Source organism: Rana temporaria, chromosome 2, assembly GCF_905171775.1.
Source record: "Rana temporaria chromosome 2, aRanTem1.1, whole genome shotgun sequence".
Lineage (NCBI taxonomy): Eukaryota > Metazoa > Chordata > Amphibia > Anura > Ranidae > Rana > Rana temporaria.
In genome coordinates this window covers 63,114,719-63,186,807 of record NC_053490.1, presented here as the reverse complement: position 1 = coordinate 63,186,807, position 72,089 = coordinate 63,114,719, and the positions used below count along the sequence as shown (strand labels likewise).

Below are 72,089 nucleotides of genomic sequence, written 5' to 3'. Positions count from 1 at the left end.
GATGGATCTAGCAGAAAACAGATGGTTGTCTTTTTATATAATTCTAGGATAAGTGGCTGTCATTTTATGTCAGGCGCTATTCGGTAAAAGAGAAGGGTTGGGAAACAGAAACGATCCCTTTTCAGTTATAAAGGTTTTAGATCATTTTGGATGTTGAATGACAACCCAGCATTTGGGGCTAAAATTGGCGATAAACTGTAAATGCTGCATGACAATATAACTGCTTGAATTTGATACAGCAAGATTATCCACATCTACTGTACTGTGAAAAACTGTGAAAAATGATCTGGATATTTTTCTATTTTCAGCACTTGCAGACAGTGGACCAAATGCTTTTCTGTATACAGAGATCATAAAGACAGAACAAAGGAAGATATTTACCTAAACGAAAGTTGTAAAGCAAATGTCTGTAAATGAAAGTATCTGGCAGAGTGCCTTCTATTGAATGTATCCTCAGAATCCCCAGAGTTCATTAGGATACCTACTTTTATCCACAGAGCGGCTATAAAACAAAGCAAACACAAGATTATGTAAGACTAATAAATATGCATCCATTTGCAAAGAATGTGTTGTTCTCCATAAAATTCTTAAAGCAGAACTCCAGTGAAAAAATACCAATATAAAAATTAAGAAATAACATCAAAAACAACAATAACAACAAAAAATCAGCCTTTGTTTAACCACTTGCTTACTGGGCACGTATACCCCCCTTCCTGCCCAGCCGAAATTTCAGCTTCTGGCACTGCGTCGCTTTAACTAACAATTGCGCGATCGTGCGACGTGGCTCCCAAACAAAATTGAAGTCCTTTTTTCCCCCCATAAATAGAGCTTTCTTTTGGTGGTATTTGATGACCTCTGCGTTTTTTATTTTTTGCGCTATAAACAAAAAAGAGCAACAATTTAAAAAAAAAAAACAATATTTTTTACTTTTTGCTATAATAAATATCCCAATTTGTTTTAAAAAAAACTCTTTTTTTTCTCAGTTTAGGCCGATACGTATTCGTCTACATATTTTTGGGGAAAGAAAAGCGCAATAAGCTACTGGTTTGCGCAAAAGTTATAGCACCTACAAAATAGGGGACAGAATTATGATTTTTTTATTATTATTATAATTTTTTTATTAGTAATGGCGGCGATCTGCGATTTTTACTGGGACTGTGACATTATGGCGGACACATCGGGCACTTTTGACATATTTTTGGGACCATTCACATTTATACAGCGATCAGTGCTATAAATATGCACTGTTACTGTATAAATGTGACTGGCAGGATAGGGGTTAACACTAGGGGGTGAGGAAGGGGTTAAATGTGCGCCCTGCATAGTGTTTCTAACTGTGGGGGGAGGGGACTGACTGGGGGAGGTGACCGATCTGTGTCCCTATGTACAAGGGACACAGCATCGGTCTCCTCTCCCTGACAGGACGTGGATCTGTGTGTTTACACACACAGATCCACATCCTTGTCTGTGTAACCACCGATCGCGGGCAGCTGGAGGACATCGCGGCCGCCAGGCACGTGCATCGGCACTGCAGTGATGCGGCGGGCGGCGTGCGCGCCGCCGATGGCGCGCACCGCAGAGGCCGGAGGAGGCGAGGACATCTATAGATGTCCTTCCGGCAATTGAGAGCCAGCTTGCAGCCGTCTTTTAACTATAGCTGGGATACCAAGTGGTTAAAAAAAATATATATATATATAGATACATATAGCTTCCTTTACATAGCCACTGAGATACATCTACCAGATTCCAACAACAAGAAACAGCGGATTCATGCAGCTGGAATGACCAAGGCATGACAATGGCGGCAGCCACTATTGACAGACTAAAGCAGGGATCTTCAAACTATGGCCCTCCAGCTGTTGCGGAACTACAAGTCCCATGAGGCATTTCAAAATTCACAGACATGACTAGGCATGATGGGAATTGTAGTTCCTGAACAACTGGAGGGCCATAGTTTGAGGACCCCTGGACTAGAGCCTCGTGCACACGATCGGATTTTCCGACGGGAATTGTGTGATGGCAGGATGTTGACGGGTAATCCGACCGTTTGTATGCTCCATCGGACAATTGTTGTCGGAATTTCCAACAACAAATGTGGTATAGCATACTTTGTACCATTAGATCCCTTTGATAGGGAACACCCTGAAACAATGCTCACATGCTATTATACATGTGGAGCAAACGACCAAGACATCTCCTCTGACTCCGATTATTGGAAACCCTAAATTCCTCCCAGGCCTCCCAATTACACAATTTTTGACTTCATGTGAGGCTGAGCGAATTACTGCATCACAGTTTGTAATAGGAGATAGATGGCCTACTATAGAGGAGTCGATGAACCCCGGAGGCCCCTATCGGCTCACAATTGACCATATTTGAGGAGTATTGTTCTGGAATTGAACCATTATCCCACGTCCTCTCTAGGATGTATACGCTACTTAACTCCCCACGGGAACAGCCAGAGCTTACTTGTATATTGAAATGGGATATAGATCTACATCGTACGTTTACTGCAGCACAATAACAGTCCATGATTAGTCTCTATTTTAAATCCTCAAATTGCACCAAGATACAGGAGACTAACTATAAGATATTGATGAGGTGGTATATGACACCTAGTCGACTTCATACCATGTTTCCTGATCAGGGCTTTTTTTCTCAGAGAAGAGGTGCAGGAACTCCCTACTTCCGGGACACCTGTTGTATCCACCCCCTACCCACCTCTGAGAACCATTCCTTTGTTCCACCCTCTACCCGCCTCCGAGAACCATTCCTTGGTTCCACCCCCTACCCACCTCCGAGCACCATTGTTTGGTTCCACTACCTACCCACCTCCGAGCACCATTCCTTGGTTCCACCCCCTACCCACCTCAGAGCACCATTCTTTGGTTCCACTCCCTACCCACCTCTGAGCACCATTCCTTGGTACCACCCCCTACCCACCTCTGAGCACCATTCCTTGGTTTCACTCATTACCAGTGGCGGCTGGTGCTCAAAATTTTTGGGGGGGCGCAAACGGAAAAAAAAAAATTGCAGCCTCACTGTGCCCATCACATGCAGCCACTGTGCCATCAAACGCAGCCACTGTGCCATGCCACCAAATGCAGCCACTGTGCCATCAATTGTCACCACTGTGCCATGCCATCAAACAGCAACTGTGCCATCAATTGTCACCACTGTGCCATGCCATCAAACGCAGCCACTGTGCCATCAATTGTCACCACTGTGCCATGCCATCAAACGCAGCCACTGTGCCATCAATTGTCACCACTGTGCCATGCAACACAGCAACTGTGCCATCAATTGTCACCACTGTGCCATGCCATCAAACGCAGCCACTGTGCCATCAATTGTCACCACTGTGCCATACCATCAAACGCAGTCACTGTGCCATCAATTGTCACCACTGTGCCATGCCATCAAACGCAGCCACTGTGCCCCCTCAACTGTTGCCACTGTGCCAATTGTCACCACTGTGCCCTTTAATTGTCACCACTGTGCCCCATGATGCCACTGTGCCCATTGTCACCACTGTGCCCCATGATGCCACTGTGCCCATTGTCACCACTGTGCCCCATGATGCCACTGTGCCCATTGTCACCTCTGTGCCCTTTGTCACCACTGTGCCCCATGATGCCACTGTGCCAATTGTCACCTCTGTGCCCTTTGTCACCACTGTGCCCCATGATGTCACTGTGCCCCTTTCCCTGTAAAAAGCACTTACCTGAGGATTCCATGTGCTCCCTCGATGTCTTCTGCCGCTGTGGTGAAGCTTCAGCCAATCAGGTTCCTGATAACCAGAATCCGGGAACCTGATTGGCTGAAACGGCCGTTTGTCTTATACAATGAGCGCAGATTGCCTGCGCTCAGAGTATAGACAGCTGAGAGCCGGAGAAAAGCCTATCAGAGCCGCTGGCTTTGATAGGCAGTTCCCCTCAGCCAACCAGCTGCCGCTATTCGGGTAACCGGCGTCCCGCATCCGGTTATCTGAATAGACCAGGCAGTGCTGGCAACCAACAATAACATACATTTGTGCATTTATGCACGAATGTGTGTTATTTGTTTGCGAGAGGGGGTGGCGCTGCAGCGCCCTCTATAGACGGCCGCCAGAACTACGGCTAAAATGTCAAAATGATATTTTAGCCGAATAAAAGTTCTTAAAGGGCCCGTTTTTTTTTTTGTTTTTTTTTTTGTGACTGTGGGAGGGGGGGGGGGGGGCGGCGCCCGTGCGTCCCTATGGACGGGCCGCCACTGCTCATTACCTACCTCCGAGAACCCTTCCTTGGTTCCACCCCCTACCCACCTCCGAGCACCATTCCTTGGTTCCACTCCCTACCCACCTCCGAGCACCATTCCTTGGTTCCACCCCCTATCTACCTCTTAGTAATGGATACAGAACCAAGTATCAATTTGTGGTGCTAAGTAATTTGTATATGATAGGAAGTAAAATAGATCCCCTGTAGCCAGCAAAAATGGAGCTCCCCCAGCAACAATAGACCCCTCCCTCAACAGTTGATGTCTCCCAGTAGCAAAAGAGCCCCCCAGCAACAATAGATCCCCTACCAGCAACAACTGACCTCCCTATAGACCCTCCTACTGTAATAATAGATTCCCTCCAGCAACAATAGATCCCCCAGCAAGCATTAATAGACCCTCCAGTACACCCCAGCACCCCTTTGCCGTTACATACATTCAGAGCTGGAGGTGCCGGAACTGTGTTCCCCCGCGTTCCCGCTGAAAAAAAGCCCTGTTCCTGATACACCAGAACATTGCTGGCGATGTGGTGCAAATAGAGGGACGAGTCTACATATATTCTGGACATGCCCTAAATTGACTGTCTTCTGGAAAACGGTACGGAATATTTCTCAGAAATGTACTAACTTTCAAATTCTGAATGTTCCCGCGCTTTTTTTATTGCATGTCTCTACTATGTTAATCAAAAATTATAGAAAGTCCATCCTATGCCATCTGCTGAATGCAGCTAAATCCTACATCCCTCTGCTGTGGAAACAACAGACCTCACCAACCACAACAATATAGCTGAGGAAGGTGGAAGATTATAGAAGGATGGAGGATTTGATTTTGACATCAACTGATAGACAGGAGGTATATAAAAAGACATGGGGCCGGATTCTGATTTACGATCCGCCGGCGGAAGTTTTTGAGGCAAGTGCATAATTCAGAAAGCACTTACCTCAAAACTTGCGGCGGCGTATCGTAAATCCCCCGGCGGAATTAAAATTCCGCGGCTAGGGGGCGTCTACAATTTAAATCAGGCGCGTCCCCGTGCCGATCGAACAGCACATGCGCCGTCCGCAAATTTTCCCAGCGTGCATTGCTCCAAATGACGTCACTAGGACGTCATTGGTTTCGGCGTGAGCGTAACTTGCGTCCAGCTCTTTTCTGAATCGGCTTACGCAAACGACGTAAAAATTCAAAACTCGGCGCGGGAACGACGGCCATACTTAACATAGGATACCCCTCACATAGCAGGGGTAACTATACACCGGAAAAAGCTGAATGCAAGCGTCGTAAAAAAAAAGCAAGGGCGGGCGGGCGTTCGTTTCTGAATCGGCGGAAATCCTCATTTGCATATTCGTCGCGTGTAGAAAAAAACGAAACGCCACCTAGCGGCCGGCCTGGAATTGCAGCCTAAGATCCGACGGTGTAAGTCACTTACACCTGTCGGATCTTAGGGAGATCTATGCGGAACCTGATGAATCAGCCGCATAGATCCGACCGACAGAACTCAGAGATACGACGGCGTATCAGGAGATACGCCGTCGTATCTCTATCTAAATCCGTGCCATGGACTCCTTGGAAGCTGTTTATACACTCGGGAGAGGGTAAATCCCTCTTAGGGTGATAAAGCATTTACACGAACTTAAGATATGAGATGTAGTGGATGCGTGGTTTGACAGTAGTAAATATTCTCGGGTGTCATCCTGGAATACTGTCCTTTTTTTGTTTTGAATTTCTCTATAGGAGAGGTTTTTCCCATCCCTACTCGTTTTCCCCTTTTTCCTTTTTCCCCCCTCTTTTTTTTGTTTTGTTGTTTTGGGTGTTTAAAAGTGGAGTTCCACCTGTTTTGTTTTTTATACCATCTGAAAAAAAAAAAAAAATGTACGAAAAAAAAAAATGTATACTCACCAGAAAGGGCTGTTGCTATGCGGAAGTAGCTGTTCTGCCTGTTCCTCCACCGCGGTCCTCTTCTTCGTCCTCCGTTGCAGTGTCTTCTGGTGAATGGGGCGCGCTGCCTTCTGGGAACTGTGTGTATCCCAGGAGGCAGCCGCCCATTCACAAAGCGATGTGCGAGTCGCGCATGCGCAGTAGGAAACAGGCAGTGAAGCCGTAAGTTTTCACTAACCGTTTCCCTTAGTCAGGATGGAGGCGCCGGACCGAGTGGCCCGGATTCACATACATTGGCGCATATTTATGCGCAGAGAGGCAAGCACCGAATTCTCAAAGCACTTGCCTCCCAAACTGCGCTGGGTTCCCTCGGCGTAAGCCGTCGTAGATGGAAGTGGGCGTGAGACATGCTAATGAGGCGTGACCCCATGCAATTGATGGGCCGTGTGCCATACAAGTACTAAAAACGAACGGCGCATGAGCCGTCCCGTGGACGTATCCCAGTGCGCATGCTCAGAATCACGTCGGAACTACTCCCTAAGATACGACAGGTCACTGCCTACGACGTGAACGTAACCTACGCCGAGCCCTATTCACGTACTACGTAAACAACGTAAAATATGACGGCTGTGTTCCCTGGTCCATACCTTTGCATGGGTTGCGCCTCATATATGGGGAATAACTTTACGCCGGACGTACGACTTACGCAAGCCCCGTATATTATGCGCCAGGCGCAATTACGTTCGTGAATCGGCATATCTCCCTCATTTGCATATGTGCATAGCAAATCAATAGGAGTGGCAAATGCGCCCAGCGTAAATATGCGCCCACGATACGACGGCGTAGGCAAGTTACGTCGGTCGTAGGAAGCCTATTTTTAGGCGTATCTCAGATTGTGGGCACGGCGCATGGATACGACGGCACATATTTACACTTACGCGGCGTATCTTGAGATACGTCGGCGTAAGTGCTTTGTGAATCCGGGCCTATATGTTTATCTTTATTTATACTAGATACCTCTGTTTACTACTTTAAAGAAGCAATAACCACATATTTTGTAAATGTTGTTATACTATGTTGACCCTGCTCATTTCTGAAAAAACGTAATAAAATCTATATTTGAAAAAACTGTCGGCCAAGAAACAAAAAACTATGTGTTTTTTCAGCTCTTTAGCACCACCCTTTGGGCAACTCCTGCTAATGTTGTGTTATGGTTAGCATTGCTTCTGAGCATACATGTTTGTACTTTGGAGTTTTGTCTGATGGACTTCTGTACGCACATTTGTAGTCGGAAATATTTTAAAGCATGCTATCCAACATCTGTCCGATGGAGCATACAAACGGTCGTATTTTCCGATAACAGCCTGCCATCACCCAATTCCCGTCAGAAAATCTGATTGTGTGTATGAGGCTTAACAGACACTCTCAGCTTAGACAACTGCAGCCAGCAATCCTGCTGGGAAGCCATAGTCCAGTCTGAATAATGTATCCGGGTTTCAGGCAGTCTGAAACCCGGACGGATGATTCCAAACCCGAACTGTCCGGGTAAATCCCGCACAGGTGGCAACCCCATCAGGGGGAAGGTGCATGGGGAGTAGGGGTCAGGGACAACACCTGCAGAAAAGGAACATCCCGGAAAAGCAAAAGTATAACAGGGGGGCTCATCCTAGTTGAATTTCTGTCCTAGTGCACTGCCAACCACCTCCCCTCCTCCAGCAGAAGCCATCCTCTAGTATTACAGGCCAAAGCCTAGTAACTCTGTATAAGCACAAACTGTTCCGTTTCCTTATATCAGTGCATTCCAGAACTGTTGTGATTCATTACTGTTAACCTAGTACAATGGACAAGAAAATTACCGTATTTATCGGCGTATACCGCGCACTTTTTTTGCCCTGAATATCAGGGCAAAATCGTGGGTGCGCGATATACGCCGATACCCGCTTCCCGCGCTTTGTTTGAACCACTGCGCCGACATAAACCGAGCGCAGTACACTCGGGTATAGTCGGGCAGTCTCGGCTCCTCTCGCGGTCACATCGTGTGCGTCCTGTACGTCGTTTACACGAGAGGAGCCGAGCCCGCCCGACTATACCCGAGTGCATGGGCATCCGCTCCATAGGGCAAGGGGGGGCAATTGACTCCCCCTGGAAAATTGAGAAGGTGTCGAAGAGTCTCGCGGCCGCGGGCTGTCTAAGCGGCCCCGGGCCAGATGTCACACAGACACAGCGAGCAGAGTGAAGCCATCTGCCCCTCCAGTGTTTATGTGTACACAGGGGGAGGGAACATGCTGTGCCGAGCTGATGGCTGATCTGAGATACTGAATGGGATGGGGGAGGGAGGGTGTGTCTGTGCTGAAAGGGGGGGGTTTGTGCTGAAGGGGGGTCCATCTGTGCTGAAGGGGGGTCTGTGCTTAAAGGGGGTCCATCTGTGCTGAAGGGGGGGGGGTCTGTGCTGAAGGGGGAGGTCCATCTGTTCTGAAGGGAGGGGTCTGTGCAGAATGGGGGGAATCTGTGCTGATTGGGGGGTCCATCAGTGTTGAATGGGGGAGTCTGTGCTGAAGGGGGGGTCCATCAGTGCTGAAGGGGGGTCTGTACATTCTCTAGGTTATATTTATATGGGCATGGAGTGAAGATGAATTATCTCAAGAGCTATTTTATACTGCCAGCTGGCTGTGTTATCGGTAAAGCGATTTACCATCATTTTAGCTGCGCTATTCGTTCGCTAGTGGGGCGTTTTTAACCTCCGCAAGCGTTTGAAGAACGAATTGCCCCCCCTGAAAAAATTTCAGCGGACGCCCATGCCCGAGTGTACTCCGCTCGGTATATGTCGGCGCAGTGGTTCGAACACATTGCAGGAATCGGGGATCGAGCGGGGATGGCCACAGAAGGATGCCGGACCAGACGAGGCCGATGGACGTGCTGGACGACGGGCAGGACGCGATGGACGACGGGCAAGACACCGACGAGGGGCATCCAAACTGTAAGTATTTTTTTTTTTTGAAGGAATCTTACTTCAAATTCGGGGGTGCGCGCTATACGCCGGGCGCGTTATAGCCCGATAAATACGGTAGTAACCATCAGGCACTGTGTGTGGTCTCTCCCTGACTGGGTAGCTTGGGTCTCTGGTCCATCTGTACAGGTACTTATGCTGGTTGAATTAAAATGAAATACGTTTATTACCGTAATATAACAGAGCTGCATTAATCTGTGTCTTTTATATCTGTCTGAGTTGAGCTTTAAGAGATTAATAAAAAAATAAAATTAAAATCCATTTACATGCATTTAGTCTGTGGTTGTGATTAGAAAATGACTGCTCCTGTTAGTTGCTGTGATAAAGCTGGGTGATGCATGTTTCCAGCTACAGTTTAAGTAAGAATGGATTTTGCCTGGAACTGATGCCAGCCTACGCCATGCTGTGATGGCATTACAACGAATGTGATAAATTATTTTAAGTAAATTGCTGGCATTGTTCATGAAAAAAATGGATAGCATCCACCTGTCCTCAGATAACCTCTTTACTTTTCATATATTCTGCACTAAGAACTGTCTACTGCTGCAGCATCACTTTGATGGTCTGTTGGCTGATGTCACAACCCTTGTAGACCATCTTTCTACCATGTAAGAAATTCTTCCTCTCTATGTGCCAATCTCATTTCTATATCCTTCTAAAACCACATCTTACAAAGGACTGTACCATATAAGCAGTGGCGTATCTAGGGTATGGCAGCCATGGCAAGTGCCATGGGCTGCCATATGAAGGGGGCTCTGTTGAGTGGCTGGGCAGCAAGGCACTTACCAGGGTCTGAGGGTCTCTTTTTCCTCCCCCTGAGCATAGACAGGATGTCCTTTTCAGCATCTTTGCTAATGGACAATGGCAGCGCTATCCCTGCTGCGTTCAGCCACAGCCCTCCCCTGTTCTCCCAAGCTCTCCCATTCTATCTGGTCGGATTGGCAGCGCACAAAGAAGAAGGAGGAACATCAGTTTCTCCCTCTCCCCTGTGAAAACTGAGGCCTTAAGTGATGAATATTTCATCACTTCCAGTATTGGTTCTGCATTTACCTGGCCTTGGAGGGCAGAGGAGGGATCGGGGGTCTAATAAACCCCAGATTTCCCCATAAAGAGGATATGTCACTACCCAAGGTATCACAAGGGATGATAAATATCACTAGTTTTGTTAGCTGTTTTTTTTTTGTTAAGGTTATCTGAAAGATGGGTTTCAAATGTTTTGACAGGGGCGCAGTTTAAGTGCTTGCCATAGGCGCCATTTTCACTAGATACGCCTCTGCATATAAGGTACTCCCATAATGTATATTTCAGGGTTTGACAAATTTGCTTGGAATCTAGGAGCCAGCTAAAAAAGTTAGGAGCCCAAAAACGCGCCCCGAGTAGCGCCGGCATATGTAAACGGTATGCAAACCACACATGTGAGGTATCGCCCGGATCGTTAGAGCGAGAGCAATAATTCTAGCTCTGGACCTCCTCTGTAACTCAAAACATGCAACCTGTAGAATTTTTTAAACGTCACCTATGGAGATTTTAAAGGGTAAAAGTTTGTCGGCATTCCGGGAGCAGACGCAATTTTGAAGCGTGACATGTTGGGTATCAGTTTACTCGGCGTAACATTATCTTTCACAATATAAAAACAATTGGGCTAACTTTACTGTTGTTTTATTTTTAAATCTAAGAAAGTGTATTTTTTCCCCAAAAAAGTGCGCTTGTAAGGCCGCTGTGCAAATACGGCGTGACATAAAGTATTGCAACGATCACCATTTTATTCTCTAGAGTGTTAGAATAAAAATTATATATAATGTTTGGGGGTTCTAATTAGAGGGAAGGAAATGGCAGTGAAAAATGTAATATTAGAACTGCTGTTTTACTTGTAATGCCAATGCCACCACCAGATGGCGCAGGTCACAGAAGGAAGCTTGGCACTTGACAAGGCCGCAAAGCCACGGCCTCAATTACCGGCCATCGCGGGCCCACCGTGATCGCGAGGTGGGGGCGCACGGGGGCACACTGTGGTCACAATTTCTTGTCTCAATTGCGACCTGGCGCCCAGATTTTGTCGAGCCCTGGTATATATAATGCATATGTAGCACTACCCCAGGAGGAGCTGCTGGTTTGTTTTGGGTGGCACATTTACCTCGTGGCTCTTCCGAATTCCTAGGGGTGAATGGTGCATATAGCAATAGTAAAGGAATGTCACCAACAAGTGTCTGTTCTGTGCTCTTTGGGCCAGATTCACCAAAGAGATACGATGGCGTATCTCTTGATACGCCGTCGTATCCCTGTTTCTATCTATGCGACTGATTCATAGAATCAGCTATACGCTGTCTAGTTCCGCCGGTCGCTAGGGGCGTAAACGCTGATTTACGCCTAGAATGCGTAATTCAGCGAGATACGCCAATTCACAAACGTTCGCTTGCCCGTCGCAGTAAAGATACGCCGTTTACGTAAGGCGTTTTCCGGCGTAAAGTTAGTCGAACAAATAGCTGGCCTAGTCAATGTTAAGTATGGCCGTCGTTCCCTCGTCGAAATTTGAAAAATGTACGTCGTTTGCGTAAGTCGTCCGTGAATGGGGCTGGATGTAATTTACGTTCACGTCGAAACCAATACGTCCTTGCGGCGTACTTTGGAGCAATGCACACTGGGATATGTCCACGGACGGCGCATGCGCCGTTTCGTAAAAAACGTCAATCACGCCAGGGGTCACGAGTAATTTACATAAAACACGCCCCCTCATCCTTATTTGAATTAGGCGCGCTTACGCCGGCCATTGACGCTACACTGCCGTATCTTAGGAGGCAAGTGCTTTGTGAATACAGCACTTGCCTCACTGACTTACGATACGCTACGCCGCCTCAAAAGTGAGCCACCCTACCTGAATCCAGCTATATGTGTCTATAGATGCACACAGCCCGGCTCAGAAGCACGCCTGCATGTGTGCCACCAATAACAAGGGGCTTGCTATGGCAGCACACGCAGAAGAGGCAAAGCGGAGAGAGCTGGAGGGGCACCCCAGAAGAGGAGATAAAGGACCGCAAGGATATTGCAGGTAGGTAGGACATAATTTTTTTTATTTTAGGGGGAAAAAGTGAGCCTTTATTGGAGAAGCTGCATCAGTTTGGCCTTAGAAAGGTAATCATAGAAGGATGAATGTTTCAAGGCATTGCAATTCAGAATTTCACCTTAGCCACGTCAGACTATTTGCATTCCATTTTGTTCTCGTTGACTTTTTACATAAACCTATTGACTTTTCCAGCAATGTGCTGTATTTACTTTCTAAGCAGTTCTCAGCGACAAAGATAAACGGATGTATAAAACCAGGAAGAGAAATGTATGTACAGTATGGTTTGCTGGATACATAGATTGATATACTGTATATATATATATTCCATGTTTATAATAAATAAATCATTTTTTATATATATATATATATATATATATATATATATATATATATATATATATATATATATATATATATATATATATATATATATATATATATATATATATATATATAAAGGAATTACAGACACAGGCACCAAGGCTATATACTGTATCTAGTATCTCTATATATATGCTGTAAAGCACTGTGCAGACTGTTGGTGCTGTAACTCCTGTAATATAATAATTATTATATTATATATTTTTTTATATCTATCTATCTACTGTATATATATATATATATATATATATATATATATATATATATATATATACAGTACAGACCAAAAGTTTGGACACACCTTCTCATTCAAAGAGTTTTCTTTATTTTCATGACTATGAAAATTGTAGATTCACACTGAAGGCATCTAAATTACGAATTAACACATGTGGAATTATACATAACAAAAAAGTGTGAAACAACTGAAAATATATTTCATATTCTAGGTTCTTCAAAGTGGCCACCTTTTGCAGCAGACACATCTCTAGATCTGCTAAGAGGAGACTGTGTGAATCAGGCCTTCATGGTAGAATATCTGCTAGGAAACCACTGCTAAAGAAAGGCAACAAGCAGAAGAGACTTTTTTGGGGTAAAGAACACAAGGAATGGACATTAGACCAGTGGAAATCTGTGCTTTGGTCTGATGAGTCCAAACATGAGATCTTTGGTTCCAACCCCCGTGTCTTTGTTGCGACGCAGAAAAGGTGAACGGATGGACTCTACATGCCTGGTTCCCACCGTGAAGCATGGAGGAGGAGGTGTGATGGTGTGGGGGTGCTTTGCTGGTGACACTGTTGGGGATTGAATCAAAATTTAAGGCATACTGAACCAGCATGGCAACCACAGCATCTTGCAGCGGCATGCTATTCCATCCGGTTTGCATTTAGTTGGACCATCATCAGGGATGGACTGGCCATTGGGACTACTGGGAGTTTCCTGGTGGGCCGGCTTCAGTGACAGCGGACCGCCGCTCCTCTGTCTCTCCCTCCCCGCAGCGCTCACCAGGAGGGGGGGACAGAAGCAGGCCTGGGAGTTTCTCACTTCTGCATAATCTTGTCCCATAAGGGGGGGCACTGAACTGATTCTTTGCCCCGGGTGAAATAATGTCTAGCTTCCCCACTGGTACTGCCTATAAGAGTACCAGTACCAGCCGTTCTACTCTAATAAAGTAGAAAGGCTAGTGGAGGGGGTGAGGGGGCTTGGGTGGCCGGGGGGGGGGGGGGTGCGGGAGTTGTTCAGCCGCCATGGGAGAGACCTGTCAAAGTGGGCCAGTCTGGATGAAGTCCAGGGCCAAATTGTTGTCCCAGTCCAGCCCTGACCATCATTTATTTTTCCACAGGACAATGACCCCAAACACACCTCCAGGCTGTGTGAAGGGCTATTTGACCAAGGAGGAGAGTGATGGGGTGCTGTGCCAGGTGACTACCTCTTGAAGCTCATCAAGAGAATGCCAAGAGTGTGCCAAGCAGTAATAAAAGCAAAAGGTGGCTACTTTGAAGAACCTAGAATATTAAATATATTTTATTTATTTTTATATTTAGTTTTGATGCCTTCAGTGTGAATCTACAGTTTTCATAGTCATGAAAATAAAGAAAACTCTTTGAATGAGAAGGTGTGTCCAAACTTTTGGTCTGTACTGTATATATATATAAAAACAAAGTATCAAACCATAGATCAAAAAGTCCAATTGATAAACAGCGCTAAAATGTTGGATGAAGTCCAATTCCTCATATAAAAAGTCCAAAGAGAGAGATAAGAGTTCTAGGGTGATAAGTGATCCTAGGGCAGGTAATGTAGTGCACCCTACACCAGTTCCCAGTCTTCACCTCGAAAGTGGGTCACACTCCCCCTCCGGGGTTCAAACTCAACACAAGATATAAAAGATAGAGCCTTGAATAGCAATTCCTCTTACTCAGACTTTCATCGTCTCTCCAAGGTCAGCAGGGGTTAATTTCAATCAGGGCACATAAAAAACAAAGGCACTAAAATAGTGTAATCCTGTTTTAATAGATGCCCCCCTAAAAACACAATCCCGCTTCAAATGCACGTACAATGTAAACACTTGTCATGAACATAAAAGGAATGAAAAGGGTTCACCGTTATCCTCCGGACACAGGGGTCGCGCGTGTGCTAGACAGCACTGTGCTGATGGGACCTTTCCTGATTACAGTCTGGTCGGCGGTGGAACGCAATTCTCTTCCTGGTTACGCCGTTGTAGCCATGCCCTGATGCGTTTCGTCACTTCCGACTTCAACAGAGGGCGTTCCTGTTAAAGTCGGAAGTGACAAAACTATTTTAGTGCCTTTGTTTTTTATGTGCCCTGATTGAAATGAACCCCTGCTGACCTTGGAGAGACTATGAAAGTCTGAGTAAGAGGAATTGCTATTCAAGGCTCTATCTTTTATATCTTGTGGTGAGTTTGAACCCCGGAGGGGGAGTGTGACCCACTTTCGAGGTGAAGACTGGGAACTGGTGTAGGGTGCACTACATTACCTGCCCTAGGATCACTTATCACCCTAGAACTCTTATCTCTCTCTTTGGACTTTTTATATGAGGAATTGGACTTCATCCAACATTTTAGCGCTGTTTATCAATTGGAATTTTTGTTCTATGGTTTGATACTTTGTTTTGTGTTTTAAATGGTTTTCCATTTATTTTAAATAGCTGCTGCTACAGACAGACCCACTTCACTTTGTGGGTCTATTTATGATTCATTTGAATTATTTTATTTACTGTATGATATTTTATCCTTATTAGTTATCACTCATTAACAGTTGGTACATTGTTCCTTAGCGCTGGGAAGTGCACTGCAGGCCCCTCTTTCTTTGTTCTTTGTGCACCTTTTTAATAAAGGAAAATTTATTATCATACTTACCGTAATTTTCCTTTCCTGATAGACTCCATGGCAGCCTACGTGTGGGTTAATCCCGCCTCCTCTCCAATGTGATAGGACCCCATACCCATAAAAGTTAACTCACCAATAGACTCAGTGTTCCGTAACTATCCCGACTCCATAATTTCAGGGTGGGAACTCCGTCTGCCATGGAGTCTATCAGGAAAGGAAAATTACGGTAAGTATGATAATAAATTTTCCTTTTTCCTGACTGACTCCATGGCAGCCTACGTGTGGGAAATAACTAGCCAACACACGGGTGGGTATGCTGAACAGAAATATATTTAATTTGTCCCGTCAGCCGACAAGACTGATAAACCAAAATTTACAGAAGACAGTGCTGCAGGTTCAACACAGTAATGGGACATAAAGGTGTTTATAGAAGACCAAGAGGCCGCTCTACAAATAACATCTGGCGCCACATGACGGGCTGCTGCCCAGGAAGCTGCCATCCCTCTCGTGGAGTGAGCTGTTACCGCCTGCGGAGGAGCCAAGCCCTTTGCACAATAAGCCTGTTGTATCGTTTGGACGATCCAGGATGCGATTGTTCTTGAAGATGCCTTCTTCCCTTTGTTCTTGCCTGAATGCAGGATGTACAGGTGATCAGAACGTCTGAATGTGGATGTAATTTGAAGATATTCAGTGAGTATCTTGCCCATATCCAGAGGGTGAGTCTCATCAGAATCCGGGTTTTTAAAGGTAGGGAGAACTACTTCCTGATTCTCATGGAAAACCGACGAGACCTTCGGTTTGGAGCCCAGCATAGGTATCAGAACCACTCTGTCTGGAAAAAAGGTGAGAAATGGCTCCTTGTGACCCAAAAAACCGATCTCGGACACTCTCTTGGCCGAGGTGATAGCTACCAAAAAGGCTACTTTGGCTGAAAAGTTCTTCAATGAGGACGGGGAAGGTCCCGACATACTAAGTCCATTCAAAAAGTCAAGTACTAACGGGAGATCCCATTTGGGGAATCTTGGCTTCCTCAGAGGTCTCAATCTTGAGGCTCCACGAAAAAATTGTTTGATTAGTGGATGAGTTGCCCAAGGGATTCCAGAAAAGGCTGAAAGTGCTGAGATTTGAACTCTTAGAGAACTTACAGACAGGGGTAGGTCTAGCCCTGATTGAAGAAAGCTCAGGATGTTTTGGATTTCTGGGTTCTTGAAGGAACTGCCCGCGGTTAAAGAAAATTCCACAAACTTAGACCAAATTCTACCGTACACTTTATTTGTGCTTCCTTTCCTTGAGCTCATAAGGGTAGAGATCACCCGAGAGGCGCAGCCAAGGGATTCTAGCCTTTCCCTTTCAAGAACCAGACCGCTAGTTTCATTTGAGCCGGACAGGGATGGAGGAGTGTCCCCTGGGAGAGAAGGTCTGGTCTGCATGGTATTGGAATTGGGTCCTGAAGACTCAGCTGGACCAACAGAGGGAACCAAGGCCTGTTCGGCCAGTATGGAGCCACCATTGTGATTTCCACTTCTTCCGCTAGAAGTCTCTTCAGGAATTTTAGAATTATTGGGATCGGGGGAAAGGCGTACGCCCTCTGAAACCACCATCGATCCGTTAGGGCATCTGTCCCGATTGCCTGGCTGTAGTAACCCCTCGTGTAGAAATTCTTCAATTTGGCGTTGTTCGGGGAGGCAAAGAGATCCACTTGGGGATTGACTCCCAGTGATAATATCCAACGGAAAGACTGGTCGTGGAGAGACCATTCGTTGACGTCCACCTGAGTTCGTGACAGGAAATCCGCTTGGGAGTTCTGAATGCCTGGAATGAAAACAGCCGTCAGGTTGACCAGGTTCACTTGGGCCCATTTCATAATGGGCTCTACTTCCTGGAGAAGGGATGAGCTCCGAGTCCCGCCTTGTCTTTTGACATATGATACTGCTGTGGTGTTGTCCATCCTTAGAATTACTGACTTTCCCTTCAGCAGTTGTGAAAAGGACTGTAGGGCACACCAGGCCGCTCGAAGCTCCAGGGTGTTCGAGCCTGGATTGTGGAGGCGAGCGTCCCACCTGCCTTGCGCCATGCTTGTGCCGCATAAGGCCCCCCAACCGGAGCCACTGGCATCTGTCGTCACTGTGACCCACGAAACTGGAGCGATGGAGTGACAATTCAGCAGATTCTTCGGTTGAAGCCACCAGAAGAGGCTGCCCCTCATTGACGTGGAAATGTGGATCCGTTGACTCATGCTCCCTGACTTCCACTGCCTGAGAAAGCCGGATTGGAAGGGACGTAGCCTCCATAGAGCCCATTTCACCATCGGTGTTGTGGATACCATTGTCCCAATGATCTTCAAGCATTGATGAGCTCTTAGGTGGCGAGTACTCAAGGCCCGGGAAATCCTCTCCTGAATTACCGGAATCTTCTCTGCTGGTAGAGAGATGGTCTTCCTTACTGTGTCGAATTGAGCTCCCAGATAGGTTAGACACTGAGTTGGCTCTAGATGGCTTTTTGCCAGGTTCAGGAGCCACCCGAATTCGGATAAGGTCGAGATGACCTGATCCCTCTGTGCCAAGAGAAGGGTCTTGTCTTGGGACAGGACCAGGAGGTCGTCCAGATAATGATACAGACGAATCTTCTTCAGCCTGATGAGAGCTACCAGTGCCAAAAGAACTTTGGTGAAGACCCGTGGGGATGTTGTTAGGCCAAAGGGTAGGCACACGAACTGGAGGTGTTCCTGGTTGACATAGAACCTGAGGTACTTGTGCAGCTCTGCTGCTATTGGGACGTGGAAATAGGCATCCTTTAGGTCCACGGAAATCATCCAGTCGCCTGGCTGTATTGCTTGTTGGATGGTTGATAGAGTTTCCATTTTGAACTTTTTGTGTGTTATAAATTTGTTCAAATATGTCAAGTCTATGACTGGGCGCCAGGTACCGTTCTTCTTTTGTACTAAGAAGAGAGGGGAGTACACCCCAAGAAACTGTTCGTCTTTTGGGACGTGTACCACTGCTCCTTGAATCTTCAGGAGGTGAATGTAGTCTAGAAGGACCTGTTTCTGCTCCAGTGACCCTGGAAGAAGGGTGGAGATGAACTTTGGACAGGGAGGACTGGAAAAGGACCATGTGTGTCCTGAGGTCACGGTCTTGATGACCCAAAAGTCCTTGATTGAGGCCGCCCAGACGTGCCGATAAAGGAGTAGACGAGCTCCCACACGATCCGCTTGGGCGGGCGTTGTCTCAAAAAGATTTCCCCTTGTCGCGTCCAGTTGACGCCTGAGTAGTTGGAGTAGGTCTCCGGTAGGAGCCTCTACCTCTGCTCCAATTCCTTCTGTAGTTTCCACCAGGCCTGTAAGCGCGAGCTTCCCTAGCGCGGTCCGGGCTGTATCGCCGGAATTGAGGCATTTTTCTTCCCGATTGGCGCTTGTCCTGAGGAAGGAAACCAGACTTGCCGCCCGTGACTTTGGAAATGGCATCATCTAGCTTGTTGCCAAACAGGGTTGATCCTTCAAAGGGAATCTTGCACCAGTTCTGCTTCGAAGATGGGTCAGCAACCCAGGGGCGTAGCCAGAGGGCCCGTTTCGCGGTCACAGAAGAAAGCATAATCCTGGCTAACAGGCGGATTAAGTCAACGGAGGCTTCGCCCAGGAATGCGACCGCCAGTTTTAACTCTGCCGTGGCTGAGTTCTTGGCTAGTTCTTCAGAGACGCCTTTGAGGAAAGAATCGACATTTTCCGTCCAGGCTTCCATGGCCTTTGATAATGCCGCTAAAGCTAGAGCCGGTTTGCACGCTGTGCCCGCAAGGCCATAAATTCTTCTGAGGTCCTGGTCCATTCTTCTGTCCAGGCCATCTTTGAAAGAGACGGAGTCAGCAATAGGTAAAGTGACATGTTTAGCCAGTCTCGTTACTGCCGCATCTACCAGAGGAACATTTTCCAAATGTTTGACCTCCTCCTGCTTGAAGGGATAGAGCCTTGAGGCTTTGTTAGCCATGGAAGATTTTCTGTCCACCTTGCTCCATTCCTCTTCAAAGATACCCTTCAGTTCGGATAGAAACGGGAACGTAGGGCGTTCTTTTCCCAAGCGCTTAAAGTATTTTTTCTGCTTGGCTGGAGAAGCAGGTTGTTCCTCCCATAAGAGAGCCTCCTTAATCGCTTTGACGAGTGGCGTCACCTGCGCGAAGTCAAATTCTAAGCCTTCTTCATCACTCTCTAGGTCACCCTCAGGAAAAGCCGGAGTGGAGGCTTGAGGTCGGGAAGGACCTGGATCCTCTAGGATCTCCAAGTTTGGAGAAGCAGACCCGTCAGTGTTGGTCTGAATCTGCGTGTGGGGCATGTTCTCTCTTAGAGTTCGTTGAACCACACGTTCCACCAGAGACTCGATGCGATGACCTTCAGTCTCTTTTTCCCTAACCGCATGGGCGTAGCATCGGTCGCATAATGATTTGCCCTCAGGGACACGAGTGTCACATCCCCAGCAGGCTCTGCGATCAGAGCGACTTTCATGGCGGTGGGAGCGGTGTCTTGAGGAGGAATGTGATCTTCTCCTCCGGTGGGAAGAAGTAGATGGAGATCTACGCTTGGACCTCGACTTTGAGGAAGAAGAAGTGCGTTGCGGACTGGCAAGGTCTTCCGGTTCTGGATTGGAAGGGCTAAATAAAAAACATTTAGGGAGGAAACTGTCAATACACATGAAAATGTGACTAGCAGCCCCGAACCCGAACCCTTTCCCGCACATACCTTGTGCGTGAGGGCTGGCCGCCTGTGGACGGTGACTGGTCCATAATTACTCTGGACCTGCGTACAGTGGATGGTAATTCAGGATCAACAAGAAACCTATGGTGCCGAATAAAAATACATTAAATAAAAGTGTGCTGTCCCCTTAAGAAGAAATTCTCTGCTGCTGTTTTTTTTTTTTTTTTAAATAAATAAATAAATATATAATCAACTAAATAAAATTCATTAAGACAAATCAATTAAGTTTACATAGTGATTTAAATAATTAAATAATTAAATACATGCAGATAAATATAGGCAAAAAATAGGAGCATGGTAAAATCAATAAGCCAGAAGCAACACTCACTGACCTGGCAACCAGAAGGGAAACACCCAGACACTCAGCTGCTCGCCTGAAGGGAGACCCAATGATCATAGGCGAGCAGCTGATTTTAAATCACCCGCCGGTGACGTCACGCGTCCTCCACGAACGCGCCTGCGCAGTGGAACGCAATCCCACGGCGCCTGCGCGGCCGCCGCGGGAATCGACGGACTGCGCATGCGCGACCAAGCCTCGCTCTGAGGATGGATACGGCGCATGCGCGGGGCACTAGCGATGGGGAATCAGGAAGTCACAGGCGTGCTGGAACGCAGAGGCGCTCCAGCCGCCATACACACACAACACAAACAACACAGAGGCACGAATAAGCGACTGCCATGGAGGAAATATATATAGAAAGGGACCTTGCCAGCCGATCCTAGAAGTCTTCAGCACATGCCACAGCCACAACCAAGTGTGCTGGGAAGCTCACCACCCGCCCATGGCTGGGATCCGAGCTGCACCGCTTAAAGTGTGCTCTTTTCCATTCCTTGAAGAAAACGATTTTGATCCATGGAGGAGGAAAAAAAAGGAACACTGAGTCTATTGGTGAGTTAACTTTTATGGGTATGGGGTCCTATCACATTGGAGAGGAGGCGGGATTAACCCACACGTAGGCTGCCATGGAGTCAGTCAGGAAATATATATTTCTGTGTGCCTACTTAATCCAATGAAGGGAAAATATTATTTTATCTGGCTTAAAATAGTTACCTGGTTTTGCTTATTTCTGTCACACATCTTACTTTTTTCTGTTCAGTCCATCCCTTTTTTGCTTTTAATGCTCCAATTTCCTCTGATCTTTTATAATGGATCTTATCTGAGAAAAATATCAAATGTGGCTCAAGTAATTTTTAAAAGGGCTGCAAGAAGCACAGATGTGGAAGCGCTGATTTGTAAATGGGCTGTAATAGCACTGATCTCTAGCAGTCTCATGTAATGTGTCTCCAGTCTATAACAGAAGCAATTCCCTAGTCTCCAACAACTCCTATACCTATAGGGGTAGATCCACAAAGAAAGTACGCCGGCGTATCTATTGATACGCCGGCGTAATTTCTAAAATTCCCGCGTCGTATCTTTGTTTTGAATCCTCAAAACAAGATACGACGGCATTTGGGTTAGATCCGACAGGCGTACGTCTTCGTACGCCTTCGGATCTTAGATGCAGTCTTTCGACATCCGCTAGGTGACGTTCCCGTTGTAATCCGCGTCGAGTATGCAAATTAGCTATTTGCGACGATCAACGAACGTACGAGCGGCCGTCGCATTCTTTTATGTCGTTTCCGTTCGGCTTTTTCCGGCGTATAGTTAAAGCTGCTATCCGGTGGCGTACTCAATGTTAAGTATGGCCGTCGTTCCCGCGTATAATTTTGAACATTTTACGTCGTTTGCGTAAGTCGTCCGTGAATGGGGCTGGACGCCATTTACGTTCACGTCAAAAACAATGACGTCCTTGCGACATCATTTGGAGCAATGCACCCTGGGAGTTTTGACCGACGGGGCATGCGCAGTTCGTTCGGCGCGGAGACGCGTTTCATTTAAATGAAACACGCCCCCTACTCGCCGCATTTGAATTCCGCGCCCTTACGCCGCGAGAGATACCCTACGCCGCCGTAACTTACGGCGCAAATTTTTTCAGGATTCAAAGAATAGCAAAGTAAGTTACAGCGGCGTAGCGTATCTCACATACGCTGCGCCCACGCAGATGTATGTGGATCTGCCCCTTTGTATGTTTGCGATCTCTGAGCATCCTTGCACGTCTTCAGTTCCTGACAGTTTTCTGTAGCATTACATTCACTGAATATTATGTGCAGCCCTTTGGGGGCCACACTTGGAGTCCTCTATACCTAGAAGGTTGACCACCCTGATAGATTAAAGCGGAGGTCCACCCTAAAAAATAAAAAAAAAAGTAGCCAAAAAGGCTACAATTTTTTTTTTTTTTTATAAATGTATACTTACCAGAAATGACTGCTACTAGGTAAATTGTCCTAATTTGCCTCTTCCTGGTCCACGGTGGGTCTTCTTTCTTCTCCTCCTGGCGCTGCCTCCTGGGAAATGGGGAGTGGTGTCTTCTGGGACCTTGTGTGTGCGGCTCAGGCATGCGCAATAGGGAATCAGGCAGTGAAGCCGCAGCGCTTCACTTCCTGATTCCCTCACCAAGGATGGCAGCGGGGCAGCCGAGACCCGAGCGATTGCTCAGCTTTGGCTGCCAACATCGCAGGCACCCTGGACAGGTAAGTGTCCTTATTAAAAGTCAGCAGCTACAGTTTTTGTAGCTGCTGACTTTTATTTTTATTTTTTTTAATTAAGCCGGACCTCCGCTTTAAGTCCAAAGACTGGATGCTGACCAACCAAAACAATTATTACTTTTTCTGCGGCAGTGAAAACAAAGGTACAGGCCCTGCAACTATAAAAAAAAAAAAATGCGTAGACTTGCGATTTGGTTGTGCAGTATAATTTTCTTGAATTCTTTCTTCATAATTGTCTTTAAAAATGTTTTGATACATTGCACCCATGCCCGACTGGACATGTGTTACTTTCCCAGCATTGCTCACATACAGTGCCTCGAAAAAGTATTCATACCCCTTGAAATTTTCCACATTTTGTCATGTCATAACAAAAAACTTAAATGTATTTTATTGGAGTTTTATGTGATAGACCAACACAGAGTGGCACATAATTGTGAAGTATAAGGAAAATTATAAATGATTTTCAATTTTATTCACAAATACATATGAGAAAAGTGCGGGGTGCATTTTTATTCAGCCCCCCTGAGTCAATACTTTGTAGAACCACCTTTCACTGCAATTACAGCTGCAAGTCTTTTTTGGGTATGTCTCTACCAGTTTTGCACATTCTTCTTTGCAAAATAGCTCAAGCTCTGTCAGATTGGATGTAGAGCATCTGTGAACAGCAATTTTCAAGTCTTGCCACAGATTCTCAATTGGATTTAGGTCTGGACTGTGACTGGGCCATTCTAACACATGAATATGCTTTGATCTATAAACCATTCTATTGTAGCTCTGGCTGTATGTTTAGGGTCGTTGTTCTGCTGGAAGGTGAACCTCCGCCCCAGTCTCAAGTCTTTTGCAGACTCTAAGGCCGCGTACACACGATCGGTTAAACAAATGAGAATGGTCTGATGGACCGTTTTCATCGGTCCAAACTGATCGTGTGTGGGCGCCATCGGTTATTTATCCATCAGTTAAAAAAAAGCCAACTTGTTTTACATTTAACCACTTAAGGACCGGACCAATATGCTGCCTAAAGACCCAAGGTGTTTTTACAGTTCGGAGCTGCGTCGCTTTAACAGACAATTGCGTGGTCGTGCGACGTGGCTTCCAAACAAAATTGGCGTCCTTTTTTCCCCACAAATAAAGCTTTCTTTTGGTGGTATTTGATCACATCTGCGGTTTTTAGTTTTTGCGCTATAAACAAAAATAGAGCGACAATTTTGAAAAAAAAAAAACGATTTTTTACGTGACTGCGACATTATGGCGGACACTTCGGACAATTTTGACACATTTTTGGGACCATTGTCATTTTCACAGCAAAAAATGCATTTAAATTGCATTCTTTATTGTGAAAATGACAGTTGCAGTTTGGGAGTTAACCACAGGGGGCACTGTAACATTTAGGGTTCACCTAGTGTGTGTGTTTACAACTGTAGGGGGGTGTGGCTGTAGGACTGACATCATCGATCGAGTCTACCTATAAAAGGGATCACGCGATCGATGCGCCGCCACAGTGAAGCACGGGGAAGCCGTGCTTACATACGGCTCTCCCCGTTCTTCAGCTCCGGGGAGCGATCGCGACGGGGCGGCTATAAACGAATAGCCGCGCCGTCGTCCCGGATCGCTCCCCGAGGGAACCCGACCGCCGCATGTACCGGGGGTGGACCCCCGACCCACGTCAAGCAGAGCACGTAAAGGTACGTACATGTACCTGTCCGTGCCATTCTGCTGACGTATATGTACATGAGGAGGTCGGCAAGTGGTTAAACGATGGATTCCTAACCGATAGAAAAAAACCGATCGTTAGTAGGCACGACCATCAGTTAAAAATCCACGCATGCTCAGAATCAAGTCGACGCATGCTTGGAAGCATTGAACTTCGTTTTTTTCAGCACGTCGTTGTGTTTTACGTCACAGCGTTCTGACCGGATGGACCGATCGTGTGTAAAGGGCTTTACAGGTTTTCTTCTAAGATTGCCCTCTATTTGGCTCAATCCATCTTCCCTTCAACTCTGACCAGCTTCCCTGTCCCTTCTGAAGAAAAGCATCTCAACAACATGATACTGCCACCACCATGTTTCACGGTGGGCATTCCAAAACATTTTTTTAACACAATTAATATTCAAAAAAATAAAAAAATCAAGGGTATAATTTCTGCGATGGCTGCAAAGCATAGCATTGCGGCTGTGGCATTTTAGTGTAGCGCCCCCCCTTTAAAGTTAGTGAAGCGTTACGCTAAAGTTAGTGGGGAGTGGTAGATTTAAGTTGCTCCCACTCACAAATTGTTTAGTTTATGCGGTTGCCAGTTTGGTACTGCCTCGTGGGTCAGTCTGCGTGCCAGGGGTGTGTTATCACCCCTGGGCGACAGTTGGCGCTAGAGGGTTTCTGACGGACCTATCTTTCCTCAGCAGCCAATCAGAGGGTTTTTCCCTATTCGGCTATGCTGACGGGGGGTATATCTGGGGCGACCGCCATGAGCTGTTCTGTTCTACGAGGTGTGGCATCCACCTTCAGGGTGCGCGCATCCATGGGCCCCGCCATCGAGGCCTGTTTGACCGAAGCTACGCACCAAGCAAAATCTCACCTTGATGCTGAGAGGGACCCCAGCGGCTCGCTGGGTCCCAGATCCTAAGCTGGGAGCTGTACGATGGGGGGTCTGCTCGGGAGAACCTAGATACAGAGATTGTCTGCAAGGTCTGGACGTGCCATCGGGGATCCGGTCACCACGCCACATGACAGGTATATTTCAGCTGTCTATTGGTGACCCTAAATTGGACTTACTGGGAGGATTCCCTAGTTCTACCATTTAACAACATTTGAATATATACCAGGCCTGTGCAGGGGCCCTGTTTTCCTCCCAGTGACTTTATTTGCAAGTGACCTTCTGGCTGCCAGGCTCAAGTTAATCACCTGTCCAGGGGCACTTTACCTACTCCGGCGGGAGTGGCAACGTTTGAACTGTCTATGCTGAGAGCAGGCTTGCTCTCCATGTTCTTGATATCCAAGGCCTGATACTGCAGTTTCTTTCCTCTCTGCTCCTCAACCCTTCTCCTATTGTGTGCCATGTTGATGTTGGCTATGTTGGCCTTGGAATAAAACATTGGAAACTCACACTGTTGTCTGAATACTTGCTCCCTATCCACACTCACAAGTTGTACCCCTATACAAGAGAACCTGGTAACTTAATACGCTGATCCCCAAATTATCCAGCGGCTCCTTCGGGGGTGAGCGCTACATTAGCATTTTAGCAAAAATATAATTTAATATTTGGGGGGGGGGGGGCTGTATGTGACCTCCAAGATTTCTAACAGCAGCCCTGCTCTGACCATCTCTTGCATTATGCAGTTGTGACTATATCCTGTTATGTGTGTGTTGTCTATAATTATGAATATTGACTGAAAGTGGTTGATAACCGCTGAAGAATACAAAAAAAAAACAGTAAGGCCCCGTACACACGACCGGATCTGTCCGCTGATACTTGTCCACGGACCAGTTTCAGCAGACATGTTCGGTCGTGTGTACGGCCGACTGGACAGGTTTCCAGCGGACATTTGTCCAGCCGACTGTTTTCCAGCGGACAAATGTTTCTTAGCATGCTAAGAAACATGTCCGCTGAAAGCCTGTCCGTCGGACATGTTCGGTCGTCTGTACAGACTCACCGTACATGTCTGCTCGGCCGCCATCCCTCGCATGCGTCGAAGTGATTCGACGCATGCGTGAAAGCATTGACCTTCCAGGGCCGCGCACGTCCCCGCGTAATCGTCACGGCGACGGCGCGGCCACGTCACCGGGTATCGTGTATGCGCGGATTTCTGTCTGATGGTGTGCACAACCATCAGACAGAAATCTCCGGGCGGACATGTCCGCTGAAAACGGTCCGGCGGACCGATTTCATTGGACAGTCCTAAGGAAACTGCATAATGTGCTGGACGGGGCCTAAGGAAACTGCATAATGTGCTACTTTGCATCACATACTAGCACATTATGAAATACTTACAGTACCTTGGAATGAAGCCCTCCCAGCCGCTTGCTGTGATGGCTGACATCTTCCCCCAGCATTTCTTCCGGGTTTGCGGGCTCTGGCGCTGTGAGTGGCCGGAGCCATAATAATGTCATGTGCGCGGGAGCCGCCGTTTCCGGCACAAGCTCTGAAGATCTGGCTTTTTAAGCCGGACCTTCAGAACGCATGCGCCGATGATGTCATTGGCTGCATGCACTCTGAATATCTCCTAAACTGTGCAAGTTTAGGAGATATTCATCACAGTACCTACAGGTAAGCCTTATTATAGGCCTTATTATAGACTTACCTGTAGGTACCAGCGGTGTTACAGAGTTTACTACCACTTTAGTGATGTCGGGAAGGGGGGGGGGGGACACTAGAGACTTGACTTCTTGACTACTACTGGTTTGGACCCCTGATATTTTACCAAATTCCCCCAACAGTGCTGGTGGGAAAAAAAAAACTGTAAAAAAGAATAAAAATATAAATTGTATAAAATAATAAAAAAAGCTGGCAAAGTAATAAAAAGTTGTAATTTTTTTTAAATTGAAATAAAACAATTAAATGTTAAAGAAAAAAAAATGTAATTAACCACTTGCTTACTGGGCACTTAAACCCCCCTTCCTGCCCAGGCCAATTTTCATCTTTCAGGGCTGTCACATTTTGAATGACAATTGCCCGGTCATGCTACACTGTACCCATATTCACACAAAAAGAGCTTTATTTTGGTGGTATTTAATCACAAATTGGGTTTTTATTTTTTTGCTAAACAAACAAAACAAAAAAATTTGCAAGCAGGTCATTTTTTTCCTTCATTGTTGTGCGCTGATGAGGCTGCACTGATGGGCACTGATAAAGTGGCGCTGATGAGGTGGCACTCGTGGGCACTGATGAGGCTGCACTGATGAGGCTGCACTGATGAGGCTGCACTGATGGGCACTGATAAAGTGGCACTGATGAGGTGGCACTCGTGGGCACTGATGAGGCTGCACTGATGAGGCTGCACTGCACTGATAGGCAGCACTGAAGGGCACTGATAGGTGGCACTGGTAGGGGACACTGATAGGCAATACTGATAGATGGCACTGATCATGAGGCACTAATTGGCAGCACTGATAGGTGGCACTGGTGAGCATTTTAAACAGAAGTGGGGTGAGTGGCGCTACCTAGTGGTTACAGATGGCACTGTGTGAAAGTGTGATATAAATGCTATATGTCCTCATGCAGAAGACCAACCTACATGGGGATAGAATAAATTAAAAGTGACAACTACCATGTGTCTGTGATTATGGTAAGAACACCTATATACAAAGTATAAACCAATACTAGTGAATCAACATAAATCACATAAAAACTGTGTAGGCAGACTCAGTCCATTTGGCGTGAATAAACCTTATTCAAAGAGTTCTTCAAAGGGTTAAGTCCAATAATGTTTTCAGCAAAAATATATTAACCAAAAAAATTATCAAAAAAAGGTGGGCATTGATAGGTGCCACTTGTAGGTGGTACTGATCATGAGGCACTGATGGGCACTGATTGGCAGCACTGATAGGTGGCACTGGTGGGCATTAATAGGTGGCACTGATAGATGGCGATAGATGGCGATGTCCGCCAGGTTCCCGCGATCGGCGGTGACAGCAGGGACGTGGAGCTCTGAGTGTAAACACAGGGCTCCACGTCCTGTCAGGGAGAGAGGAGACCGATCTGTGTCCCTTGTACATAGGGACACAGCATCGGTCACCTCCCCCAGTCAGTCCCCCTCCCCCCACACAGTTAGAATCACTCCCAGTTTACACATTTAACACCTTCCTCACCCCCTAGAGTTAACCCCTTCCCTGCCAGTCCCATTTATACAGTAATCAATGCATTTTTTTTAGCACTGTTCGCTGTGTAAATGTGAATGGTCCCAAAATAGTGTCAAAAGTGTCCGATATGTCCGCCGCAATATCGCAGGCCTGACAAAAAAAAACAAAAAACGCAGATCGCCGCCATTACTAGTAAAAAATTAAAAAAAAATCATGAATCTATCAGCTATTTTGTAGGCGCTATAACTTTTGCGCAAACCAATCAATATACGCTTATTGCGATTTTTTTTTTCACAAAGCAGAAGAAAATGTATCGGCCTAAACTGAGGAAATTTTTTTTTTTTTTTTTTTAAATTGGGATATTATTATAACAAAAAGCAAAAAATTGTGGGCCAGATTCACAGAAGAGATACGACGGCGTTTCTCTGAAACGCCGTCGTATCTCTCAGAGTATCTATGCGACTGATTCATAGAATCAGTTACGCATAGATAGCCCTGAGATCCGACAGGTGTAATTGTCTTACACCGTCGGATCTTAGGATGCAGTACCTCGGCCGCCGCTGGGTGGAGTTTGCGTCGTATTCCAGCGTCGGGTATGCAAATGAGGTTTTACGGCGTTCCACAACATTTTTTTCGCTCGTAACGTCGTTGCTAGTCTAGTTTCCCGTCGCAAAGTTAGTCGTCGTTTTACCTGCCCTAACTTTACACAGCCCATGTTAAAGTATGGCCGTCGTTCCCGCGTCGAATTTCAAAAATGTTTTTTTCTTGCGTAAGACGTCCGGGAATACGAAAGTACGCTACGCACGTCGCCGTTCGAAAAAATGACGTCACTTCGCGCAAAGCACGGCGGGAATTTCAAAACGGAGCATGCGCAGTAGGTTCGGCGCGGGAGCGCGCCTAATTTAAATGGCACACGCCCCTTTGAATTACGCGGGCTTACGCCGGAGGCCGCCGGCGTAAGTTTTCACGCAAGTGCTTGGTGAATCAGGCACTTGCGATGAAAACTTGCGGCGGTGTAACGTATATACGATACGTTACGCCGCCGCGATTCTACGTGAATCTGGCCCAGTGTTTTTTTTTTTAATTTTCTGTCTTTTTTTGTATATAGCGCAAAAGATAAAAACTGCAGAGGTCATCAAATACCGCCAAAAGAAAGCTCTATTTGTGTGAAAAAAATTATAAAACTATAATTTGGGTACAGCATTGTATGACCGTGCAATTGTTATTCAAAATGCGTCAGCGCTGAAAGCTGAAAATTGGCCAGGGCAGGAAGGGGGTTTAAGTGCCCAGTAATGAAGTGGTTAAGGGCTCATTCACATGGGCTTTCTCTGGCCCATACAGTGTGAATAAATGGTTTGTGTGTTGCTCCGTGGGGACGCAGCAGTTGTACGCACACAGCCGCAGGTCCTAGTTATGAGGTGTACAGGTGTGGGTGCGTGGCCTGTAGCCGTGTTCTCCCCCATAGTGTAACATAGGCTGCCTGCACACATAAAACCCCCCACACTGTACAGGCCACAGCGCCTGTGTGAATGAGCCCCAATGCCTCACACAGGGCTTTATTTTTTACCTCAATACAGTTTACTTTTTAGATTTAGCAGGAATAGTGTAAGTTATATCATGTTTGTGTCACTAATAAAGAATTTATTGTATTTTTAACGAAGGTATCGTTTTCAGAGGTGGTCCTGTCAGGTGATCCCAGCACAGGTCACTGGTATATTCTAGAACGCTGTTTCGCAGTCACAGAAGAGCCGCGCACGCGCAGTCTCCATACACCGGGCGGGCTCACACAGCTCCATTCACAGAGCTCACGTATTACATGTATAACGTCATTCACAGCACAGCGATACCAGGGGGCGTGTAAACCTATAGTATCACCCCGCCCACTACCCCTCCTCTCCCTCGAATTCGCCTATCGCCAACTTTCGCCCCGCCCCGTTAGGCTGGCCGAGCCGTGCGGCTCCCTTGGTGACCGGCGTATCCGGTGGGCGGAGTTTCAATTCAAACTTTGAGCGCCTTGTGAGGGAAAGGGGAACGTTGTGAACGGAAAAGTAAAACAGGAAGCTCGGCGCCGAGTTTCGGGAATACCGGACTACCGCGAATGTTATAGGCGCCGGGCGGAGGACACAGCGGGTAAGGCGGCTGGGAAGATGTATAGCCCGTGGCTGGGTGTGCCTGAGGCGGCCTGCCGGGTGGGGGGGCTCGGGGTGTGCGGAACAGGGAGGACAGCTCCCTGCATGCAGCGGGCGGGGGAGGTGTGCTGGGACTTGTAGTTCTACACAGGAGGTACACATGTAAACTGCGACATACAGCCTGACACCTAGAGGGCGCCGCCTGCAGACTGACCCCCAGGGCCCTGACTATACTTTGCAATGGCTCTATATTCATTATATTGCAGCTCACCCCTCCTTACATGTGATGGCTGCATTGCTTTTATCATTACACCTTTTATTTTCTCCTTTTAAAGTGGAAGTCCATGCAAAATCTAAAATCCCTGCATCTATAGACACCGGAGATCTAACACAATCTCTCTATCCCTGTAAAGAAAAGATGAGTATTCATTTTGGAAGCCGATCTGACCCGATCTCCAGCGGCGGAAGCTCTGCAGAGGACACGGACGACAACGGCTGTGAAATGAATGGGAAGTGATGTCACCCATAGACTTCCTATGGGGCTTCTGTTGTCCTCCGTTTTCTCTACAGAGAAGTGACAGCTCAGTGTGGGATCCCGTCAGATCGGCTTCCAAAAAGGTATGTATCGTTGTTTTTTCTTTACCAGGATAGAGAGGTTGGCGTTGGATCCCTGGTCTCTATAGATGTGGGGATTTTGCTTGGACTTCCACTTTAAAGCGGAGTTCCACCCAAATAATGGAACTTCTGCTTTGCGGAATCCTCCGGTGGCACCTTTCAGGGGGGAGCAGATACCTGTGTAATACTCCCACTTCTGGGCATATAGGCTGCATTCACACCTGAACGCAGCGTATGTAACCGTGATTTGCCGCGACAAAACGCAGCGTTTTTTAAGCCTAAGGCTCCATTCACACCTAGGCGTATTGTCGCCCTGTAGCGCGACGCTATTGCAGCCTGCAAAACGCTGGAGGGGTGATTTAACATTGTCGGCTATGGCGATGGTTCACATCTCCACGCCAAACGCTGTACGCCTGAAGCGGAAAACAAGTCCCGGACCTTTTTTTCAGGCGGCGTTCGGCATAGCCGACAATGTTGATCACCCCTCTGGCGTATGTTAGGCTTAAAAAATGCAGCGTTTTGTCGCGGGACAAAACGCCACAATTTGTCGCAGAAAATCGCAGTAACATACGCCGTGTTCAGGTGTGAATGCAGCCTAACATACGCCAGAGGGGTGATCAACATTGTCGGCTATGCCGAAAGCCGCCTGAAAAAAAGGGTCAGGGACTTGTTTTGAGCTTCAGGCGTTCGGCGTGGAGATGTGAACCATCTCCATAGCAGACAATGTTAAATCACCCCTCCAGCGTATTGCAGGCCGCAATAGCGTCGCGCTACAGGAGACAATACGCCTAGGTGTGACTGGAGCTATATACCCAAGCCACCCACGGGTATCTACACCACTTCCTTCATACACCCACCCCCCTGCTGTTTTCTGGGAGGCACACAGGTCCCAGAAGACAGCAGTGACCAGTGGGATCGCGCAGCGCGAGTCAGGCATGTGAAGTAGGGAACCTTCACTTCCTGATTCCCTTACCGAAGATGGCTCGGTTTCGGGTGCCGACATCGCGGGTGCTTGGGGTCATGACACTAAAAAGGTTGCAAACCACTGATTTAGGGGAATTAGTGGTATTATGTATTGCCTCCTGTTTCCTACATCTGTGGATCATATTTTGTTTCCATGGCATCTATTTCTCAGCTTTATCGAATGCTTAAAACAATTTGCATCTACAGCATGACAGAAGCTTAGGGCCCCTTCTCACGTGCATGAGTTGCTTGATGCTACCCATGTCCATTCATATCTTATGGGTCCTTAATGTGTTTGTAAAGGCAAAGCCCTAAAAATGAATAGTCTGATCAGTCAATGCATATATTCATGTTCTATGTTTTAAAAATCAAATACCTATACCTGTTATAGTTGTCGCGAGATCGCTGTTCCACATCAGGAGCTGCCAAGGGGTGTGGCTGTTCCGCAAGAACGCGCTCCACTTCTGGAAGTGACGTATGCCTCCAACGCTAAGCCTTATTCACACCTAGGCATATATACGCCTGAAGCGCGACGCCGCAGCAGCCCCTAATGCGCTGGAGGGGTGATTTTACATGGTCGGCTATGGAGATGGTTCACATCTTCACGCCGAACGCCTGAAGCTCAAAACAAGTCCCGGACCCTTTTTTTCGGGCGGCTTCGGCGTTCGGGCATAGCCGACCATGTAAAAAATCACCCCTCCAGCAAAAAACAATGTTTAAAACGTCGTGTTTTGTCGCCGCAAATCGCGGGACAAAACGCCTATTTGATGTCGCCGCAATACACGGCAAATCACCTACGCTAAGGTGTGAATGCAGCCTTAACACTTCAAAGGAAATGGCCCAGCGGCTACGTCACCCCCGACAGCGGAGTTGCACAGTTAACAGCAATGCTGGGGATTGAAACCAATGAGGAGGAATGGGTGGGGGGCAGGGCTCCAAACTGACCATGGAAGATACAGGCAGGCTGTGCACTGCGCTGCGCATTGGCTCCCGCGGCTGTCAGTCAGTTAGCCAATCGGAAGAGAGCGGGGGGTGGGTTGGGGCTCTGTGCCTGGACACACAGAGCTGTGACTCGGTTCTGGTGCCCCACATAGCAAGCTGATTGCTGTGGGGGCTCTCGACTGGGGGGATGGACCAGGAGCAGCGAAAACCAACTGGGCTGCTCTGTGCAAAACCAACTGCACAGAGCAAGCAAGTGTAACATGATTATTTAAAAAAAAAAAAAAAAAAACACTTTAAGGTGAGCTTGTGTTTCATTCATACAGGCCAAGGTGGTAGGTACACTTTTCATATGATCCTCAGAACAGCACAAATATGTCTTCCTGGCCGTGTGTATGCTCTCTCGCAGTATTCCCGACAGGAAAACTGCCAGAAAAAAGAGAACCTGCTCTCTATTTTCCCGTCAGGATTCCCGGGCAAAGTGTTTCCTGCTGGGAAAACCGGTCGTCTGTATGCTTACCTGAAGGGGAAATAAACCGCGCATGCTCGATAAGTTTGACGCATTTGCGGTAGCATAGAACGTAATTTAGGCGGCTCATCGTAGTCTTTGAGGTCACCGCGTTCTTGCCATTCAAAAGAACGGGAGTTCTTTTGTGTGGCCGTATGTATATACATGGCTTTTCAAGGCAAGCTTGGCAGGAATCGCGTCTGGAAAACTGACGGTTTTCAAACAGACGGGATTCCAGGCCGTGTGTACAGGGCTGAAGTATATGCTGGGCAAAGCACACGTTTGCCATAATGTGTGTCCATGCACCAATAAAATGCCTGGCCTGTTGCTATATGGATTTGCCTAGGGTAACCATTGGAGATTAATGGGCTCAGACACATGCTAAATGATCAGCTTTTTTAATTAATTATTTTGTTAATTATTCATTGCAATAAATCTGTCTTTTTGCTCTTTTGTAGGGAGATGGCGGCCACAGTGATGAACGTTCGCAATCTCTTTGAGCATTTACTGCGTCAGGTGGAAGGTCTCAATGAGGGTGTTGAACCACGTAAGTATGATGGGTTTGATTTGAGCATATGATTAACCACTTCCTGCCCCTCAAATGGCGGTTCGGCTCTTGTTCTGTCCAGGCGTCATATGATGTCCTCGACCTCTAGGGGGTGCACGTGCTCCGTCACTCGGCCACAGGTGCGCGTGCCCGGCGGCCGTGTTGTCCGCCAGGCATCCCGCGATTGCCGGTGACACAGCCAAGGACGTGGATCTGTGTGTAAACACAGGTCCACGTCCTGTCAGAGGAGACCGATGGTATGTTCCCAGTACAGAGGAACACCGATCTCCTCCCCTTGTGAGTCCCCTCCCCCTACAGTTAGAATCACTCCCTAGGACACACATTTACCCCTCTTGATCGCCCCCTAGTGTTAACCCCTTCCCTGCCAGTCACATTTACACAGTAATCAATGCATTTTTATAGCACTGGTCGCTGTATAAATGTGAATGGTCCCAAAATTATGTGAAAAGTGCCCGATATGTCCGCCGCAGCATCGCAGTCACGATAAAGATCGCAGATCGCCGCCATTACTAGTAAATAATAAAAATGCCGTAATTCCATCCCCTATTTTGTAGATGCTATAACTTTTCCGCAAACCAATCAATATACGTTGCCTTATTTTTGGTTAAAAAAAAATAAATATTGTAGAATGCATATCTGCCTAAACTGAGGAAAAAATGTTTAAAACAAAAAAAAAAAATTGGATATTTTAGCAACATTTTTTTTTTTTTTTTCAAACTTGTCACTCTTGTTTTATAGCGTAAGAAATAAAAACTGCAGAGGTAATCAAATACCACCAAAGGGAAGCTAATTTGGGCATAGTGTTACATGAATTGTCATTCAAAGTGCGACACGGAAAAATGGCTTGGACAGGAAGGGGGTTTAAGTGCCCGGTATTGAGGTGGTTAAAGAAGAATTCCAGCTTTTCACACAATTTACATAGATTGGACCAAGCTGGCCCAAGCAAACATTGTCGCTCACTAACCTGTGAGACATCTGGATGTGTGGTATAAACTGTAGCTGGTGCTACATTCAGTAACCCACACTGTTCCGGGTGTGAGCTGAGACTTCCTGTGTCATACCTGGAACACAGAAGAGTCTACAGCAGTGGCGTTCAGCTGCTCAGGGAGCAATGATTGGCTGAGTCAGAGGTGTGAAATCATCAGCCCGCCTTTCTGACTCGGCCAATCAGCAGAAGCTTTGTATTCATTGATGGAATACATTGCTCCCTCTGAATGGCTAAGTGCCATTGCTGGGTATGAGACAGGAAGTCTGCAGCTACATACAGTTTATATCACACATCCAGCGGCCTCGCAGGTTAGTGAGGGACATGGTTTGTTTGGGCCACACAATGTAAATTGTGTGAAAACCTGAAGTTCTTCTAAGTTACATTTTGGCATTTTTGAATTATGGGGTTCTTCTCCCTGCTGTTTTAGTTTTGAATTAGACAGGGATCCTTGAATGGAAGGACTGCAAGTCCCATGTGCCATTAAAAAAATAAATAAAAAAACGATATCACTGCACTTGTAGTCCATTAATGCTTCCACCAGCCCCAAAACTAAAGGCCTGTCCTTCCATACAGACCTGTGACTGGAGAAAGTCTAAAGGAGCTTGTACATTGCACCCGCCATGCACCGATTTTGTTTGCAGTGCTTTATAGACTATAATGCAAAAAAAGCATGCATGCATTTTAGCTTTTATTAGGGCTCTTTCACACTAGCGGCCCGTTCAGGTCCGCCTGACAGTGTTTTTTGCGGACCTGAACGGGCACTCTGTGCTCCTCTATGGAGCCGCGGATGTCAGCGGTGACATGCTCGCTGACATCCGATCCGCCAAAGTGTGACGGAGGAAAACCCTACTTTTCCATCCGTCGATCGGATCGGGTGAACACAGACAGACGGTCCGTGTTCATCCGATCCCCCCCCATAGGGGAGGGCAGAGAAAAGACAGGGCGGTCCCTGCACAGTGTGCGGGGACCGCCCTGTCATCCGCCGGCTCAGCTGGGAGCAACAGAGCGATCTCCGCTGAGCAAGCGGAGGTTTACGGGGCGGATCATTACTGAGGCCCCTTTCACAAGGGGCGGATCAGTAATGATATGCCCCGTAAACCTCCGCTTGCTCAGCGGGGATCGCTCTGTTGCTCCCAGCTGAGCCGGCGGATGACAGGGCGGTCCCCGCACACTGTGTATGGACCGCCCTGTCTTTTCTCTGCTCTCCCCTATGGGGGGATCGGATGAACACGGACCATCTGTCCGTGTTCATCCGATCAGATAGACGGATGGATGGAAAAGTAGGTTTTTCCTCTGTTACACTTTGGCGGGTCGGATGTCAGCAGGCATGTCACCGCTGACATCCGCGGCTCCATAGAGGAGCACGGATCGCCCGTTCAGGTCCGCAAAAAAAACGTCAGGCGGACCTGAACGGGCCGCCAGTGTGAAAGAGCCCTTATTGTGTGTGTTTTTTTTTTTTTTTTTTTTTTTTTAAAGACAAGTTATGCCACTAAGTTCAATCTTTCATGAAAAATACTTAAAGAAAGGAAGAATGCTGCGGCTCACCATTTGACTGTATGATATATATATATATATATATATATATATAATTTTTTTTTTCAGTGCTATTAATTCTCTTTATTCAAGTGGAATCTAATAGTGCTTGGATTCTGCACCTTCCATCCATAGGTTTGCACATGAAGAAATGTATCAGCTAGTGCTGTGAACCTCTGAAAAAGTAGCTTCCTTTACCTCGGTGCAGTCCTCCTTCACTTACCTCATCTTTCGATTTTGCTTTTAAATGTCCTTATTTCTTCTGAGAAATCCTCACTTCCTGTTCTTCTGTCTGTAACTCCATACAGTAATGCAAGGCTTTCTCCCTGGTGTGGAGTGTCGTGCTCGCCCCCTCCCTTGGACTACAGGAGTCAGGACGCTCTCTACGTTGCAGATAAAGAAAGGAGCTGTGTGTTAGTGGGCGTCCTAACTCTCCTGTAGTCCAAGGGAGGGGGCGAGCACGACACTCCACACCAGAGCGAAAGCCTTGCATTACTGTGTGGAGTTAGACAGAAGAACAGGAATTGAGGATTTCTCAGAAGAAATAAGGACATTTTAAAAGCAAAATGGAAGGATGAGGTAAGTGAAGGAGGACTGCACTAAGGTAAAGGAAGCCATTTAGGAAAACATTTTTACCTTTACAACCCCTTTTTTAAAAGGTTTGTAAAGGTGTTTTTTTTTTTTCCTTAAATAACCCATGTTCTAATTACCCGCTCTGTGTGCAATGGTTTGGCACAGGGCAGCACCGATCCTCATCGTCTCGGGTTTCCTGCCAGCTCTGTGGGCCCCCACCTCCCCCTGCCGAGTGCCCCCACAGCAAGCGGCTAGCTACGGGGAGCACTCGTGCGTACTCGGTTCCAAGCCCTGCTCTCTGTGTCCATAAGACGCAGAGTGTGGCTCAGTCCCACTCTCTCCTCACTGGCTGTGATTGACAGCAGCTGCTGCATCTTGGCCAGTGAGGAACGAGTGACTCGGGAAAGCTGCTGCTCTCGTGTACATTACTGGATGGAGATGAGGCTTGGGTATGTATGAGGCTGGGTTCACACTAGTGTGAATTTGATGTGCGTTTCCCAGAAATTAGGTTGCGCTAGATAATCTACACAACATGAAAACTGTGCAAAATAGGTATAAATAAATGTAATTGAAGCCAATACCCCTAATAGGGGATGAAGGCAATAAACCACACAAATTCAGAATATTAAATAAAGTTAATAAAAAATATATATGATCAAAAATAAGTGTCCAATTCACAATGGTGACACCAAAAAAGCTGGAATAAAGTGAAAGGGAAAATCCACCACCAAGTTGATTGAAAGTAGTTGCTCCTCACGATCACACCAGGAAGATAAGCGAGTTGAGTGCCCTTACCAGAATAGTTGGATCCCCTGTTAGATGAGGTCAAGAGAGCCTGAAAACACCCCTTATCCGAGGCGATGAGAAATCCAGGGGCTGTGTTGCTCCACTCCCAGCAGTTCCCAAGGCAATGCGTATCCCGTCCACATGAGACCCTTGAATAGGTAATTCTCCCTCCAAAGGCAGTCTGCTCCTTGACTCAGTGTTGCATATAGAACTGCGTTTACAAGGTGACCTCAAACCACGGACATTGTAGGACGCGATCTTCAGGGGGGGCATGGCTGAGGATGGAGCTTGGGAACATGTTGACCACCATCAGGAGTGGAGAGAGCAGAAAACGTTCTTTCCGAAGTAATTCTTCAACGTGGAACAGCCGGGTTTATCGCAGCGCCTCTTCCACACATACAACTGTTGAAATTCAAAGGATCTAATGCACATTACACAAGAGTGTGCCCGGCTCTCAATGGAGCCAGTTCACACATCTCCGGGAAGCTGTGGAGTGGATTGCACAGGGGTCCTGTGTTTCTTTGGCTCTTTCTCAGGTCCAAATTCGGGCCTTAAAACAGAACAGGGACGCAAAAGACTCCTGCTGTGAGCCGCATTTGATTAAAGTGGTTGTAAACCCTTACAGACCACTTTCCCCTACAGGTAAGCCTATAATGAGGCTTGCCTGTAGGTACTGGAAATATCAGTATACCTGTTTTGGTTTAGAAGATTTTTACAATATGTGCTTGCACCAACGTCATTGGCGCATGGGCACTGAAGAAAGGGCATGATCGTGCCATTTCTATAGTGCCTGTCGGCTCCCACGACTTGGGGCAGTAACAGCCGGAGTCCATGGCCCCAGAAAGAAGAGGGGTGAAGATGGACTATTCCTTTGCAGGGACAGCGCAGGCTTCCTTTGCAGGCAAGTGCAATGCATCCTAGCCCATTATGCTTTTACTTTGCAGGGTTTGAAGTAAAACCCATCAGCGTTGATTTCCTCTTTAAGTGTGAACCCAGCTTTGGGGAAGCGGCACACTGAAGGTTTTTCATCTTCATACATAGAATGTATGAAGGTAAAAAGTCTTTAGCCCTTAGAACCACTTTAGGAGACCAGGGAGTGTGAGAGCTCAGGTCTGATGTGGTGGCAGCACAGGGTTTTTGAAAATCTGCTGCAGAAGTTAACTGTTAAATATTGCTCTTTTTACTTTTTTATTGCTGTATGTGCAACTTGATGCAGCTAATTGGCCTTTCAGTACTCTGAGTAAAACCTAGGGACAAGTATAAGGATGTAACTTGTATAAGTGTAATGGTTCTGACTGATGTCTGGGTGTATGACACAAGTGTAAGAAGCCAGAGACGGGCGGGCAGCCAGCATATTCAAGTAGTCTGCAATGACGGCCTCCATTATGACAGGTGTACTTTAACTACTTCCTGACCAGGGCAATGTTAACTTTTCACGCACGCAAATCTATATATTTTCTTTAATGACTTAAAACGCTTAATTATATACAGCATGTATAAAAAAAAGCGGAGGCCCTGTTGAATACAGTGATGGCATTTTTTATATTGCAAAAATGTTTATCAAATGCGTATTTTCAGTTGAAAATGCACAAAAAAATAAAAAATTGGTGACGCCTGCACAATAAAATGTCCACTTTTTTGGTAAAATGCTGAAAGATGCAGTTGTGTCAATGAAACATGTCAAGCGTTAAAATTGTGCGTGCATGTGAAAATGGCGAAACGCTACAATGCCCAAAATTTTCCATAGGGGATGTTTTAAAACTCCTTCACAGGTCCTAAGCTTAGAGCCTGAAATGTGGTGTGGAATTTGTGTAGGGTGAGACTTATGGATGTTTGAAAGGCTTTTGCCCTCACATTTGAGATAATGGATCGTGGCTATTTAACCACTTATTTTTTCTTTCCCTTGGTTTAGGCCGATATGTATTCTACATATTTTTGGTAAAAAAATCGCAATAAGTGTATGTTGATTGGTTTGCGCAAAAGTTATAGCATCTACCAACTATGGGAAAGATTTATGGCCTTTATATGGCTTTTTTTTTTCTTCTAGTAATGGCAGTGATCTGCGTTTTTTTTTTTTTTTTTTTTTTTTTTTCTTGCGGTTTTGTGACGTAGACAGGTTGGACACTTGACACATTTTTGGGACCATTGACATCTACAGAGCGATTAGTGCTATAAATATGCACTGATTTCTATGTAAATGTCACTGGCAGGGTGGGTGATTAACTGTGTTCCCTACTGTGTGTTCTAACAGTGGGGGATGGAACTAACTAGTAGATTTGGCAGATCGTGGTTTCTTTGTAGAAACACATGCTCTGACATCTCTTCTCAGACAGCATGGGGATTTGTGTTTACACACACAAACCCCCCTGCTGCCACTCGTGGACAGCGGTGATCGCGCCTGCTGGCCATGTGCATCGGGTTCCGGATGTGCAGTGGGCGTGTGCCTTCGGCAGCGCTCATGCACCCTCTAGTGTCTCTCCTGGGTGAAGCCATATATATTGTCGGCTAAAGAGCCTAGGCGTATGACATCATGCATAGCTCTCTTGTGAGAGTTTTCCAGGAGGGGGGGGGTGTGAGTCATAAGAGGGCCTATCAGAGCTGGAGGTGTGCCTCAGTGTCTGTGTAAATCCAGGAAGTGAACAGGCAGCAACTTCAGCTGCCCACAGTTAAAATGGATGCAGCCAGACTAGGTGGAGGGAGATTTTGTCAGCATTTTTGGCAAGTACAGAATCGCAGTATATATAAAATATGCAAAGTGGTTGGTGGGAAGCTTCAGAATGGCAAAGATGTTTTTATTACAAATTATGTGAGCAGGCTGCTGTTTCTCTTTAACAATGAGTTTGCCTGGGACAGGGCAAACTCTACCTTTTTGGACCATGTCACCCCTGTGACAAATTTTTGCACAGCTGTGATGTCATGTGTTGTAATGTATTTGTATTTTCGGACGACAACTGTACTGACTAAAGGAAAATCGGACGGTCTGGTATTGTACGAGGAAAATGTTCGTGCTTGTCCGATCGAATAATATCGGATGAATTGTTGTGATCGGCTCTGTACTAACAATCCGATTATCATGCGATCGTGTCGAAAGCAATATTTATTTTTGTCCAATTTTCGGATTGTGTGTACGGGCCATTAGAAAGTGCATGGAACACGGTTAACTCTTTGATTGCCCCTGATAATCCCCTCCCTGCATTGTCATTTATACAGTGCCCGTGCATAATATCAATAAAGACAAAAGAAATAAGTCCATAAATCGAATAATCTATCCTATAGTTTGTAAACGCTATAACTTTTGCGTAAACCAATTAATATATGCTTTTTTGGATTTCTTTTTACATATTTTTGGCAGAGAAAAAAAAGTAGCAGAATAAAAATTGGCCTAAACTTATGAAGACTATTTTTTTTTTTTTTTTTTTTATTTATAGCGCAAAAAAGAAACTGCAGAGGTAATAAAACACCTCCAAAAAAAGCTTTTGTTGTGGGAGGGAAAAAAAGACTCCAACTTTATTTGGGTACGGCGTCACGCAATTGTCAGGTACAGTAATGCAGTGCCGTATCACAAAAAAAATGGCCTGGTCAGGAAGGGGGTAAAACTTACCTGGGCAGAAGTGGTTAAAGCGTGACGTGTTGGTATCTATTTACTTGGCGTAAACAAAAAAAAAATTATATATATATATATATATATATATAATTTTTTTTTTGTTTACGCCAAGTAAATAGATACCAACACGTCACGCTTTAACCACTTCTGCCCAGGTAAGTTTTACCCCCTTCCTGACCAGGCCAGTTTTTTTGTGATACGGCACTGCATTACTGTACCTGACAATTGCGTGACGCCGTACCCAAATAAAGTTGGAGTCTTTTTTTCCCTCCCACAACAAAAGCTTTTTTTGGAGGCGTTTTATTTCCTCTGCAGTTTTTCTTTTTTGCGCTATAAAAAAAAAAAAACACAATGCATAACCCAAATATTTTGTAATTTATATATATATATATAATTACAAAATATTTGGGTTATGCATTGTGTTTTTTTTTTTTTTGTTTTTGCATTAACATTCAAAAAAAAGTTTGTTGCCAAAGTAATTGTGTTTTGAAAAAACACTGTGCAAAATACTGTGGGACATGGAAAAAAAATGCAATACCCACCATTTATTCTCTATGGCCTCTGAATTATTATTTTTTTTTTTAATTTTTTATTTAAAGATAAGACTACAGATACAAACATAAAGACAAATGTGCATTACATATAGATTGTGATGAACATAAAGTATAAAAACCATATGAAACAGTTGCCTGTGAGTAGAGGTCGCTACTCGGTCAGACTCGTACCACTCGCTGAAGTCTAATATAGGGTAAACATAAACATCTGTGCTCACCACATTTTGTTTCTTTTTTTATTGAAAAAGAGAAGCGGAAAGAGGGGGGGGGGGGCGGACAAGAAACCCTTAAGGTGATTAAAAAAAATATATAATGTTTGGGGGTTCCAAGTAATTTTCTAGCAAAAAAAAAACTGATTGTTACACTGTATAAACATATAGCCACCCTGTCCCAACCTATCCTGTTTTTGCCAGAGGACCAATCATAGTATAGAAATATACAGGGTTTTAAGTGGGACCTTAATATGGCACTTTGTATGCAGGTGCAATGCATATTTCCTAGGGTTGCTGAACAAATCAAGCAAACTGATATTTTACTTTTTAATCAATATTTATTTAACCCTTACTACAGTCCTGGCAGGAACTAGATGCCACTAATATGTGAACGAAATTAATTGGAAAGGCCATCGCTGTTCAATCAAAGGTTGTTCCCTGTAGTGTAATTGATTGTTTGGAAGGGAAAGGCACTTTGCTTTGCCAGTGGAGCCTTTAGGTACAGTTCACCTGTGGATTTGTTTGTAAACAGAATTATTCTGACATTTTCCTAAATGCTAATGGTCGATCTTTTGTCTTAGAATTCATTCAGCTTGCCAAGAATTTTGAGGATTTTCGGAGGAAATGGCAAAAAACAGAGCATGAAATTGTGAAAAACAGAGAGGTGCTGATGAAGACCGAGACCGAGCGCAGCGCTCTGGAAGTAAAGCTGAAACATGCTCGCAATCAGGTTGATGTGGAGATTAAAAGAAGGCAGCGTGCAGAAGCAGAGTGCGAGAAACTGGTGAGATGGCTGCGTTTAATGGACTGTAGTGATCAGTGGATAAAAATTAATGTGTAAAACCTGAGGAAAAGGGTAAAATGGCTGTTATGTTTCTGAAGGAAAGGTTTCCTTGCAAAGTAAAGAGTTAAAGTAGTACTAAAGCCCCCCCCTCCTTCTTTTTTAACACCAATGTGTAATTACTATTGCACCGTGCAACCATTTGATTCCTTCATAAATGGTGAATAAAAATTAATTGTTCTAAGGATATACACGAGCATCCTTCCCACTTTGTGTGCAGCACTTCTCTGAATTACTAGTTGGGGAGTACATTATAAGCTCCGTACCCTTCATAAGCTTATATTTATCAGTACTACATAGGGCCCGCTTGTTTGGATTAATTGCATAATAGCCTTTAAAAAAAAAAATGAAGAAAATCATGAATGTGTCCCATAGGAAAACATGTAAATGAACTAGGGCTGCAACTAACGATTATTTTCATCATCAATTAGTTGGCCGATTTATTGTTTCGATTAATCGGATACTAGCCTTAAAAGAAAATTAAATTGCATTTTTTATTTTTTTTGTGCCAATTTATTGGGCAGATTACAAAACACACATTGCCGCAAAAACACATTACATGCTTTTCTGCAGCTTCTCAATTGAAGTATATTGAACCAAAAAAGAAAAAATGGCACCATTTTGCGTTAAAGTCCTTTCCCTTTCCAAAGGCAAATGCACTACAAAGTACAGCAAAACAGTGGAGATGGCAGCCTACGCGTTTCACACTTCGGTCAGTGCTTATTCATGGCTTGATTAAGCACTGACCGAAGTGTGAAACGCGTAGGCTGCCATCTCCACTTTTGCTGTACTTTGTAGTGCATTTGCCTTTTTTTTTAAATAAGACAACCTAAGGTGTTTTTTTTTTTTTTTTTTTGGAAGTGCGGCTGTCCATTCTTCTAGCCTTACAATGTAAATGAACTGTAGTGTGTTTTTTGCAAAAATCACCAAAAAACAAAGGTGTGAACCCAGGCCTGAGATGTTCAGTAACATAATGGGGTTAAAAAAAAAAAAATAAGTACAAAAAGAACAAATCTTTTTTTGTACTATAAAGGGCTAATTTTTTTCTTTTTACCCACATTATGTTACTGGCCGATTAATCGATTATGAAATTAATCGATTAGTTGTTTCGGCCCTACAAAGGATCCACTCTGAAAATGGATTGTGGGGCCAGCACATGGGAGCATAAACAGGAGCAATGTAAAACTTGATAAAATGACTGCCAATTGTAATGTTAGCCGCTTTTCTTCACTTAGGTTTTAAAAAAATAAACAAAACTGTGCCGACTTTGGATGGGTTCAACTGTTAAGACTTCAGCTTTGACCAGTGGCAATGGACAACTGTTTGTTGCACACAAGTTGTATTGTATAAAATTCAGGTATGACTTTTTTGCAGCTCTGAGGGTTAACATTGAAGTCTATGGCCCTCCAAGCTGCATGAAAGTCGGACCAAAGTACTGCATGAACTACTTTTGAAGTTGCTGCAACTTTTAAGTTGTGCGTATATGAATGGTTATTATTGCAAAACATGGGCAACGACTTGTCATGCAATTTTAATGGCCAAGGTTGCATGACAAGTGTGAATGGAGCCTTAGCATATTTTTTCATAAGCAGGGCAGTATTTTGAATTGTAAAATAAAAGCACTTGCTTTCTATTTGCAATTGGACAAGAAACAACAGTTCTTGTTTTAGAATTGAGGGCCAAATATTCCAATTTTTGTCTATTGTATAAGTGAGCTCAGACTGACTTGTTCCCCTTTCTTTTTTTTTTTTTTCTTTTTTTTTTCAGGAGCGTCAGATTCAGTTAATAAGAGAGCTGCTGATGTGTGATCCCTCCGGCAGCATCCAGCTCAGCGAACAGCAGAGGAGTGCTTTAGCCTTCCTTAATAATAGAACTCGTCTGTCTACTGATGGCAATGGGACTAGAAGGTAAGGCTAAACTTGGAGTAACAAATTCTTCACTGATTTGCACATCTATTTGTTATTCTAAAATAAATGACTGGGGGGGAATTACAGCTGAACATGTCTGTTTTGCTTTAAAATGCACCTGTTGCAGTATTTTTGTACCTAACCTGGCTCCAGGACTCGAGAGCAGACACCATCACTGCCTTGCCTGCTCTGATGTGGTATAGGGTGATTTAGCCATCAACACCGTGCATATGTGAACATCCTTGTAGTGTCTACTAGCTTGTCTGTAAAAGCTCTGGGGGATCATATTTAGCTACCAATATTAGACTATAGTTTAGTTTAAATGCTTGAACAAGTTTACACACACACAAAAAAAATCTTTGCGCCTGCTCTACCATTTTTGTGGTACACATTGACAAACCAAAGATTTTTCTGGTTTGTATTTACAGCTTCTTGCATCTCCTGCCTGCTCATTAAACATTGAGTTATTGCACTAATATGTACATGCATATTAACCCGATTCTGCTGACCATATGTATATATGTGACATCACAGTGGTGGGCTTTAAATGCTAAGTTCACCTTTTTGTGGTAAAAAAGAAATAAGACACATTTTTGCAGGTAAAAATGTGCATTTCCTTTTTTTCATTGTAACAGCGGGGGTGGGGAGAAAGATCCCCCTAGTTACAGAGGTAACTTGTTATGAAAAGCGAACTTGGCCTTTGACATTGAGCTGCTACATATAGCTGGCATTCCTTACTTGTGCTGAGACCATGCAGTTACCATGCTGTCACTGACTGGAGCCAGCAGGGTGGCCAGTCACTGTAATTGCATAACTGGCAAGTCCATGTAGCGCGTCCGGCATTATAGCAGAGATGGGTTAAAACACCTGTCAGGTTTTTATTGCTATCTGTGCCCCTGATGCAGAGATGTACGCTGTCCATTTGTTAGGTTTACCCTTATCACTGAAAGTGAAAGAAAATCTCACATTGTAGGTTGTTCCTAGGAACCGGAATAGAGGTAAAATCGTCTTCCAATAGGGGCACTAGTTCTGGTGACAAGGGATTCCCTTACTTTGAAGGAACTGTTCTCCCTTCCTGTTTTGGTTATCGGACAGGAAGTGAAGGAAAGTCTCCCCAATGGGACATAGATGGCAAAAAAAGGAACAGGATTTTTAACTCTTCCTATGAAAAAGGGTTTGCCCTTAGGTCTGTTTACTGCATTAAAGTAGAACTATCCCTAAATAACTCCTCTGTATAAACCTGCTCCAAGAAATAAAACAAATGGTAAGAATGTATTTTATGTATTCCCATTCACACAGAATCAATAACAAAGTGGGGTGTTTATTCCATTTTGCTTTAAAGGTTGAAGTATAGACTTCTGCAGTTTTGCACTGTTGAAAATGTATCTTGGATTATTGTAGACATCTGCATTACATTATTTAACTTTAGAAATATTCCATCTTTCCCCTAGATTATCTACAATAGATGAGTCTAACTCTATCCTGTCTGACATCAGTTTTGACAAGACCGAAGATTCTTTGGTAATGAGCTCACTGTAGAGAAACGCAGACTCTTTAAAATCTTAATGGGATTTATAAAAACTGTACATTGTGTAGGTCATTCTGTAACGACCAGGCAGATAATTGCTGAAGAACTGACATTCTGCTATATTCAGGATCATGCTACAAAACTCCAAGGAAGGCACCTAAATGAAAGCTTTATTGTATTACTGGTGACATGTACTTTTTAGGCTAATTTGGATGTCCTAGTGCTTATAACCAATTGTGGTTATTACATTTAACAAACCTAAATAGTTTTTAACCATTTCCTTTGAGTTACCTGAAAAGTTTGCGATATGTCAGACCAGGTGTGTTAAAAGAAATATCGGTTTTGCTTTTTTTGGCTAATCATACTTGGGTGCATGCAAGGTGTCTCCCGCCGTCTCTGCACTGAGAACCGAGCCACCGAACATGGCTGATGGCTCAGTTCGCACTCCTCCCCGAGCTGAGCGATGCTGCCTGTCTGTCAGCTTCGCTCCTGCCCTGCTCCTCCACACTCATTGGAGCGCTGAGCTGCAGTCCAGGCAGCTGGCGGATCCAGACTTCGGCAGTCGGGGTTACGTGCTGCATCGACTGAATGATGTCAGTGGAGAGCAGACTTCATATTGTTCGCCGCTGAAAACTGGTCAAAGGGTTGTAAAACGAATTGCACTCCTGTGACGCTTAGGAGAAGCCCAGCCTAACAAGTTCAGGCTGGACTTATTTTAAACTTAATTTAATAGTGGGCTGCATCAGCATTATAGTTGCCCCTGTATCTGCAAGACTTAGAGTCCCCCCACCCTCCTTTACATCACACTGCACCCCCTTTGTACTGCTCCCAGGAAGAAGCTGGGAACCGGAAAGTGCAAGGTCTGGAGGAGGACTGGACTTGGCCGCCTGAGTCTAATGATGAGACCAGAGGTGGCAGATACAAGGGGGTGCTGCGGCTGCACAGAGAAGGCAAATGGATCTGTAGGAGGCAAAGTTGAAGGGGGGGTTCGCTGCTGGAGAGGTGCAAGGACCACACGAAATGGCCTGTTGGGCCTTGTGTTGGACAAGAGGTTTAGACAAATCCTTTAGTGAGAAGCTAGATTACTGGCCACCTTCTAATGTTTATACTTTATAAATCACTGGCCTAGAAAAAAGTATGCAATCGGTAAAGCATGATTTACAAGTATATACTTGTTCAGTTGCTCAAATTATTGATAACTCATTATACCCACACAGCTAGAATGTTTAGGACATTATAGCAATGGCAGCTCATATTTATATTTATGCAACATTTTGTGCCTACCTACAAATGTATGTAAAAAAAATTCTCTTTTCAAAATTGTCGCTCTTGTTTTATAGCGCAAACAATAAATGCAATAGTGATCAAATACCACCAAAAGAGAGCTCTATTTGTGGGGGGGGGGGGGGGGGAGTGACACAATTAATTTGGGTACAGCATTGCATGACCACGCAATTGTCGGTTAAAATAACGCTTTTTGCCATATCGCAAAAAGAGGCCTGGTCATTAAGGTGGTAAATATTCCGGTGGTTAATGGACATATGTCTAACTGAAAACTGTTATCCACATAACTCTTACGGTATATGTGTGGTGTAGGTCAGTGCCCACACTCAATTCTGTAGCTCTCTTCCATGTGCTGGTTTATCCCTTGCTAGTAAGTGATCATCGGATTGCTGTGTAGGTATTGGCAATTTGCTTATGGAGTTGGTAGTGACCTAGAGTAGGATCACAAATGACTGGGGAATTTGAACATGTATCACTTTGTCATTATCAAGAATCTTATTTTAAAAATGCAGTGTTAGAAGTCTTAGAATAACAGTGTGCTGAAGGTTTCTATAGCCCATACCACCTGTACGTGTTGCCACCTCCTTCCTTTTTAATCAGCAGAGGTAGTGTTGCTTGGATGTAAATATGCAAAATTTCCTTTCTGTGATTTTTTTTTTTTTTTTTTTTTTTCCCTGTTCAATAATTTTTTTTCAAACCTGATATTTATTTCTATTGAAGGACTGGGATTCATCTCTAGTGAGAAATGTGAGGCTGAAGAAAAGAGAAAAGCGGGTAAGAATGTTGGAAATGGAGTTCATGCACTTGACCAAAAACTAAATACAGTAATCTTACTGTGATTTTCTTTATTGTAGCGCTCTTCCAGGCACCAGACGGAAGGTCCTCCTGTTCCATCAAAGCGAACACGTTCCTTTGGATTAGCTGTTGATGCGGTTAGTTAGCTGAGAACTATGCAGATAATTGTAATTTGTGCTTTATTGATCAGTATCTGAAGATGCCATAGCATTTACAGTGTAATGTGAGCCCTTTCCAGGTAATTTAAAGTGGTTTTAAAGGCTCGTGTGTTTTTTTTTTTTTGTTTTTTTTTTGTTAATTTAGAAGACCATATTTAATACACTTTTAACCAGTTAAAGACCAGCCACCGCAGTTGTACTGTGGCAGGTTGGCTCTCCTGGGCGAGTCGCCGTAACTGTACGTAGGCCACTTTAAGACCACTAGGGGGGCTGCGCGTGGTGGCAGCTGCGATTGCTCCTGAGAGAGACAGAAAGGGAATCTGTCAATGTAAACAGATCTTTGTTCTGTCAGGGAAGGAGAGAGAGAGAGATCTTCTGTCCCTAGTGATTAGGAACAGCGATCTGTCTCTTCCAGTCACAACACTGCCCCCACAGTCAGAAACGCCTCTCTAGGGAACATGGTTAACCCCTTGATTGCCCCCTAGTGTTAACCCCTGTCCTGCCAGTGACATTTATACAGTAATCGGTGCCTATTTTTAGCATTGATTGCTGTATAAGTGTCAATGGTTCCAAAAAATTGTCCGCTCTGTCTGTCGCAATGCCAGTCCCGCTAAAAATAGCTGATCACCACTATTAATAATAAAAATGCCCAAAATCTCCCCACTCTATAACTTTTGCACAAACCAATCAATATTCGCTTATTTAATTTTTTTTTTACCAAAAATATCGGCCTAAACTGATGAAGGAATTTTATTTTTATATTTATAGCAAAAAGATTTACACTTTCTTGTTTCGTTTTTTTGGGGGGGGGGGGGGGGGGATGGGCATCAATTTTGTTTGGTTACAACATCACAGGACCACCCAATTATCAAAGCGACGCAGTGCTGTATCGCAAAAAATGGCTTGGTTTTTAAATGCTTAATCAAGCAATCTTACCCATCCATCTCTTTTGCTTTTGCTGAGAAATCGCTTTAAAAAATTGCATGCAATTGCAGGCAGGGGGGTGTGCTTAGCTGAGAGAATCCCTCCTGAAGACTCCTGGGAGTGTATATTATTTGCCTAGGCCTGGAAACCAGGCAGTAACGGAAGAGATAAAAAAAAAAAAAAAAAAAAAGTGTTTTAAAAGTACACATGGTAAGAAAGTATATCTATTTACTAATGATGGCAGAATAAGCTTTAAAATTCATGACGATTGAGAGAGTGGAGTTTCACTTCAAATTTCACTGGAGGTTGAGCTGCATGTGCATGAATATTTATCTCTTGCATGCTCCAATCTATCGCTCTATAAATCTACACAAGATACCGTATTTATTGACATATAACACGCACCTTTATTTTAAGAGGCAAGTTTCAGGGGATAACATTTTTTTAATTTTAAATAAAGAACTTTGAAGCAAAATAAGGGTCAGAGCCCATCAATGCAGCCTCGCCATTGCCCATTAATGCAGCCTGTACCATCAATTAGTGTGCTTCTTTCACAATTAGTGTGCTTCTTTCACAAGTGTAAAACCGTGATAAGACCTCTAAATTCGCTTACTATATTTGAAACTAAATGTTTGAAGATAACAAGGGCTTAACACTTGCGTCTCAAATGTATATATTGGTCCTAGGGACCCGGAAAAAAACACCCTACTATATTAGAGACTGGGAAGGAGAGCTAAACCACAGGTTTACCACGCTACAAATTAAAAAGCTTATTGACTCTTCACACTATACATCGATAAGCTCACAGATTCAAGAGATGTCTTGTAAATTTCTATCGAGGTGGTATAGAACCCCAGTGAGACTGGCACAGATGTACAGGAATGCAGACAACAGGTGTTGGAGGGCATGTGGACAGGAGGGTACTTTACTCCACCTGTGATGGTCATGCCCAAAGATCAGAGGATTTTGGCAAGAAATTTCCCCCTGGGTTGAAAGGCTGTCTCCCGGGAAATGGAATTGACCCCTCTAAACTTCTTATTCCATGGGTCAGCGAGGTTCATTGGATCATATAAGCATAGTTTTACCCCTCATTTATTAAATGCAGCAAAACTATTAATACCCAGACTATGGAAACAGAAGACAAGACCAACTATTCTTGAATGGAAGAGGGAAGTTACTTTAATCATGGAGGCAGAAAGATGGATTTTCTATGGTTAAAAATAGAAAGGATAAGTTTAGAGACATGTGGACAGAATGGGAACAACGCTCACCAGAGAGAATAATAAAAGGAGCTTCATAAATTCTAGGTAAATGCTCATGAAGTGGGAGGTGGAGATTATTTTCTTTTTTTTTTTTTTCCCCTCACTTCAACCCCCCCTCCTTTTTTTTTTTTTTTTTTTTTTTTTTTTTTTTGGCGGGGTAATGGGAGTGATGAGTTATAAATTGGTAAAATGGCTTTTTAGAAGTCTCTTTTATATAAGGGTTTTTTTTTTCCCCTACCCACCTGACCCTTTTTTGTTTTTTCTATAGGGGGGAGGGAGAGTGTTGCGGGGAATAAGTGGGGGTGAGGGGACAATTTCCTTTTTTGTGTTTTTTTTTTTTTTTTTTCTCTTTTCTTTTTGGGAGGGGGTGTATAGGATATAGATAATGTTTTTGATATATTGTTAAATGGAATTGTTGAGAAAATTAATAAAAATTGTGATAATAAAAAAAAAATACAGCCTGCTTAGTGCCCATCTGTAGCCTCTGCCTTTTCCCATTTAATGCAGCCTCATCAGTGCCGAATTACACAGCCAGATCTCCTGTGTACACAGCTCTCGGTCCCACCTCCTTGCCCAGCCCTTATGATAGAACAGCAGTCTAATGCTGGGACATGTGACGTCTATGTTGGAGGCAGCCAGTTAGCTGTGTATAACGCGCACCTATGATTTGCCCCCTACTTTCAGGGGGGAAAAGTGTGTGTGTTATACGCCGATAAATACAGTATGTTTAAAAAATAAATCTTATATTAAAAGCATATTAATCAGTTAAAATTTACTCAGAGCCATTATCGTTTCCATTGAGATCAAATTGCATCACTGCATTGTTAAACATGTATTACATTTTTGCATCCCATGTAGGCCAATGAGTCCATAATAACTAAAACCACAGTGACCGTTCCAAACAACGGAGGTGTTATTGAAGCCGTGTCAACCATTGAAACTGTACCATACTATACACGCAGCCGCAAGCCTGGTAAGTGTATATGTGTGTGTGTGTATATATTTTTATGTGTGGGGTCACGCCCAACCCCCCACCTCCCTTTTTGATACATGCTGGTTTTTAATAGTGGTAATTTTCTTCTATCAGCTCAACTGCAGCAATGGAGTAGTGACTCTAGTTTGAGATCAATTCATGAAAGACATGAGGCTGACGGCTGTAGGACTCCACAGCATCAAGGAATAAGACTTCATGAGTTTGTCTCTAAAACAGTGAGTGAAATTCAAAATAATCTTTAATTCCTGTATTCTACCTTTCCTGTCCAATCAACTTAATTTTCATATCTCAGGTAATAAAACCAGAATCGTGTGTCCCCTGTGGAAAGAGAATCAAATTTGGGAAATTGTCCTTGAAGTGTCGGGACTGCCGAGTTGTCTCCCATCCAGAGTGCCGGGAGCGCTGCCCTCTTCCATGCATCCCGACGTCAGGGAACACTCCAGTTCGTATTGGAGAGGTAGAACCCTTTCAAAAATGTGCAATGTTTATTGCCTACTTTATTTTCTGCTTTAAACTGGGCAGTATCAAAAAATGGCTTAAAAAAAATTACTTTTGTGAAATTAACATGATTTGTGTCTAATTCTCCTATACTGTCAACTTTATTTTTTTTATTTTGGGATTTGAGTCGTGATTTAAACCATCTGTACCCTAACCAGTTTCCTGTGTTGTAGGGCACTCTTGCGGACTTTGCGCCATCAACTTCTCCAATGATTCCCCCAGTAGTTGTACACTGTGTCAGTGAAATTGAGCAGCGGGGACTTCATGAGGTAAGGTGTGCTTTGTAGGCACAGTGAAGGACATGCTGTGTATGCTTTTAATTTCTATGAGTAGCACACTGTTGTAGAAAATATGGAAATACTACTTGTTTGTTTTTTGTCGGGCAGACCGTGTGTGTGTTCGGACCTGTGCACCCACGCGGCTGTCAAAAAAATGCCTATATAGGTAAACGCAGCCCTCACACATGAGTACGCTATAGTACGCCCTTGTGAACAAGGCCTTTAAAGGAGAAGTTCACTTAAAACCTAATAAATGCATTTTTTTGCTGGTAAAAAAATGTACATTTATTTTTTTGGAGCCTGTAAAGCATTGCACCAGCGACCAGAAGATCGCTAATGCCATGCAGGTCTCCTGCAGATCTGTCAGTGTATCTGTGTGCCCATACAACTCGTACGGGCACACAGATGTGCAGATGGGAAGAATCAAGGAACTACCATGGCGCTCCACAAGCTGACGGCCGCAAAGGATGTCGGCTTGTAGTTCACACAGAGCTGTGTGAATGACGTGGCCGTGTGATTTTTAAAAAACTGACAGCTAGTACGAGGAAATTCTGCCCTTACTGTTGTCACGGGGGGGGGGGGGGGGGACAGCTTGTAGCGGCTGCAGCATTGGGAACATGTTACATGTTCCACTTTAAAAATGTGTGTAACGTGTTCCCAAAGGTGATCTTATCCTTTAACAGAAAGGAATTGTTGCTGTGCTATTACTATTGAATGGCACCCCAACACACCCAGGCAGTGGAAGTAGGTGTGAGTAGTGGTAGGCTGCTTTAACAGAACACTTGAATATCGCACATTATCATTGCACGCGAACAGTTGTTGGACTCGGGAATTACTGGACAAAAGTATTTAGTGTGCAGCTTTTTTTTTTTTTCTGAAGACAAGTGAGGTGGTGAGCTAGATAGGATCTCTGAAGGAAGTTTTCTACTACAAAAGCAAGTATAATATGAAGTTTAGATGTCCTCACTCGTTCTTACAGTACAATACTGATGATTTTAGGGGAAGGTCATCTGTAAATACGCACTGCAAACATTTGACTTGTAACCCATGTATTGATTGGTACTGGACAGGTATTGCTGATTCACGCTGGGTAGTAGCTTTAGTGTTACATTTTGTGTATATTTGAACTTCTCGTTTGTGTTTAATATGAGCCACTTTTTTTTTTTTTTCCTCTCTTCTGACTTACCTTTCTAGACTGGTCTATACAGAATTTCTGGCTGTGATCGTACAGTTAAAGATTTAAAGGAAAAGTTTTTGAGAGGGAAGAATGTTCCTTTACTCAGTAAAGTGGATGACATTCATGCAGTGTGTGGTTTTCTCAAAGACTTTCTGCGCAACTTGAAGGAACCATTGCTTACTTTCCGACTCAATAAAACCTTCATGAATGCAGCTGGTGAGTATTCTTTTTCCATATTTTCTTTTTCTGGCAAATTAATCGGTATAACCATTTTATTAGTATTGGGTTAGTCACACAGTTTGTGGTCTGTTGGGTAGTAAACCCACCTTTTCATCTCTTACCTACAGGAAAGCCTGTAATGAGGCTTGCTTGTAGGTAATGTGGATATCTCCTAAACTTGCACTGTTTGGGAGATATTCAGAGTGCATGCAGCCAGTGACGTCGCTGCGCACCCGGCCAGACATGTAGCCGGAGGCTGCGAACCCAGAAGAAAGACCTGGTATAGATGTAAACTCTCAGTGATGACAACGTGACGCTGAAGGGCTTCGTTTTTAAGGCAAGTCTCCATAATGTGCTAGTATGTGATGCGCGTTCACACATTATGACATTGCCCTGCAGGGAATTTTTTTATTTACTTCCTTGGCAGTTTACTACCGCTTTTAGAGTTCTTGAGAATGGTTTGAGATCCCAAACTTGCTAGATACCACTGTTCTAATTTTATTTTATTTTTTCTCATTACTCTCTTCTCCAGAAATTTCAGACGATGATAATAGCATTGCTGCGACTTATCAAGCCGTCGATGAGCTTCCTGCACCCAACAGGGATACTTTAGCCTTCCTAATGACACATCTTCAAAGGTTAGTACAAATACACATTTTTAGTGTTGATACTCCTATTTCTCTTACTGTATGTATTTATGCAACTCTATCTGTGCTCTGCAGAGTGGCTGAGAGTCGAGACTGTAAGATGGATGTGACCAATCTGGCTAGGGTGTTTGGGCCTACTCTGGTGGGTCACGCAGTCCCTGATCCTGACCACATGACACTCCTACAAGATACAAAACGACAACCAAAGGTATATCTCAAATAACGGCAGCCTAGTGAAAGCGCAGTGTATTTTCTGTGCACATGTGTTTCGATTTGTTGAATGTGAATTTTCTAATTTTACAGACTTTTTCCATAATTTTTGTCTTATTAAATGGTAGCAAAAGGGTGCTCATTCCAGAACAGGAAAGGTTGTGGGGGTATTGCAAACATCCCCAACCTGTCTCTGCTTCAGTGTGAGGCAGGAATTGTTGAGCTAACTTGAAAGGGAGCATATATGTGCAGGGACCTGAGTAGACCAGTTAAGGTCTTCTTTCTTCTCTCCTCCTCCCGGGAATCGGGAAGTGAAGACTTGCGGCTTCACTGCGCATGTGAAAAATCCTTTCGTCGGTCAGCTAATCACAGGAGAGATGGGGCGGGGTTAGGTTGGTGCTCTGTGTCACTTGGCTTAATTGCTTCAAAACTGTTGAGATAAAATATTGAATAAATAAAGCATGCATCGTTTTCATCTGACTTGAACATGTGTTTTTAGGAGCCTTAAAGCACAACCACTGCAACTCTGAGATTATATGTAATTCAAAATGTTATCTGACCCTTATGCATATGTAGCATCCTGGTCCTAAGCAGAGATACTAATCTAGTTGTGCTAGGTAGTAATTGTTAGGTTGATCCCCTAATTCCTGTCCCAAGTCTGTGTTTGGGGTGCTCTCTCTCTTCTGTCAATAGGTGGCACTGTTGCTTTTGACATTGGAATGAGGGATTACCATAGATTCAGGTAATGGCTAACTCTCTTATCTCAGCCAATCATCAGGAGTTTCTTTTAACCGCTGTGTATGCTGCGATAGGCTATTTATTTGGGAGGAGTTGGGTGATTGGGGTCCTTCCCGTCCGAGGCTGCAGCCTGGCTGCTATGTCCACTTAAAGCGGATGTGCCACGGGGAAAAAATATTAAAAGCCAGCAGCTACAAATACTGCAGCTGCTGACTTTTAATATTAGGACACTTACCTGTCCTGGAGTCCAGCGCTGATCGCAGCAGAGCACGAGCGATCGCTCGTCACCCTGCTGCTCCCCCCTCCATCCACGCTCAGGGAACCAGGAAGTGAAGCGCTGCGGCTTCACTGCCCGGTTCCCTACGGCGCATGCGCGAGTTGCGCTGCGCCCGCCGATTGGCTCACACGCTGTGTGCTGGGAGTTGAGTGTTCCCAGCACACAACGGGCGACAGACGGGATGTGACGGAATGCCCATCTTTCGCCCGTATCGTGTGGCCTGAAGTGGGTGCAAATACCTGTCTTTAGACAGGTGTCTGCACCCCCCTCCCCCTGAAAGGTGTCAAATGTGACACCGGAGGGGGGGAGGGTTCCGATCAGCGGGACTCCACTTTAGGGTGGAGAACCGCTTTAAGACCGTAACCAGCAGTTCAGGGTTCCACAAAGGAGGAGCAGCCAAGGTTAAGCCCAAAGTTTGGGGCGGAACCCCATGTGTTAGAGGCTCGGCCTGAGGGGAGCCTGATCGGTATTGGAAGTAAAGGAGAAGCAGTTGCCACAAAGGGAAGACCACTCCTGTTACCGGAGACAAGTTTGGAAGGGATGAAGTTCTGAAGGAGTACCAGAGCAGACTCTTCACTAGCCGGGGAAATTGAAGTAGTGGGAAAGCTTCAATAGAGACTCATCCAGGAATGCAGCGGGTAGCTGTGAGTGAAGCTTGGGGAATCCAGCGGGTGGATGAGAAGTCTAGCGAGAGACGGCGAGCTTAAAGCAGAGGTTCTGCCGAATATTTTTTATTTTTAAGTCAGCAGCTACAAATACTGCAGCTGCTGACTTTTAAAATATGAACACTTACCTGTCCAGCGTGCCCGCGCAATTGCTCGTCCCTCGGCTGCACCTGCCGCCATCCTCGGTGAGGGAATCGGGCAGTGAAGCGTTGCAGCTTTACTGCCCGGTTCCCTACTGCGCAAGTGCGATTAGCGCGGCGCACCGTCGCTGGTCCCTGCTCTCTCCTGGGAACGGTGTGTTTCCAAGGAGACAGCGGGGGTGCGGGAAGGGGCGTGACTCCCACATGAGTCTGTTCCCGGAAGTGGGTGCAAATGCCTGTCGTAGATAGGTATCTGCACCCCCCTCCCCCCTGAAAGGTGCCATATGTAACACTGGAGGGGGGGGGGGGGGTTCCGAAAAGTGGAAGTTACATTTTTGGGTGGAACTCCGTTTTTAAGGATCTATAGTGGAATACTGTGAGAATTTTATAGGAGACAGCGTTTGCTACAAGATACAGATTTCTGCATTCAGCTTAAAGGCCCTTGTTCTGTATTGCTGTCTGCATAGTTCTATTTTTGTCTGCGGATTTTGCCTTAATTGCTATTCAATTTGCCTAAGGGTGACCTGTGCCCTAAACTCTCTCCCCACCGTTCCTGTTTTGTAATTTTTACAAAAAGGGTCTGGCGCCCAATCTTTCCACTTTTCACCACACCCGCTATGCCTAGTAACCTGCACCCCGAGGAGGTATGTCTGTTGGCTCTGGGGTCTATCATCAGGTTCTTGAAAGTCAAAGACCGTTACACATATGTTACTATATAAATGTTTCAAAACCCAATAAACGGTTAACTGATCTTTTTATATGTAGGTTTTAAAAAAAAAAAATCCTTGATAATGCACTATATTGTATAGAAAATGTATGTGTTACTGATGTGCTTTGCTGTATACATCTTAGGTAGTGGAACGTTTGATGTCATTGCCAGCGGATTTCTGGAACCAGTTCATGATGGTGGAAAACATGGACCCATCTCATGTAATTGAAAATACAAATATTTTCAGCACTCCTCAGACTCCTGATGTGAAAGGTAAGCTTACAAATAGGAAACACTTGATAAATCCTATAATCTATTTTCTTACTGACTTCACTAAATGATCTGCGTGCTACTGCCCGTGTCTCTGGTAAAGTTGATGAGTACTACTGGGTGTGCAACTTTACTGTCCCTGTGACTTTAAGGGAATTGGGCACTATTGTCCCTGTGACTTCAATATGGGAGTTGATTTGCAATCCCCTTACTAGAAATATGTTCTATGCAGCTCTACCTTTCATCAGTTTGTAAGATCGATACAAAGGTGACTGTTATAAAACAAACTAGCTGTTGGAGGTATCCTTGGCGCGCATAGGGAAATGTTTAAAATTAGGGTTGTCCCGATACTAGTATCGGGACCGATACCAAGCATTTACCCGAGTACTTGTACTCGGGCAAATGCTCCCGGTGCTTCACCAGATACTTGTACTGCCAGGGGTGATCAGTGCATGGGGAAGTTACAGGCACCAATCACCGCTATATAGTGTATCCCGCCGTGTATTCCTCCGGGTATTCCCGCCGGGTATTTCTCTGTGTATTCCCGCCGTGTATTCCGCCGTGTTTCTCTCCCCTTCCTCCTCTACCCCCTAGAACTGTCAGGATGGAGCCGGTAAATCCAGCTCCTTACTGCTCGGAATGGACAGAGTCCGTGATCACTTACTCGGTCCATTCACATAACTGAAACATCGTAAACTGTGATTACAATGTTTCAGTTTATGAATGAAGAGAATACGCTGTCTTCACTCCATTCATTTTCAGCGCAGCTGATGCTGCTGAGAAAGGGACAGGGAAACATTTTTCCCTAGTCCCTTTCTCGGTCTCAAAGGGGAGATGTCAGAGGTCTGTTAAGACCCCTGATATCTCACTAAAGCCCCCCAACAGGGCTGAAAAAAAAATAAAGAATAATGATAAAAAAAAGAATAACTTTTTTTTTTTTTGTAGAAAATAATAAAAAGAAAAAACACACTGACACGGTCCACCCCCCTTCCCCTCCCCCTTAAAAAAAAGAAAGCATTATAAATAAAAAAAATTGTAAAAAAATATATTCTAAAAAATGTAAAAACAAATTGTTAAAGAGAAAAAAAAATAACTACTGACACATGTGCTGCTGTGTCATGAGATTAAAAAAAAAAGTATCGGTATTCGGTATCGGCGAGTACTTGAAAAAAAGTATCGGTACTTGTATTCGGTCTTAAAGTGGTATCGGGACAACCCTATTTAAAATAGTTGTTTGGAGAAAAGAGTGTAGCTAATCCATAGCAGTGAGTATCTTTGCTCCAGTTTCTATAATTAGGATTCTAGAGGAGAAAAAAAAACAATTTTATTTGTTTGAGAATAAAAAGCCATGGACCAATTCAGTCTGGCCTTGCCCCAAGCAGCCCTTTCCCATTCATGACTTCACATGTTTTCTTACTCACAAGCTGCTTTCTATGGGGACATTTGTGTGGGCTCGATCCCGAGCCGTTCTGCCTGCATCCATAGACGCAGGCAGTGGAACTCAACCCTGCCTCCCTCATCCTTGTCAAAGAATTTGATTGACTGCCCCAGGAGCCAAGTCTGCACTGTCCAGGAGAAAGCTGCTGCTCTTGGGCACAGTGCTGGACTGAGATTGGGCTCAGGTAATTCTAAGGGGGAGCTGGGGGTAATCCCAGACACAGGGTTTTTTTTTTTTTTTTTTGTTAACCTTCATGCATAGAATGCATGAAGATAAAAAAAATCTTTTTAAATGTGAATACCGGTGTCCCTGTACACAGTATTTTCCTTGACGTGTTTTTTTTATACTAATTGAGGTTAGCAATGATTTTATACTTTTTTTTTTTTTTTTTTTTTTTTTTTTTTTCAGTGAGCATGTTGGGACCTCTGACAACACCTGAGCAGCAGATCGCCAAAACTCCCTCCTCAAGCTCACTTTCCCAGATGGTTAGATCTACTCTTGGCAAAAACACACCAAAGTAAGTACCTAAGTAACCAGTAGTCAAGATGATCATAGATGCTGTCCATGTGTGTTTATACACTTTTTTTTTTTTCTTGAAAGCTGTGTTAGGGATGTGTGGTGTGTGCTGCTGCTGCTTACCTCCTTTTTTGAAAAAGCTAATTGCCTGACATTAAAGTGACACAAAACATTATCCTTGTCCATACAGAATCTATACACATCCACTACTTAAAGCGGAACTTCAGTCAGTTTTTTTTTTTTTTTTTTTTTATTTCAACTTTACATCTATAAAATCTTTTGCCCTTTTTGTTTTTAACTTTGGATTTTTTTTTTCTGCCTGTAAATGCCTTCCACACTTCTACAGCCTGCTTCAACTTTCTTGTCTGGTGATTAGCCTAGGCTTGTGATACACATGCACAGCTCTCTCTCGTGAGAGTTTGTCGGGGTGAGTCGTAAGAGAGCTGCAGAGCTGGAGGTGTGTCTGTGTAAATCCAGGAAGTGAACACGCAGCAGCTTTAGTTGCCCACAGTTGAAATGGATGCAGTCACTCAGTTGAGGGAGATTTCTGCAGCATATTTCTGAAGTACAGAATCACAGTATATATAAAATATGCAAAGTGGTTGAAGGGAAGCTTCAGAATGGCAAAACTGGCCTCCCTTTTCTCAGCAGGGAGGCAAGGGGAGCCATCCTTGCCAGAACAGTGATCATTGCTAGTGGCTATAGTTTTGCATGCCAAAAATCCGACAATCAATGAATTTTGACTTGGTTACATTTAGCTTACTCATAATGTTTCGAATCTTGGCTGGTCCCTGCTGAACCGACCAAGAGTCAAATTGTCTATGGCCAGATTTAGTAACCCAACATATTTCATTTGGAAACAATTGTGGTATTGCCACTTTCATTAAATGTTCCGCAATTGTATCCTGCATATTTTCTTAGTACTGGCTTCCTAGAAGACAAATCTTTTTAAGTCACCATTTTATTTATTTTTCTTCTAATTTTGGTGTTTGGGATGAGACTTAACAAGAGTCTTAAGGGAGAAGTATGGGTTTGGCGTATTTTCCCTAATCACACTTGGGTGGATGCAGCAATGGTCTGATGCTGCATCTGTCCCCCGGCAACTCTGCACTGAGAACCGAGCCATCAAACACCACCGATGGCTTGGCTCCCCGAGGGGAGAGCTGCTGACTGTCAATCAGCAGCTCTCCTGCTCTGCTCCTCCACGCTCATTGAAGCGCTGAGCTGTGGAGGGGCGCAGAGCGGCTGTCTCAGTGGCTTGCTAAGAGGCTGAGACTGCCATTAGTCCAGACTTCCTAAGTCGGCATGATGAGGTGCCTGGACTGATCTGAGTGACGTCAGCAGAGAGCAAAGTTCAGACCGCTCTCTGCTGAAAACTGGTCACAAGAGTGCAGAACACATTGCACTCCTGTGACTCATAGGAGAAGCCCAGCCAAACAACTCGGGCTGGATTTCTCTTTTTTTTTTTTTTTTTTTTTTTAAGATCCCTATACGCAATACATCTTTTGTTTGAATTGTGCTGGGCTTGACCAGCAGTCTATGTGAGCATGACTCTCAAGTCCAGTCACTGCACGCTAGGGGTGCAAAGGATCGTCATTGATTTGTCGATCGGCACACCACTCAAGCCACGGAATGAGCCCATAGGAAAGGCCGCGGCTTCGGCCTAGCTCCGAAGCGGTGGCCATCTTGGTACACCCGGCGGCAGCCTAGGTGAGCTCCCCAGAGCGACGCGCTGACGGGGGTGATGTGGTTGACATTACAGTGGGGACTATACACAGTGGTGATCCGAACAATGAATTTCTTTGATCCGTTGCACCCCTACTGCATGCTTTGTAAAGATGAGTGAGCAAAACCATATTTCTGTGAGATTCAGAGCTCTTTGTGTGTGAACAGATGGGGTTAATTATAAACGGCAGTATTATGCTGTACTGTTTGTAGGTCTATTTTGTATCTTGCCCGTGTGCATTCGTTGAGGTTTTTTGTTTTCAAGACTGACAGGGATACAGAGGACCCTGTGCACCAAGCCAGTTTGGATTTCTTTGTTTTTGCTTTTGTACACATTCCTTGGTTTGCATCTCAACAGCAAAATGTGAAAGTGCAAGGCTAGGAGGACACAAGGGTGTGTACAGGTGGCAAAGAAAGGCAATTCATCTAAGGTATCGGTGTACAGTCATCTTACTAGGCAGAAAATGGGAGAAATGCAAATAATTGTGCTTATTTTATTAATGCTTTGTGGCTTAATGCTTTCTTTCTTTGTTTAGGTTTGGAAGTAAAAGTAAATCTGTCGCCAGCATTGGCCGATCCGCCGGCTACTTCGCCTCTCCTATACTAAAATGAGCTGATGGCGCTCAATAGACAGTTGCACACCTCCTAATTTTTATAATATGCTTTTTAAGTCCTACTGGGGATTTATTACGGTAGTTTTAAAGCAAATACTTCAACATGCAAAGACAATGCTGCAAAAAAAAAAAAACATTTTTAGTGCTTTTACCTCTACTTATTGAATGCAGATGTTGGATATTTTACTTTTTTTTTTTTAACCTGATTTTTGTGTATGGTGTAAACTGTATACATTTGACTTTAAATCAGAATTTTAGGAAAACCTGTTGAATACACAGTTGAAATGGTAGTATGTGAATTGCCTTACATGTCAAAGGATTTCAAACTTTTCAAGTCGTGTGTGTGTTTTGCATATCCAGTCATGTTGCCTGCTGGTTTAGTTTTGCAGCTTTTATGTTCCCATCTTTAGACTGGAAACTTGACAGTGGGGTCTTTTTTTTTTGTTATTGCCTGTGCCACAGGAAACAGAAGATTGGCAGAAATGTCAACAAATCTTGACAGGTGAAACAGTTGACAGAAATGCATTTTGACTGTGTATTTAGCCATTTGCTTAGAGTTCAGCTTTAATCTACTCTCTTTTGCTGGATAGACTAACAACACACTAGCCATATGCCAGGGTATTCATACCCATACTTATTTTATGTATACATAGCCTTTTTTGTTTTACGGGCACTGTTTTGCCTTTTAATAATTTTTTATCAAAAAAAAAGTTTTATTTTACAAAGTCAACCATTATCAGAATGACTGACTCTGCTTCTTACAGCTTTGGGCACTGTCATGTAAGCTTGTACATTTTATTTTATACTGTGTAAAGAATTCTGTAAATACAGCACTGATAACTTATGCCTAACCCTAAATGTACAAATTCTGAGTCGTTTATCCTTTTATTCTTGTTTGAATTAAAGGGATGTCTGTACCTCCCATGTTTCATCTAGGAAAGGTTTTTGCAGGGTTGCACACCTAAACTGTAAGTTGGCCTTAAAAGACAGTAGTATAAATTGGCATGCCCACCAACAATTTTGAATCGCTTCTCCTGCACATGCCCCATGTGTGTGGCAGAACCATGTTTTCTGCACATGCCAGGTTTAATTGTAAGACCTGACCTCTTCCCCAATAATAGCTACTGCAATCTCATCCCTTTACAGTGGATCTGCAATACTTCACCTATCCTGTAACGGCCTGAGGTCTGACACCAACATCTTCTAAAGGCCTTTATGCCGGCACAGGATGATGATGATGTTCCGGCACATAGGATCTGTGCAAACTGATATTTCAGGTTTTAGGATGATACTAATGTAGTAAATGAACTTGTACACAAATGTTAATTTATAATTTGTACAGTCTTGATAAGTACATTAAAGTGAAGGTCCACACAAAAAGTGAACCTCTGCTTTTTGGAACCCCCCCCCCCCTTTCTGGTGTCGCATTTGGCACCTTTCAGGGGGGAGGGGGGTGCAGATGCCTGTATTGGTATTTGCACCCACTTCTGGGAATAGACTCCTGCGGGAGTCATTCCCCTTCCTGTGTCGTCACCCACCCCCCCTCCCTGTCTTCTGGGAAACACACTGGTCCCAGGAGACAGCGCGGACCAGTGAGGATGCGCAGTAGGGAACCGCGCTGTGTTCCCTTAACAATTCACTTCCCGATTTCCTCAGAGGATGGCGGCAGGGGCAGCTGAGAGACTAGTGGTTGCTCGGCTGCCAACTTCGTGGGCACGCTGTACAGGTAAGTGTCCATTTATTAAAAGTCAGCAGCTGCAGTATTTGTAGCTGCTGGCTTTTAATTATTTTTTTGGTGGACCTCCGCTTTGAAGATTCATAGGGCCTAAAATATAATATTCCTGGTAAATGGGGGATCACCAGTGCAGGACACAATGAACCTGGCCTTTGGTCACATGATCTCTGCTGGGGGGGGGGGGGGGGGGGGAGGAAATGCCCAGATTTCTTTTGACCAGCAACACAGAGAGCCTTGAGTAATAGAAGTCAGCATTTCAGTTTATTTTTTATGCACATGACTAAAGTGTTTAGGTCCACTTTTGAAGTACCTGTTAGCTTCTTGCATGACTCTGCATGAATGGCTGATCAATGGCATTAGAGAACCCAGGTTAGTGCCAGTTTAGGTTAGTACCCTCTAAATGTCTTCTGTACATATGGCACATATTGCCAGTTGCTATACATTGTAATGCCTGCATTCATTTTGTTTGTAGTTTTACATGAGTATATTGTATATAAATAATGGACATTAAAAGTCTGGCTCTAACTTTTGTATGGTAGTTTTTTTTTAAGTGGAAAAACATAATTTTGGACTTCTGTAAACTGTTTCTTCTGCATTTCAAAAAACTTCAAAACCCTTACAAAAGCTTTTACCAAAGGAGGAGAGGCAAGTAGTCCTTGAGAACCATTAAATCCAAGAGCTTGTCCCTCAAGGCCAAATGTTGATCCAACCCTGATTGTAGAAAGATCAGGATGTGTCAAACGGAGTAAGTATCTTTACGTCCCATCATGTGAAGTATGCTTTCCAGGTGTGATAAGAGTTTGCAAAAGGTGGATTTTCTAGCTCTAAGAAGCAACCAGCGCAGATAGGCCCCTATCCTTTAGAGCCTAGCCATCAACTAGTGTGCCGTCAAAGCCAGTAACTGTGAAGTAGATTTTTCACAAAAGATTTGGGTGATCTGTAACTGCCACCAAAGTGTCTGCCAGTAGCCCGATGGCGTCAGAGTACCACATCTGCTCAGGCCAGGGCGGTGCAATGAGAATGCTCTGCACTGCCATACTGTGAAGCAGATGAGGAGGGAGCTTCAGAGGAGGAATGGTGGTGTGGATCAAGGACAAACTGATTCACCAGGACATCTACTGCAATAGCTAGAGGATCCCTAGACCTGGAGACAGACTTGCTTAGTTGTTGAGCAATGCTGGACACTGACCTCATCTAAAACGGAGGTCTTGAAACACTTCCACTTTTGACTGAGAAATCATCAAGTCCTCTTCGTTTTAAGGTCTTGAGGCTTTTGGTTCCTCTCATGATGGTTGAAGTATGCCACTAATAAGACAAAGTGGTTGCACACTGGAACTCCAAATTTACTTGATATCTTTATTGTCGTGAGTTTGTCAGACAAACACAGGAAAAGCAGTTGATGTGTTTCACAAGCGGTAGCTTGCTTACAACAATAGCCCTAAACAGACAGGCTACTTAAGAAGTTCGCCACAATCAGGCTACACCCAAAAGCCCGTTTCAGGTAGTGGTACGTGCAAAAATATTTCAACTGACATACTTAAACGTGTGTCTATCTATCTTTCTCAAATCGCCTTTCAGGACAACCTTGGAGAGAGCGCAGCTCCGCCTCTTCTGTAGGAAACACCCACAGGCTTTAAATCCCTCCTCTTCCACCATGGCTTCAGTTATTGTGTTTCCTCCGCCATGGTGGAAGCATCAGGTTGGAGCCAGGGAGCTGCGTTCTCTCCAAGGCTGGAGACAGGCTTTTCCCTCATTGTTTTACCTTTTTGGTAAGGTTGTGACTAAACCATCCCAGCTCCCCCACTGTACCTTTTAAGGGGGGATGCTCCGGAGTCCTCTGGTCTCGCCTGCTCACGGGAGCTTTGGGATCCATAGGGGATGCTGCGTCTGGTGCCCGGAGTCCGCAGGTTTTGGCCCCGGTGGTCGGGCAGGTACCGTTTCTTTCAAAGAAACATGTCCTGCATGTCGGTTCCGGGTCCCGGTCTGGCGGGTGACGTCACGCCGGCGACGCGGCGTTTCCTGTGGAGGCGCGGCGCTCGTGGCTCCTGGCGCCTGGAACGCAGGGACTAGAGGGCGGGTTCTCTGACCGGCGCTTCCGTTTCCGGCTCCTATTGATGACGCGGAGCCCGGGAAACTCAAAAACCCAGCGTTTTCCTCTACAGCTGTCTCTCTGCAATGGAGGAAAGAGTTACAGCGATGGCGGATGCAGGCGCCGTCAGCACCGGTCAGGCCCAGGTAAGAGGGGTACAATGGTGCCTTTATTCTTATCCTTATGGGCTTACTATTGTTGTGTTTTGTTGTTTTCCTCCTTATGGGAGCCTGCTCTGCTCTGATGGAAGCTTGTGCTGGGCCATCTAGCAGAAACTCTGGTGGTTGCTATGTTTTATCTTTCTTCTTAAAGGGGACATTTTTTCACTCTGGTGGTGGTATTAGCACGGTGGTGGTTTCCCTTGCTTAGCTAATAGAGCTTTGATTTAAAACAGTTTAATTTCTCGTTTCAGGAGAAAACTGCTAGTAAATCTAAACCAGCAAATCCACCAAGCCAAAGGAAATGTCCTTCCTGTAAAAACCCTTTGAGAGACTCTTGGCAGAAAGCCATGTGTAGATCATGTATTAAAGACCTAGTTGAAGAGGAATCTTCTCAACAAATTAAAGAATTATTTTCATCTGTCAGGGAACTCTCGGACTCACTTAGTTCAGTTAAATCCATGCTAGTACAGAGTTCGGTCCATACTGAGCCCCAGCAACCACCAGCAAGCCCAAGAGCTTCCACCTCCAGGCCAGTGGTGGTGGACTCTGGGGATGAAGGGACAAGTACTCTTCCCTCACTTATAGACTCTGAGGAAGAGGAAGAAGAGGATGCAAGCAGAACCTCTAAATATAAATTATCCCTGGAGGATGTGGATGAACTTTTAGGTGCAATCTACACTACCCTTGATATTCAGGAGGAAAGAGTACAACTATCAGTCCATGATAAAATGTACCAGGGTATGGATGACTCCAAACATAGAGTCTTTCCTGTTCATAAAGTGTTATCTGACACAGTTAAGAAAGAATGGAAAGACCCGGAAAAAGGTCCCTTCCTACCTAAATCTCTTAAGAGGAGATTTCCCTTTGAAAATAAAGAAACCGAGGTTTGGAATAAGAAACCCAGAGTGGATGCTGCCTTTTCACAGGTTTCTAGAAGGACAGATCTGGCCTTTGAAGACATGGGGGTCTTGAAAGATGCGATGGACAAAAGAGCAGATGCTCTCCTTAAAAAAGCTTGGGACTCCGCATCCGCCAGCCTTAAACCAGCCATGGCTTCCACGGTGGTAGCAAGAAACCTGGAATGCTGGGTAGAGAAACTGAAGGGCCACATTGAAGCAGGCACCCATAGGAAAGACCTTTTAGACTCCTTTCCTCTAATCCTTAATGCAATTAAGTACATGGCTGATGCATCAGCCGAATCAATTAAAATGGCAGCCAGATCCTCAGCACTTGTCAATTCAGCTAGGCGTGCAGTCTGGCTAAAAACGTGGTCAGGGGATACAGCCTCAAAGATTAAACTTTGTGGCATCCCTTTTTCAGGGGATTTTCTTTTTGGGCCAGACCTGGAAACAGTCTTAGATAGAACGGCCGATAAAAAGAAGGCTTTCCCAGCCAAGAAGAAACAGACGTTTAAAAAGAATTTTCGTGCTGTTCAACAACCCTACAAAAATAGAGAAGATGTCAACAAAAAACGTTGGATTCCTCAAAAGGGTAGGGGAAGAGGTGGGGTTCTCTTCAGATCTCCTCCAGATCAAACCCCTAAAGACAAATGACGAAACTACTCCAGTAGGGGGAAGACTGTCATCCTTTCTCCCTCAGTGGAGTCAAATATCCACAAGCCCTTTCGTAAAGAACATCATTTCACAAGGTTACAAACTGGAATTCTCGGAGTGTCCGCCAAGCAGGTTTTACATTACAGCCCTTCCAAGAGACCAAGAAAAGGCTTCGGCCATGATGAACCTTTTACAGGATCTGATTCAACAAGAAGTCATTGTCCAGGTCCCGAAACAGGAGGGTCGGGGGTTTTATTCCCATATATTTCTTGTAAAAAAACCTTCAGGCAAATACCGGTTGATTCTGAATCTAAAGATCCTGAACAGATCAATACGGTACAAACACTTCCGTATGGACACAATTTACTCCATCACAAAACTGTTGTCTCCAGGCTGCTTCATGGCATCCCTGGACCTAAGGGATGCCTATTTACATGTGCCAATAGCACCAGCTTCCCAAAAATTCCTTCGCCTGGCCATCAATCTGGGAACATCAGTATGGCATCTCCAATTCAGGGCCCTACCATTTGGCCTGTCATCTTCCCCCAGAGTTTTCACAAAGATTATGGCGGAAGCCCTGGAGCCTCTAAAACTGAGAGGGATCTCGGTCGTGCCATACCTGGACGACCTATTATTCTTCGCAGATTCCAGGGATCAGCTTGTGACGAACCTCCAAACGTCACAGACTCATCTCAAAAATCTAGGTTGGATTTTGAATTTAGAAAAATCGCATCTAGATCCCTCTCGGGAGATGAGGTTTCTGGGCTACACCCTAAACTCAGTAGTGCAAAAAGTGTTCCTGCCTCAGGAAAAGATAGACAAAATCTTTTCAGCAGTGGGTCAGATCCAGACGAACCTTTCAGTACCAGTCAGAACAGTTATGTCAGTTCTGGGCCTTCTTACAGCTACAATTCCAGCAGTCCAGTGGGCAAGACTGCACTCCAGACCACTTCAGAAAAACATCTTGCAGGTCTGGTCACACCAGGTGCCGTTCGAAAAACATTTCAGACTATCTGCGAAAGTGAAACGAGCACTATGGTGGTGGAGGGACCCTTCCAATCTAACGAAAGGTCTCCCATGGACTTTTCCCCTGGACAAGCGTCTAACAACCGATGCAAGCTCCTGGGGTTGGGGAGCCCATCTGGAGGGTCAAACCGCTCAAGGCACGTGGTCAAAAATAGAGGCAAAAAAATTGTCAAATTGGCGAGAATTGAAAGCCATTCATTTGGGTCTGATAGCTTTTCAACAGGAGGTCAAAGGACATCATGTACAGATTCTATCAGACAATACGACAGCAGTGGTCTATGTGTTAAAGCAAGGGGGAACCAGGAGCCAAGGGCTCATGGACTTAGCCAATCAACTTCTGTCATGGGCGGAAATAAATGTGGCCTCCCTATCGGCAGTCCACCTGAAGGGATCACAAAATCTCCTAGCAGATCTGCTAAGCAGAAAAAGAGTGGTGGAAGCAGAATGGAGTCTGAACCAGGAGGTGTTCGATATGATATCGGAGGAATGGGGGCATCCCCAAGTGGACCTGTTTTCAAGTCAACAAAATGCGAAGGTCCAGGAATTCTTTTCGATTCACAGAATGGATCAGGCAGTGGGGATAGACGCCCTAGCACACCCATGGAATTACCGGCTGTGTTACGCCTTTCCCCCTTTTCCACTAATCCCTCTGGTCCTAAGGAAATTCAGGGAGGAAAACACCAACTTGCTCCTGATCGCTCCTTTTTGGCCAAAAAGGCCTTGGTTTGCAACACTTTTGAACCTGGCCTCAAAACCTCCCTGGAGATTACCATACAGGAAGGATCTATTGACACAGGGCTCTGTGTGCCATCCGGAAACAAGCAGGCTACATCTAAGTGCTTGGTTTCTGAAGAAGACCTTCTAAAATCTAAAGGACTTTCTGATAAAGTAATTAAAACTCTACTATCAAGTAGAAAAGAGGTAACTAGGTCCATCTACCTCAAGGTATGGAAGAAATTTAACTCTTGGTGTTCTTCCAAAAATTTCGAAATCAAGAGTACTATTTCAGTTCTGGAATTTCTCCATGAAGGAATGGAGAAAGGTCTAGCCGCCAGCACCCTGAAAACACAGGTAGCGGCTCTCTCAGTTTATCTTGAAAGATCTTTATCCAAAGAAACTTTAATTTCTAGATTTTTTAGGGCTCTGGCTCGAAATAAACCGATAGCCCTCAAAGTTTTCCCTTGTTGGGACTTATCTATTGTTTTGCAAGGTCTCACGGGAGCTCCGTTCGAACCTTTACAGAGTGCATCGTTAAAAAATTTAGTTCTCAAAACAATTTTTTTAGTTGCCATTACATCAGCAAGGAGAATCAGTGAGCTCCAAGCTCTAGCAATTAAGGAACCCTTCCTTAGAGTTTTGCCAGACCGAGTGGTCCTTCAAACGGATCCAGCCTTCCTACCGAAAGTGGCCTCAACTTTCCATCGGTCGCAAGAAATAATTCTACCAACATTTTCCTCAGTTCCGGCTAATGCAGGAGAAGAAGCTTTCCATACACTGGATGTAAGGAGATGTCTGTTACAGTTCCTTTCCGTCACCAAGGAGTTCAGGAAATCAAACGCTCTTTTTGTGGTATTCTCCGGTTCCCGAAAAGGGGAAAAAGCTTCTAAGAGTACGCTCGGTAGGTGGCTTAGACAAGCAATTTCTGAAGCCTATCAAGCAAAAGGAGAAGTTCCTCCTTCTGGGATCGCTGCTCACTCTACAAGGTCAACCGCAGTTTCCTGGGCCGAAAGGGCCGGTGCTACGCCTGATCAGATCTGTAAGGCTGCTACTTGGTCCAGTTTTTCAACTTTTATTCGGCACTACAGGTTGGACTTGCTGTCGGCCGCAGATCAAGCCTTCGGCAGGAAGGTACTGCAGGCAGTAGTCCCACCCTAGGGTAAGTTACTTGGTTATCCTCTCCAAGGTTGTCCTGAAAGGCGATTTGAGAAAGGCCTAGTTAGACTTACCGGTGACGGTATTTCTAAGAGCCTTTCAGGACAACCGCTATTTCCCTCCCTAAATATGTATAAAAAAGTAAAGTATGTATCTATCATGGTGTTGTGGTTCTCTGTGCTTTGTTTTCCAGTGCCGGAGGCCACACAATAACTGAAGCCATGGTGGAAGAGGAGGGATTTAAAGCCTGTGGGTGTTTCCTACAGAAGAGGCGGAGCTGCGCTCTCTCCAAGGTTGTCCTGAAAGGCTCTTAGAAATACCGTCACCGGTAAGTCTAACTAGGCCTATCTATCTAATGATAATCTCTCACACAGACAACACATCGTAATAAAAGCATAATGTCCATAAAACAATTGATCATTTTGACCATGAGCAGGACAAAGACAAAAAAGACAATTACATTTAAGTCTAGCCTTTTTTGCCAAATAAGCAAACCAAAAACACACTATATATATATATATATATAATATTAGTTAGTGTGTGTGTGGATATATGAAGCCAGATATTAAAACATAGAACCTCAATTTGTATTGAGTTTTAGAGTAAACCAAACCACAATGTTTGAACTGCTATTAGAAAGAAAAAATAGTTGATAAATTATCTGAGAATCTTTTATAAAAAAAAAAAACATGTGGACAATGTGGCAGACAGGCATATACCAATGCCTGCGTATGCAAAGTGATAGATAAATCCACATATGAGAAAATAATGGAATGAAAAAAATGTATAACTAAAGTAACAAATTGATTTATAATCCTTAAAGGGGTTGTAAAGGAATTTTTGTTTTTTCATAATAAGCATCCTTTACCTGCAGACGTTCCTCTTTTCACTTCCTCATTGTTCGTTTTTGCTCAGAAGTTGCTCTATTTCTTCTCTGTTCTGTTCACTTCCTGCTTGTCTGATTTTACTGACCACCGTGATGGGAGGCTTTACTGCGGTGGTCAGTAACGTGCTCACCCCCTCCTGGGAACTACATCTGTGTGGCAGGACGCTTTCTACATGTTAGACTTCAAGGAGGTGTGAATTACTGGGTGTGCCGCAATGCATACTGGGAAATGTAGTTCTTACATGAACGAATGATGCAAACCAGGAAGTGAATGAGAGAACAGAAACTAGAACGCCGGAGGTGATATAGATGAAGGAATATAATAGGTATTTACTAGTTTTTTAACAGAATCATTACACTATTCTGTCTGTCTACCTTGCAGACATTAATTTTAGGCAACATTAGTTATGAAAATGTGTACTATCCCATTCATAATTCATT

General features: G+C 44.7%; 1 protein-coding gene across 1 annotated transcript; it reads left to right on the top strand.

The window, feature by feature from the left end:
- Positions 1-30,515: 30,515 nt before the first annotated feature.
- RACGAP1 (Rac GTPase activating protein 1) lies at positions 30,516-62,769 on the top strand. Its single transcript, XM_040340272.1, has 17 exons — positions 30,516-30,670; positions 34,153-34,241; positions 43,094-43,296; positions 45,121-45,260; positions 46,712-46,781; positions 48,793-48,846; positions 48,927-49,004; positions 52,070-52,184; positions 52,299-52,420; positions 52,498-52,662; positions 52,877-52,972; positions 54,176-54,374; positions 54,910-55,015; positions 55,100-55,232; positions 57,907-58,036; positions 59,880-59,988; positions 62,249-62,769. The coding sequence occupies exons 2-17, from the start codon at positions 34,157-34,159 to the stop codon at positions 62,322-62,324; spliced, it is 1,881 nt and encodes a 626-aa protein (XP_040196206.1). The 5' UTR covers positions 30,516-30,670; positions 34,153-34,156; the 3' UTR covers positions 62,325-62,769.
- The last annotated feature ends 9,320 nt before the right edge of the window (positions 62,770-72,089 follow it).

Excerpts from the sequence above, each read along its gene's own strand:
- RACGAP1 (XM_040340272.1), top strand. The coding sequence starts at position 34,157 with ATGGCGGCCACAGTGATGAACGTTCGCAATCTCTTTGAGCATTTACTG. Across the intron at positions 52,185-52,298 it reads TACACGCAGCCGCAAGCCTG|CTCAACTGCAGCAATGGAGT; the intron begins GTAAGTGTATAT and ends TTCTTCTATCAG. Across the intron at positions 52,421-52,497 it reads ATGAGTTTGTCTCTAAAACA|GTAATAAAACCAGAATCGTG; the intron begins GTGAGTGAAATT and ends TTCATATCTCAG.